Raw genomic sequence first — 70,864 nt, forward strand, 5'->3', positions numbered from 1 at the left:
CACCATGTCATGCTCAATCCCAAGAAATGTGTCTTTGGAGTTGAGTCTGGGAAATTTCTCGGATTCCTTATCAATCAGAGAGGAATAGAGGCGAACCCTGAGAAGGTGCAGGCGGTCATCGACATGCAGTCGCCTCGTACCATCCGAGAGGTTCAGAAGTTAACAGGTTGTCTGGCAGCCTTGGGAAGATTTCTAAGCCGATAAGGCGACAAATGCCTATACTTTTTCCAGGCAATTAAGAAAAAGGCAAGGTTTGAATGGGGGCCGGATGCTGAGGCGGCCTTCCAGAAATTGAAAGTTCACTTGCATTCCTTGCCGAGGCTGGTCAGCCCTTTGCCCAAAGAAGTACTCTACATGTACCTGGTCGTCTCTGATCATGCGTTAAGCGCTGTTCTCCTTGCTGAAAGAGACGGTTGTCAGCTCCCGGTCTACTTTGTCAGTCATGTACTGAAAAATGCCGAGTTGAGGTATCCCTTAGTGGAGAAATTTGGTCTTGCACTCTTCATGGCTGTTAAAAAATTGAAGCCCTACTTTTTGGCACATGCAGTCGTCGTATATACAGACCAACCTATCAAGCGGCCACTGACCATCATGGAGTTGTCAGGCCGAATGATCAAATGGGCCATAGAAATACAGAGCCTCGAAGTTACTTTCGAGCCTAGAAAAGCAGTGAAGGGGCAAGCCTTTGCTGACTTTATTGTTGAGATGACTCGTCCTCCTGACTCTCAAGTTACAGACCAAGTCTGGAAGGTATATGTGGATGGAAGCTCTACTTCAAATGGTTGTGGAGCAGGAGTCATATGTTAGTCGCCAGAGGGCGACAGGTACGAGTATGCTTTACGCTTCAGTTTTCAGGCCTCAAACAATGAGGCAGAATATGAAGCTTTACTAGCCGGAATCCGCATGTGCAAGGCGGCAGGAGCAAGAAAAATAGACGCCTGTTCCGATTCACAATTGATAGTGAGTCAGTACAATGGCGAATACGAAGCAACCCATCCGGCCATGATCAAGTATTTACAGGCGGTCCGACAAGCAGTCGGCTCTCTTGAGGATTTCCATCTTACCCAAGTGCCGAGATCAGAAAACAACCAGGCGGATGCACTTTCAAAATTAGCATCATCCGCCTCCTGTGATACTCCTCGAACTGTTTTTTGGGAAGTAATGGAGAGGAGAAGCATTGAGGAAGAACCTATTGGAATCTTAGACAGAAGCTCAACCTGGATGGATCCAATCAGGGCATATCTGACAAAGGGTACCCTGCCGGATGATCATCAACAGGCGGCAGCACTGAAAAAACGAGCAACCAGTTTTGAAATAATAAAGGGAGAACTTCACAAAAGGGGGTACCTTCAACCCTTCTTAAAGTGTGTTACTCCAGAAAAGGGACGAGAGATACTAGACGATCTTCACTCTGGTTACTGTGCTTCCCTTATAGGCGGTAGGACGCTTGCTCAACGGGCAAGGCGGTAGGGCTACTTTTGGCCTACTTTAGAAGCAGATGCAATGGAGATGGTGAAAAAATGTGACAAGTTCCAAAGGTTTGGCAAGCTAATTCACCGTCCGGCTACTGACCTCACTACCATTCATAGCCCACTATCGTTTGCTAAGTGGGGCATGGATATTCTGGGTCCATATACGCCTGATACAGGCGGAAGGAGGTACATACTTGTTGTCGTCGACTACTTCACTAAATGGGTAGAGGCGGAGGTTGTAAAGGGAATCAAGACGAAGGATGTAATTTCATTCATTTGGAAAAATGTCATCACTCGGTTCGGGGTTCCCATGTCTATGGTTTTTGATAATGGTCCCCAATTTGAGACGCCTGTTCTCAAAAGCTGGTTGGGTGACCAAGGAATTGCACACCACTTTGCATCAGTCGGCCGTCTACAAGCAAACGGCCTGGTAGAAGCCTTTAATAAAATCATCTCAGACGGTCTCAAGAAAAAGATTGAACGAGCAGGCGGCCTATGGGCGGATGAATTACCACATGTTCTCTGGGCCATTAGGACGACTGAAAAAGGGGCGACTGCAGAAACTCCATTCCTCCTAACTTATGGTGCGGAAGCTGTTCTTCCAATTGAACACTACGAGCCGACTCTTCGAGTAATGCTATATGACGAAGAGGGGCATGCCTACTGACAAACAGTTTTCATTTTTACCTAAGAGGGGCATGCCTACTAACAAACAGTCGGCCACTCTCCATGTTTAATTTTTATTCTTATCGGCTACCCTCCTCTTACTTAGCACCTACGTTCACCAAGAACTAACCAATTCCACAAGCCGAATGATCATTCCAGGCGCCAAGCCAACTGATCCAATCTTTAAACTAATACGACCTGCCCCAACATCATAGCAGGCGTCCGGCGGCATCCCTCCGGATGAAATTCGTCGCAGAGAGCAGCTCCCTTTTGGGTGGAACATTGCTCTATAAACTAATTACACGACACCTATACGACTGTCCCCAAGGGCAACCACGTAGCCGTTTTTGAGACAAGGATAACTCTATCACTAACCAAACCAGTGGTAGCAGTTGGCATCTGAGTCAGATGACCGCCTGTATTACTTGGGATAAATGCAGGGGGTACCTCTTGAGTTAATAGCCAACAAACATTGGCGAATCAAAAGGTTCAGCCGGCCTCCGCTGCCTGGTACCTTTACTACTCAAGCAGGAGTGACGGCGACTGAGTAACACCAAAGTTAACTCATAGTCACTCTCTCAAATTTAGTATGGAGCCTAAAAGGTATGAGTCGTCCGCCTGTTTTTGGCAAACAGGGGCTATCAACCACTACTCCTGCTAGGTTAACAACCTATGAGTTAAAAGCCAACAAACATTGGCGAATAAAGGGGAACAACCGGTACCCACCGCTTGATACCTCTACTACTCAGTTACTTGGCGACTAGGTAACAATCATGTTTACTTGGTCACTCCTTAAAAGTTTTAGTATGAAACTAAAAAGGTGTTCATAAAACACCTGTTCACACTAGATTTAATATGGCGGGAAACAGTCGGCCTAGACGGCCTAAAGTCTCTAGCCTAAAAGCAAGACAAGTAGGAAACAACTTTCCTACTTGGTTAAATTTTACAAATGACAGGACCGCCTGCCTAAAGGGGATCCAGTCTTTAAAATGGTTCGAATACCGATTGGATAAATGGCCGACTGATCGTCTAGCCTGGAAACAGACAACCAGTTGTCCAGGGGCATAGGCGGCGTGACTAACTATCCGTACCTGTTTGCAACTATCGGCCATGTAAAACAGTCGGTATAGTGTACAATTGGATATCAGAATATTCAATACTTAAACAAATTTGAAGCAAAACAAAAAAAAATTCATTAAAAAGAAGCCGGTCATCAAAGACCGGCAAAATATTCAGAGCCCCGGCCCCCTGGCCGGGTAAATACAAACAAACGGCACGCATGCCGTGGAAAGAAGACATAAAGCTTAAGAAGGGGGCAGATCTTCAATATTAGCAGCTGCCGCCTGGTCAGCACTCTTCTTGCTGGACTCGGCTTCAGCTGCATCCTTCTTTGATGCATTACCCCCAAGCGGCACAAGCGCCACTACCGGCTGCTCCTCCTCCTCCAACGCCTCTTCCTCAGCAGCCGCCAGGATCTCTTGATTATATCTATCAGAACACTGGCGGTACGTTTTTTCCCATGAGGCAAAGTCGGCATTGGGGAAGAGGCGGCCCCAAGTCTGCGCTGGATTTGAGCAGAGTCTTCCATCATCTCCCGGACCAGCTCTTTCTTTTCTTGCTCGGCCTTTGTCGAGAGCTCCTGAGTAAGACTCTTCTCCTGGGTCACCAGGCGTACCTTTACGCTCGCCAAGGATTTCTCCAAGGTTTCGTATGAGGACATCTTTTGGCGAAGAGGTCTCAGCTCGGCCTTGAGGTTGTTGATGGTCGCCTCCAGCTCGCTATTCCTCTTCTAGGCCGCCTCTAACTGAGCCCGGATAGCGGCGGTAGCCTGCGCCTGATAATAAAGAATATCAATGGTCAGAACTTCATTTTGGGCAATTTGAAACATTGCCTTATCACAGTCAGAGGCGGCCATAGCTTTTGCAGCCTTTACCTCTTTGTTCTTCTGGTCAAGCGGCTTGCGAAGGCCGTTCACTCGGAGCAGGGCCTAAGTAAAAAGGGGAACAGGCGTCAGTTTCCAAACAAAAAAGAAAACAGGCGTCCTGGAATTCAAATACTCAAAAATATGCTAAGTAACCTCAGCAAGGACCCCTGCAATCCCGTCTAGGTCAAGGGTGCCGACACCCCTGACCGCCTCCCTTTCAGCTGGAGGAACGGCCTTGATCATAGACTTGGCCACCTCGACCAAGTCAGGCTCCTGAGGGCCAGCTGCATCAAGCATAAACAAACGGATTAGACCTAGTAAAGAAGAGAGCAAGTCTAAAATTTACAAGGATAATTTCATACTTCTAGGTGGCCCAGCTGGAGTTTTAGAAGAAGTGGCCGGCTGTTTCTCAGCCGCCACATGTTTCCTGGCAGAACCAGGAGAGCTCGCAACAGTCGTCCTCCGGGCCTTGGGGTCCGGCTGTTGGGAAGAAGAAGCTCTTGGAGCGCCCGTCTAAAAAAGAAGAAAAGAGTCAGTATATGCATAAACACAACTCCAAAAAGAGGGTGAAATGTTCGAAGCCCACCAAGGGTGCCCCCTTGTTGGGGGAGTCGGTTGAAGACTGTTGCATGATGGAGGCCCGCAACATGGCCGCCGCAGTCTTGGAGGCGGTAATTTTTCTCATGGCGTCCGCTGCAAAAACAAATAGCAAAGTTAATAAAAGTCATAACAAGAAATGCATGGAATAACAGAGTATTCGACAGGCCGGCTACCTCTTGAGCACCGACTGCTGAGGCCACAGGCGGCCAAAAAGTACTCGTCGTAGAGCCATTTGAAGCTCGGGACGCAGTGCAGGGGTACTTGCTCTCGTACCCCTGAAGTAGAGTTCACCTTCGACTCTACTTTGAAGAGTCCTTTATCTAGGATCTCTTTCTTAGCCTTGGGGGGAACAGGCGGCATGCTGCGGCCGCCTGCAAGAAGGGGCGGATTCCTGTTCCACCTGTTGAAGCGCTTGTTCAGCTCTGTGTCTGAACTCTCAATGATAAGGAAGGTGCTCCGCCAGTCCTTCCATTTGTTTGCTTTACCTCTCGTCATGAGGTAGCCCCTGTGGCTCGTCAATTGATACCAGCCGGTACCGCCTGCCTTAGGGGTCTGGCTGAGGTAGTTCATGTGGGCGAAAGCCTCGAAGTTCGGCTCCACCCCGTGCAGTTCGCACCCGGCCACATAGCCGAGTACGTTGACCCAGGAGTTCGGGGCTAACTGCCATAACCCCAACTCATACCCATCCAAGATCCGTTGAACAGCCGGATGCAGTGGGAAGCGCAGCCCAGCCTTGATGGCCGCCTCGTAGCAGCCAAAGCAGGCGCCATCATAACTGGTACCAGCCGGCCAGACGACTGTGTCTTCTGGATCCGGCACGAACACTAAAAAGTCGGGGCCCATTGTGTGGTTTGCGATAAATCTCTCCACTTTCTCTTGCATGGCTGTGATCCGGCCCCGAGGTACCGTGCAGTAGTAGGGGGTATTTTGCTCTCGGTGAGAGGCGGATGGCTCCGCCCAATCGTCCCCCTTCTCAACTGCGTGAGAAAGCCTCGCCTCTTGCAGGCGACTGTTTTTCTCTTCTGTGTCCAGAGAAGCATGGCCAGAAGAGCTAGACTCGGAATCTTCCTCTGATGAGTCCGAAGAGGACGACTCCTCCCCTCTCCCGGAGGGGCCCGCCTTCTCTCCTTTAAAAGGAGCAGGAGAGAATGTAGAATTGTCAACTGTAAAATGGGAAGGGGTCACTTTGACTCCTCCCTCAGAACTGTCGGCTTTCAAGCCGCTTTGTTTCACTTCCACATCTGGCGCCTGGTCAGATGTTTCACTAATCGGCACCCTGTGGGAGGAGCCGTCTGAGTTTAAGATCCTGGCAGTCTTTTTTGTTCTGGCCATCATGCTCTGCATAGACACAGATACATTCAGACTTTGTATAAAGGGCAAAGATGGGTCCAGAAAAGGGCAGGCGGCACTCCTAGTCCTAGATTCAGCCGTCCCCGGTGACCGGCTGATCACTAACCTAGGTCGTGTCGTGTGCTTCCGTGGTGCCATTTCAAAAAAGAATAAAGTAAAGAGAAAATTAAGAGTAAGAGAACCAACGGTTACCTAAACGAGTGACGATTGATGAATTTCAGAAAATCCTTTGCAGTCGGCTTGTCAGAGCAGGCGGTAGGCAGAAAGGGTCCAAAATGTCAGAGCAAGTTCAGGGGTCCGAATGTTCTCTCACAAAGTTTTCAAGTGTGAAAATGACCGAAGTCAACACTCCTTTATATAGGCGAAGTGAGAAGGCGAAGGGTCACTTCCAGAATTCAAAATTTTGGCGGGAGAATCTCTCGGCCTCTCGCCGAGTGACACCTGTAGCAGGTCGTCGCCTGTTACAGGGCGATACCTGTCACAGGTAACACGTGACCAGTCACGTGCCACCTGTGAGGGGCAAATGATTAGGGGATTTTTCCCCACCAATCACCATCTGACAAGTGGACCAATCAGGTTCCGCCATGTGTCCGTCACATGGGCCAATAGGAGCCTGCCACGTGTCAAGCAATGATCCGTCCACTATGGACCAATTACGACACGTACACGCGTCCTTCCCATGACACCTGGGATAATCGGTCACCTAGGCCCAACTTCCGTGGGAAGCCCAATCAGCCCAAGGTTAACCTAAACCTAGATTGGCACGTTTCCCGAGGTTATAAATACCTCCCTTAATCCTCATTAAGGGAGATTACGCATATTACACACATTAAACTCTCTCACTTAGAGAGACCCAATCACTTTAATTTCCGCATTAATTACTCCTTAATCAAGTACTAACTTGACCGTCGGAGGCGGATCTCCAATCATCCGGAACATCCGTTTGTTTTGCAGGTACATGCGTCCGGTTCCAGTCTCGGAATTGTAACTCTCCCGCAGGACATCAGAAAACCCCGAAACATATACTACTTTTGAATTAGTTTTGATCGAGTTCAAATCCTCTGTCCCATAAATTTGGTTCATTATGTTTATTTAATCCTCGTTGTAATTTGCAGGGGACACACCTGGTGTATAAGAAGACTTTGAAAGCAGCACGAGAATGCATAACTGGTAGCACGAGGTACTTTATTGAACTTGAGGCATCTGAAGGTTGCAAGACTAACAAGTATTATGCGCAAGTTCTTGAACTAGTCTGTCAAACCCCTATTAGGAAGCTTGAAGTGTTCGAGCCTCGGATAAATGCACCCATTGCGGTTGCAAACTAATCTTCAACAATAAATATGCCAAGCCATTTTTGGTGTGCTTATATAAGCTGCATCAAAATATATTTCAAGTTTTATATTACTACGTATGTATTATGTACTAGTGCAATAAACAAGTCTTGGATGACTTGATTTGTGTACTAGTACTACTGTCTAATACTATTATTAACTAAATAAAATTACTGTTAGTGGTTGGATCTTAACTTGATCTATATAAGTGTGCCTGCACATTTCAAATTTGCCAATTTTGTATACTTAAAATATCAAATATGAATCTTTATTTAACAAAAGCATAGTTAAAGAATAAATGAAGTATTTAATAAAATTATCAATGTCTCAATTCATATCCGAAAAATGTTGGGCCCGGATCACCCACCTTGACGGGTCGCACGTACACTCCACTCCACATTAATATGATATTGTCCACTTTGGGCTTAGCCCGCACGGATTTGTTTTATTACTTAATTATTCCTTCAAATTGGACAACACATGCTTTGAGTAGAGTGAAACTACATAGCTTTGTAAAGGTATGTAGTTTCACCAAAGCTGCAACCCTCGTAGCTCCACAATGATGAGGTATTAGCTCCAACTATTAAAAATTTCAAGCAAGGACCTCTACACAACTTTTGTGAATGCTCTAATTGACCCTGCCTATATAATCACTTTCATCACATATCATATTTAATGGCAACATGTCAACATTGTAGATACAAAAAAAAAATTAAATAAATAAATTCCATCCCTTTATACTACCTAGGTTTATTTATATTATGTGTCATTTGAAATGTGTAGGATTCAATTTCAATAAAGAGAAAATTTTGACTATGAGACAAATATATCAACCTTATGAATGTTTTTGGTTTGCATTATTGAAAACTGATAGAGTATAAAATATATTCCTGGGCTTCAATCATCAGCTTAAGTTTTTGGTTGAGTTGGTCTTCTAACATGGTATCACAGCTTAGGTGAGATCTTGGGGGAGTGATACAGTATAAAATATATTTCTGGGCTTCAACCATCAGTTTAAGCTTTTGGTTTGATTTGGTGCTCTAACAAAAACGATTAGTAGTTTTCGGTGATAGAGTATAAATTTTTGGATCCCGCCACTGATATGTATCTCAAAATTGGGAATTCTCTTAATTCCTTGTATTATCCCCGGCCACCATTCCTTCTACTTGAAAGCGGAACAACAAGTGGTTGCTGGTATGATGTACGTACTACATTGAAGTCGAGGAGGTTATGGATTATTATGTGCAGTACTCTCAATTTTGCTAACTTTCTTCCTGCTTGTTCATCAACTCATCACATGTTACCATTGAATTACACTATGAATAATATTCTCGAGGTTAATTATTATATTAGGGCCTTGAGCTTGTGCAATATGCAAATAGCCCAATATATTAACACTTCGATGACTTGAAACTTTCAATTATAGTGACCTAATGTTACAATTATTATGGATAAGACAATAACGTGTTAAATTAATACACTTGTATCAATTCAACTTAATTAATAAGTGCTAGGTCAAAACCAAAAGTCTACTTCTTTTGAATTATTTTTTTTGTTTTTTGTTGATTGAACTAATTAATAACTGTACATTTTTTATTTGTTGATGTTGTTGTTAAAATATTTTTTTTTATTTCTTACCCGATATTTAGGGTTCACAAATTCTCCAAAAAGGAGGGTGTTTGTTAATTTATTGTAAGGCGAGTTAAAGATATCTCAAAAGTACTTAAAGTTACCCTTTAAACTATAAACTTTTTAGTAATAAATTATCTCACAAAAAATTATAATGTATCTATATAACTAATACTAAAGTAGCAACCGCTAATGTCATCTTTATTCAAAGTTGTATACGTGGCGCTATTTCATGAAAAAAAATTTCCGCTCAAATGTATTATTTTTTTAAACAAAATGTTAATTAATTATTAACATATTGTAGCTATTTTTTAGGTAATTAATTTAAAATAAGTACCTATTACTCTAGTTATTTATGTTGATATTAGGTTGTTGGAGTCTTTATAGGAGCAGTTAGCATAATTGAGGTCAATTAATTGAACTTTTGAACATTTTAAAATCAAAAAAAAAAAAAATTACAAAAATTCAAAGATAAATTACTGGTAAACCCGTGCATTGCACGGATGCTAACCTAGTTAGAATAATAATATTAGCCTTTATAGTATATAACCATGAATTATAAGAAATTACACATCACAATGAAATTCAAACCAACGACAAATTAAAATAGTTATGTTTACTTTCAAACTGATCGTCTTACAATAATATTAACGTAAACTCGTCTTACACAACACTTATTTTGGAAGAATACTATGAGTAATTTGGAACTTTAAAGTTTAAACTGATTTTTTATAGATTAAAATTGATATATACCAAAGTACTAAGTATATAATAATTCTAATATGAGTTGATCAAGGCCTTAAATTATAAAAATTTTACCTTGAGTACGGTCATTCATTCTCATTTCACATTTAAATGACAACAAGAATCAATGTGGACACTACTCTCTCTCTCACATACTTTGACTTTGATGGTCCCCACATTATGGTAAAAATAATGAGAATTACGGCCTAATATTTCATATAAGGGCTGCATATAGCATTACCCTTAATATATATTAATACGAAGTATGATGTATTATTAATTTATATTAATGTGTATTTTTCGGATATGAAATGACATTGCTAAATTTATTAAATTCTTCATTTATTCTTTAACTATGATTTTGTTAATTAAATAAAGATTCATATTTGATAATTTAAATATACGGAATTGGCAAATTTGAAATGTGCATTGCATATTTGCATGTACACTTATATAGATCCGATTAAGACCCAACCACTGACAATTTTATTTAGATAATAATAAATAGTATTACACAGTATTACTAGCGCATAAATCAAGTCATCCAAGACTTGTTTATTTCACTAGCACGTAATACATACATAGCAATATAGAACTTCATATATATTTTGATGTAACTTACATAATAAGCACACCAAAAATGGCTTCTTAGCCGTGCAAATTTAATTTAATGTTGAAGATTAGTTTGCAACTGGGGTGGGTTCATCTCCTAGTAGAAGCACATGAAACTTTTGAAGCTCCTTAATAGGGGTTTCCGTGATTATTTCAATAACTTGCGCATAATAATTGTTAGTCTTGCAATCCTCAGATGCCTCAAGATCAATATAGTACGTCGTGCTACCAATATTGCCGTCTTGTTCTGCTCTTAAAACCTTCTCAAACTTGAGATTTGTCCCCTATAAATTACAACGAGGATTAAATAAACATAGTAAACCATAATAACATACGTCATGCATGTTAAGAGGATTAAATTCTTGTATAAGACGGTTTGATAGATTTTTGTTTGATGTACCAAGTATTAGTTTTACAAAAATTTACCTGCTTCTTGTTATACTCGGCAACAGCCCAAGCAGCAACCTCTTGGATCTTTAGACCATTTGCGTCGACAGGGTGTCGACCTCCGAGGGTGTTCTCTTGTTGATCAGAGGAACTCATTTTTGCGTATGATTTTGTTTATGTAGGGTTTGTATTGTTGTATTGTATGTATGTGTTGCGGTACTTATCTTTTGCAAACCGTCTCTATTTATAGGATAGGAAAATGGAAACAATAATTTCTTTTTTAATTATTCGATAATAAACCTATGGCTTATATATTTTTTTTTTTTAATTGGATAAGCCTATGTGGCATATTGAATATATTTTTGTTAATTTGGACTGCCTCCAACTTAAAGTCTTTTTTTAATCGCTTCTTATTTTGATTATACATGTTGCTTTGATACGAGTGCACTTCATTTGTTGTTAGTTTAAGCAAAAAGAAAAAATATTCTTTACCATTTCTTTTTTTAAAAAAAAAAGTCTTCCCCTTTAGTTTAGGTTATCTAATAATAGTTGGCATAAAATTATGTTGATTGTATTGTAGGTTTTTTTTTTTTTTTTTGAGAAATAGTTTAGTTAGTTTAGCAAGTTTCATTCTTTTTGTGATATTTCAATATACTATACTTCGTATTATTTTATGTGTGGGATATTACAACATGGTTTGACCCCGCTAATATAAATTTTCTAGTTCTGCCACTGCGTACGATCGTACATCATTCAAACTATTTCGAATAATGAGTAAGACAGCAACGAAGGGACGGAGTACCAATGTACCATTTTTATACTTTTCTCTAACCCTTTGAGTAAAGGGCAGGGTCAGAAAATGAAATCATACTCTAATTCTCTACACTAGTGGTTAGAAAAAGAAAGTAGAATAAACCTCAAAAAATAAATAAATGATGACCTTCCATCAATCAGCGTATATATTATCTCAACTATAGACTTAACCAAATTTCAATTAATAGTAAAATCAACTTCATATATAAAAAAAATAAATTGAAATGTCTCCTTTATTATTTTAGTATAAGTTGTAAAGACTAATCTTTTTTTTTTTCTTTGGTCTTTAAGAGAGAGAAGGAAACTTAAATTAACTGGTAGGCTGGTGGCCATGTCTTAATGTATAGACGGCAGACACTAATAATACTTGCTGGCACGTCGAATAATATTTGAAGTGGGTCCCACTTTTAGTAATTAAATTCATTACATTACAAAATATCATTGAGAACTTGATACAAATTGATGAAATTATTATAACATTGTATTTATAATTACTTGTATTATAATATTACTTCCCAATTTGAAGTAAACAACAACAAACTAAGCTTTCCACCATTCTCTTACAATAGAATCTTCCCAAAATATATAATCCACAAATTTGTATTTTTTCTCCCATATTAAACCAAACAGTTAAGTTAAGTTGACCTGTACCAACCCGACTTCCCGACGTTAGAAACAACCACCCCTTCTTCTGTCCCAGTCATGACAGGCGGCAACTTAGCCTTCCTTGCTCTTTCCCCATTCCCACTGCCCTCAAAATCGCCCCTCTCCCCTTTTCCCAAATGAAAACGCCACAAAAGCTTAATTGAATTAAGCCACGAAACGAGCGGCCTTTTTAAAAATCTGAAACCCCTAATTTGAACTCCATGACGTAAACACAAACTTCATTCTTCCCATCCCAGGCCAAATTCCTAAAGACTCGCAATCATCATCTTCATAAACCTTTTTCTTCAACAACTCAATTAATTTCGAGGCATGAAAATGCTTTGGGTGGAGAATTGAAGCACCAACATCGTAGGTATTGTTAGCAATGGTTATTGGTGATATTAGTTATACGATATCCGATAATGGAGTTTTCTCTTGAAGACATGAATGGCGGCGATTTGGGAACCTTGCAAATATTTGTGGAGGAAATGGGAGACTGATACGCTAGAGATTTCGCTTCCGATAACGTAAACGATGGCTGGAGATGGCAGAGAAGAGAGAGAGATTGGAAGGGAAAGAAGGAGGATTACAATTATTAAGATGAAATTATTTTAAATGATGACATTAAAAATTTTATGCCTTTCAAGATAATAGAGAGTACATGATAACTAAATAGGTTAAAAATTATTATGAGAATCAAATTATATATACGATTTACAATTATAAACACTTGACACACCAATTATTCAAATATAAAGTATATAGTCACTATAATAATTATAATAAACAAATTATATTTTAGAAAAAATAATTAAGATTTTATATAAAACAAATTATTAAAATATAATCCTACGTTATGGTAATATAAAATACTTTATTTTAAGCAAATTCTTTAATTATTTAAAGTGATAATTAAAAAAAATACCTTGCTAAATGTCCCTTTTATTCGTGATATATTTTTAATTGTTTTTTTAAAATAATATTTTTAATTGTATTCAAGTAAAAGTTATTAATTATGATACTTGAAAGTATTTTTTTACTAACAGATAAATCACAAAAGCATATAAAAAATGTGTGAAGAGTCAAATGACGCAATTAAAAAAAAGTAATTAGCAATTTATATAAAATTATTTACGAATTAACAAATTACATGAATCAATAACAATGAATTATCATTATTTAACCATTCAAAAATTATGAAAATGAATGATTTATTTATTTAACGTAAAAGATGGATGAAAACTTAATTAGTTAGGATTGAGTTATGTGATTAAGGAATATATGCAAAAACAAAAATACATTATAGGTCATACAACATACCGAGTAGTATATTCACGTAAAACATATTAATATTTCCAAATGTTCATTTTATTCGCTTTTAGTCAAACCTCTGTTTAGGGATGATTTACTTTTTTGGAAATTAGTTGTCTCATTCAATACTATATATGAAGATAGTGGCATAAATTACCATTTTGAATTTTACACAGTGAAAACAATGTATGATCGATCTTTTATGAAGATCGTGGGTGGCGTGGTCAATTTAGGGTTTTGGGTAATTTCAATTAACTTAGGGTTTTGGGTAATTTCAATTGATTAGGGTTCTTTAATCAATTTAAGGTTTTGAGTAATTTTAATTGATTGAGATTTTGTTTAATCGATTTAGGGTTTTGGGTAATTTTGTATCTTTTATACGTATCTTTATATTATACTCCTTTTGTCTATTATGTATATTATTTCGTATTCTCGAACAATATACTACAAGAATATAAAAAAAAAAAAAAACTTGTTGCGCGATCAAATGATCATATCAATAAGTATAATTAGACAAGAATATATGTCATTAGGCCACTAACGTAGAAGATTCGAAATATAGAACAAAAATGTGATTCTTAATTACAAATCTTATCCTATATATTGAGAGGGGTGCTAGTTTGCTACTGCAAGTCTGCAAGATACACACTACAACAACATACACATACACATATATTATACCGTACGAAGAATGAAGCGGAGATTGATTTGCTCAGCTCCCCCGACGATGAATCTTGGAGGCCTTAAGCTTGTTGAGTCAACCAATCCAAAGTTTCAAGATAATGTTGCTTGGGTTGTTGTCCTGTTGAGAAGTACAACAAGGAACAAATAAGCTTTTTTTCTCCTTTTTTTTCCTTCTCATAAGCGACTAATCAACCAGTGCTCCCTCAATTTTTTAAGTGAAACATTATGAATTTTTACACTATTCACGATTTCACATAAGCCTCTTTGACTAATTAATGCTTATATTATATATATAAGAAAAAATATATTCTCGTGGGTACTTGTTAGAATCATCTCAATAATTAATTTTTCAATATTCAATTGTTATGATTTATATTTATTCATAATTTTAAATATTGTTAGTCAAAGTTTTGCAATTGGCATAGACATCGTTTTTAGAAAAAAAAAAAAAAAAAAACAGTTCACATAAATGTAAAAATAAAAAACAGAGTGAGTAGCCTTCACTTTTAGAGGATGACGTTAGGTTGCCACCTCACCAGGTGACCTACATAGTGAACTCCAAGCCTTGGGAGGGTCCTCGAGATGGAGTCTTCGATGCTCAAGTCAATTACCATGGATGATTAGGCCTCGTAAATTGAAGCCTTTATTATTACAACTATGAGCCAGACTTAATTATATATCTCACACAATGGGAAACTCACCTTGTAAGTTGTAACTTATTCAAGCCTCAACTATTTTTTGATTATATGTTTGAGAGTCGGGGAATTTCTTTATTTAAGATGGGCTGATTTGTAAGAGATGTTGTTACTTCTTATAAAATAAAATAGGAAAATTCTCTTTGGTAACACCATACTTTTTTACTTTTCTCAGTGGTGAATTACAAAAACATAATTCTTATTATCTTTGGTAAACCTGAATTTTTATATTAAGTTAACCATGACATTAATGATAAATTGTAGTTAAATATTTCTATAGTTAGTTTATTTATTTATTTTATTATTTTTTATTTGAATACAAAAATTATTATTTTATATATAATAAAAAGCCACCCCTTCCCCAACCAATCAACCACCACTCTTCAATTCGCCCCTACCCACGCCGTCATCGACCCCTTTCTCGCCGGTGTGTCGGCCTCCCCTTCTGGCCATGAATCGTCAACAGCCAAAATCGTTACTATACAACAACATAAATCAACCAAACACCTTCCCCGTCCTTAATTTCGATCTTCACCATCAATCGCCGATGTCTTTTTCGATCAATTCGCTTCCAATTCGTCCTTATCTCTCTTCGTTGAGATTTGATGAGTGATTTCTTTTCTGTTGGCCTAACAAACAATTGAGATTAGCAAGAGAAAAATTGGGTATTTTTTTAGGTTAGGTATTAGGGTGGAAATCGGGAATTAGGGAATCAAGGAAGGGGAGTCCGACAGGAGAGGGGTTACAGCTATGGTTGCGGATTTTGAGGGTGCGGGATGAGAGGCTGGCGAATTTCGGGGGTGGGGGATGAGTGGCTGGCGATTTTCAGAGGTGAGGGATAAGAGGTTGGTGGTTTTGGGGGGTGAGGGGTGAACGGCTGGTGGTTTTCGGGGGTAAGGGATGAGCAGCTGGCTATTTTCGGGGGTGGGGGATGGATGTATTTCAAGGTTATCGAGGAAGGGGAGAGGCCAGGTGTGGGATGGTCGTCGATGTTAAGGGGTTTGGGTGCCGACAAATCGGCAATGAAGTGAGGTGGCGCTGGCGGAGGGGAGGGGCTGGGGCACTGGTGGGTAAGGTTGGGTTTTTTTTATTTTATAAAAAAAATTAATTATTTAAAAAAATGTAAAAACTAACTATGGTTAATGAATTTAAATTAAAATAAGAATTATCTTTGGTTATTAAAAACTTAGGTTTACCAAAGATAATAAGAATTTTTGTAATTCACCACTGAGAAAAGTAAAAAGTATGGTGGTACCAAAGAGAATTTCCCAATAAAATTAAAAACAAACTTAGTCGATATCTTCAGGCGAATTGCTATATTGTTGAGGGAGGACTTAGCTTGTTTTTATCAACATATGTATCTCATATATATGTGTAATTTGCAGGGAACATGCCTTGAGTATGAGAAAGTTTTGAAGGCGGAACAACAAGTGTTTTTTTTTTTTTTTGAGGTTGAACAACAAGTGGTTGCTGGTATGATGTACTACGTTGAACTCGAGGCGGATAATGGTTGCTTGATGAACAAGTATTTTGCTAAAGGTTTTGATCAGTCATGGACCCAAACTAGAAAGCTCAAAGAGTTCAAGTGTATGAGCCAAGACAATGAACGTATCGCCGTTACCAACTAATCTTCAACCACACGATGTCATACGCACGCACTCTATCTCTAGATAATGTGCTATATTGCAATTTACGAAGTAATAAATAGGACATAGGAGTTTGATAGATGTACTTGTTACATCAAATCTACTATGAACTACTTCTATTTCGAAAGTCGTCTTGCATGACCTAATTATGTTATGTAAACTACTATGAATACAATCTAATTTAAATGAATGAACCATCTTTGCTATGAAGTATTTTTTCCGTTGCTTGTTTGGTTGAGATTAAACATTCCCTCCTTAATTGGTTAATATAATGTGGTCAATTGTTTAGAATCATACAAATCAGATAAACTCTTAAGAAATTCGATGTACACCTAAAACGTTAATCAATTTGATTGATTGTATAAGATAAGTAACGGTTTTATTAGTTATCTTTATTACATAAGTCAATTGTTGAAAAGTTTGGTGTCTACCTAAAATACATAAGACGCTTTTTTTTTGTACTACTCATAAAAAGATACTGCTAGAGTTTTTTTGAAAAACTCTTGTTCCTCGAGTGTCCCCTTCTTACAAGTACAAGGCCCGGCTTCATTCAAACAACATGCTATACAACATCCATTTAGTCCCTGCAAAGTCGATCGCAACCAAAATAAGTTGCTTCAATAGGGAATACAAGTAATCGATTCAAGTGCGATTCAACGGAGAACGTTGAACAGTGACTGAGAGAGAGGCAGAGAGTTCCAACGAGAAGGAAGGAAAATAATGGATTTTTTGATAGTTTTTAAATATAATGGGGGATAGAGGTCAATTGTGCAAGGTTATATATTTGCTTCAGTGTATCAACCCTTTAATTCTTGGGAAATTGTTCGGTCTACCCGTGAGGTTTCGAAAAATGCATTATGTTTCCAACACCCGAAAGTTTAGGGTAGAGCTGTCAAAAGTTGACCCGATCCGAAATACCGACTTAAACCCGATTATTAACTGACCCATTTAAACCCAAAAAAATGGTGACCCAAACCCAACCTAAAACCAACCCTAGAACCCGAACATGAACTGACCTGGAGATGACCTGACCCAAATGTAACCCGACCCTAACCCGTGAAAACCCGAATTAAACCCGACCTATTGTTCACCCGACCCGAATGTAACCCAACCTGTTATTAACCCGACCCAAACCCAATAAGAAGTATGACCTGACGTGACCCGACTAAAGCATGACCCAACCAAAACCCGACCCGCATAGATTATGAAATTAATCCGAATTGACCCGACCCAAACCCGACCTGTTTACCCGAATTGACAGCTCTACCCGAAACCTCCAAAATTTCTCAAAAAGCGTGGATATTAGTCTTCAATTTTGGAATTTTTTTGACTTTTTTTCACCTGGAAATAAAAATTTTCGAAATGTTTACCATGGTCCCTAATACCCTCCAGGAGTCCAATTGGTTGGGTGGAACCATCCAATTTGCCTTTAAACGACCAATTTACCGGTTTACAACTTGCACCGATTTCATTAACTCAAGCCTACCACGAACATAGATGACAACATATATGATCATATATGGTTCCAAACGACATTATATGAACCCGAAATGTAACCCCTAAAATCTCAATGCTTTTCGACACCGGGCCCCGAAACATTCGAAATTTCTCAAAAAGCGTGGATATTAGCCTTTAATTTTGGAATTTTTTGACTTTTTTTTGCCCGGAAATAAAAATTGTCAAGATGTTTACCATGGTCCCTAATACCCTCCGAGAGTCCAATTGGATGGGTGGAACCATCCAATTTGCTTTTAAACGGCCAATTTACCGATTTACAACTTGCACCGATTTCATTAATTCAAGCCTACCACGAACATTTATAACAACATATAATGATTATATATTATTCCAAACGACATTATATGATCCCGAGATGTGTCCCCTAAAATCTCGAGTCTTTTCGTCAACGGACTCTGAAACCTCCTAAATTTCTCAAAAATCGTGGATATTAAACTTCAATTTTGGAATTTTTTGACTTTTTTCGCCCGTAAATAATAGATGTAACGTTTACCATGGTCCCTAATACCCTCTGAGATTCCAATTGGGTGGGTGAAACCATCCAATTTGCCTTCAAATGACCAATTTACCAGTTTACAACTTACACCGATAACTCAAGCTTACCACGAATATTTAAGACAACAAATAATGATCATAAATTGTTCCAAATGGCATTATATGACCCCGAGATATATCCTCTAGAATTTCAAGACTTTTCGAAACCAGGCCCCGAAACCTCCAAAATTTCTCAAAAAGTGTGGATATACCTTCAATAATGTTTGGAATTTTTTGACTTTTTTTCGCCCGAAAATAAAAATTGCTGAATTGTTTACCATAGTCCCTAATACTCTCTGGGAGTCCAATTGGGTGGATGGAACCATCCAATTTGCCTTTAAACGGCCAATTTACCGGTATACAACTTGCACCAATTTCATTAACTCAAGCCTACCACGAACATTTATGACAACATATAATGATTATACTACCTCCGTTACAGGTTATGTGCAACGATTAGACATTTTCTCTCTCTGCTTTATGTCAAATCATTGCTTATAATCTGTAACAGAGGTAGTATATGATTCCAATCGGCATTATATGACCCTCAAATGTATCCCTCAAATTTTCGAGGCTTTTCGACACTGGGCCTCGAAATCTCTAAAATTTCTCAAACATCAGGTGTTGGGGTTTGGTGAGTCCGACTCACCGCGGAAACAAACCCCGACCCAAGGAACCACTCGCAATAATTAAAATCATAAAGCATAAATAAATAATCACTAAGAAAAGATAACGAATCTTACCCTCGGAGCGAGCTTCGCCCAAAAACCGGGGCTCTTACTTGAAAGCTACGAGCACGTCAAGTGTCGCGCCTCCAACGGTATCCACCCACAAAAAGGCGAACACAACTTTAAGGTCTACTACCTGGGGGTTAGCGAGGTCCGACCAAAACCCGAGTGTTATATGAGTTTAAGAGTTTTTCCAATATTATGGAATGCTCTTTTTAACTCCCACTCAAGCATCATTTCCAATGCCCAAAGTTGGGTATTTATAGGGAATGATGGAGTATGACAATCTCTCCCATCAATGTGGGACAATGAGATTTTCTCATTGTATTTTAAAGCTAAAATAAAATTATTAAGCAAACTAGTAATAAATCAACAAGTGTCAAGCATACATGAGAGAGTAGGTGAGGACCACTTGGAGATGGGGACCAAACTTGTTCCCCACTCTCTCCGTCACCTTATGCCACATGGAAACCCACTTGCTCCCATATTCCAACCTTCCCCTTATTCAGGGCCCTATGGCCCGAGCCAAGTCACGAGCCAAGCCCGAGCCCGGCCCAAGCCCAGCCCGCACTTGGCCCGAGCCCAGCCTGCACTTGCTGCTGCTGCCGTGGCGCGGCGCGGCTGCTGCTGTGCCTAGTCGTGGCTGCCAGCACGGTGCGCCGGCTCGTCTTGCCCCTAGAATTGGGATGCTCGGGGCACTCCGATGCTAGGGGTATGTTCGGGAATATTGTTGATTTATTATTATTTTGCACGTCTCGTCTTTTATTATTTAGACTCGACTTCCGACGATCGGTTTCGACGCTCTAAGCTCGAATTACCGACGTCTAATTATTTAACACTCGGGCGACGAATTAATTTCTTCCAAATTAATTCGTCGAGTTGGTTCGCATATATTTGCTTGGGTGTGACCCGAAGGGTTTAGTCAAGATTAAGCTGTAATATTAATTATATTAATCTAATCGGAAGCGGCCTCCACCCAGGCATTCCGATCACTTAACCTTACTAAATATATAAGCTTTCTAATAATTCTGAACCCGCTATCAGAATAATACACTTGTTCGAAGGACACTATTCCTTTCAATCTCCCACTTGTCCTTCCGGACAAGTGTGCATTTAGTGTATAGCCCTTATCCTATGTCTCTTCATGTCTCTTCATGAACTACAGAGTAAGATTACTAGTCATCTCTGTTACGTCCAGAAGTGTTTCTCGAAATCCGAGTTTGACTGTCAATAAGCAGATGATTTCTAAAATCCATCTGAGCACGGCCATGCATTTTTCACAGTCTCGCTCTTCGAGAGGCCTTGTAAACAACAAGACATGTTCCCTATAGTTAGTAGGGGGACATTTCCAGTCTTGTAATGTAGCTTCTCTTACTAAGAGGACTCACCCGCCCAATATCTGTCTTTATAATCCCCAGTTACGGCGGACGTTTGGCGGATACCAAAGTGGACCAGTACTCAAACAAGAGATCTCCCACTACTCATGGTCAAAGGAAAAGAGTTCCGATAGTAATAATGAGAAAATACTTATGACGATTTTTAAAACTCTTAAAGTATCCTCATAGGTCGATCCAGTATGGTTCTAAACCAATACCTGTGCAAATGATTTATATTCTCATAGAACAAGAAACGGTGCTATAAATCATACTACACACTAATCTCTGATGGTCATCAATCGTCCACAAAATATGACCTTGATTAGGGATAATTTTCGATTAAAATATTCAATGTTCACTTGATAGGTGTTTCTTTATCCAAGCCATTGACTTGATACCCTATTTTGAATATTTATTAAAATCAAATGGACTCATTATTTAATTCTAAACCACAATTAAATAGAGACGGAGTGATTTAAATTGCATAAAAAATTTTAATTACTCCAAAACTGAATGGTTCATCATAGTATTTTACATCAACATTGTTCAAAATTTTATTAAAACACTATAAAATGGAATTCAAAGCCAGTTCATGACATGCTTGATTCCCATTGCCCCAACGTGTTTGTTGTTCTTCACTTGAGGCAAAGGTTTAGTAAGTGGATCGGCTACATTGTCATCCGTTCCAACTTTGCAAATTCTGATTTCACCTTCTGACTTCCATTCTCGGATCATGTGAAATCGCCTCTGGACATGTTTGACCTTCTGATGTTCTCATGGCTCTCTAGCCTAAGCAATAGCTCCATTGTTGTCACAATAGAGGTCTATTGGACCCTTGATGGAGGGTACAACACCAAGTTCATCAATGAACTTGCGAATCCAAACTGCCTCCTTAGCTGCCTCAGATGCTGCCAAGTACTCGGCTTCAGTTGAAGAATCAGCGGTTGTGCTTTGTTTTTCACTCTTCCAACTAAACGCTCCTCCATTGAGACAGAATATGTATCCTGATTGTGACTTAAAGTCATCTCTGTCTGTCTGGAAGCTTGCGTTGGTATATCCCTCAACAACCAATTCATCTTTACCACCATAAACCAGGAATTTATCCTTGTTCCTTTTCAGGTACTTTAGAATATTCTTGGCCGCAGTCCAATGCGCCTCTCCTGGATCTGATTGGTATCGGCTCGTAGCACTTAAGGCATACGATATATCAGGCCTAGTACATATCATGGCATACATGATCGATCCAATAAGCGAAGCATATGGAATTCGACTCATCCTTTCTCGCTCATCAGGTGTCTTTGGACACTGCTTCTTGCTTAAGGTTATGCCATGTGACATGGGTAGGTGCCCTCTCTTGGCTCCTTCCATTTGGAATCGAGCTAGTACCTTATCGATGTAAGTACTCTGACTCATTCTAATCATCCTTTTTGATCTATCCCTATAGATCTTGATGCCTAATATGTACTGAGCCTCTCCCAAGTCTTTCATTGAAAAACATTTCCCGAGCAAAGTCTTTACAGACTCTAGCAATGGAATGCTATTTCCAATGAGCAAAATGTCATCGATATATAAGACTAGGAAGGCGATGTCACTCCCACTGACCTTCTTGTAAACACAAGACTCGTCTGGATTCTTGATAAAACCAAACTCACTGATGGCTTCATCAAATCACAGATTCCAACTTCTGCTTGCTTGCTTTAATCCATAAATGGACTTCTTAAGCTTGCATACCTTCTTAGGATTATTCTGGTCGACAAAACCTTCAGGCTGTGTCATATACATAGTTTCTTCCAAAATCCCATTGAGGAAGGCGGTTTTGACGTCCATCTGCCATACTTCATAATTGTAATATGCAGCAATCGCTAGAAGAATTCGAACAGACTTAAGCATAGCAACTGGAGAAAAGGTTTCATCATAATCAACGCCGTGAATTTGCCTGTAACCTTTTGCTACCAGCCTTGCTTTGTAAATAAATACATTTCCATCTTTGTCGGTTTTCATCTTGAAAATCCATTTACATCCGATAGGTGTATAACCTGCGAGTAAATCAACCAAGTCCCATACTTGATTTTCAAACATGGAGTTCATTTCGTATTTCATGGCCTCTTGCCATTTTGCAGAGTCGGGGCTCGTCATAGCTTGCTTGTAGGTTGCCGGCTCATCTCCATCCACTACTAGGATGTCCAGATCTTCGGTTAATACAACACCGAGAAATCTGTCAGGTTGAGATCTTGGCCTAGTCGACCTACGTAGGGTAATGGACTGAGCATTTGCATGGTCGGGTTGACTTTGCATATTTTGACTTTGACCAATGTCAACAGCTGCTTGGTAAGCACTTTGATTGTCAACTTGTCCTTGTTGCTCGTCCTCTCGAACTTCGTCGAGTTCGATTTTCCTCCCACTTGTCATTTTGGAGAGATGCTCCTTCTCCAAGAAGACACCATCACGAGCAACAAACACTTTGTTCTCGGATTTGTTGTAGAAGTAATACCATTTGATTTCTTTTGGGTAACCCACAAAGTAAACCTTGTCAGATTTCGGATGAAGTTTATCAGAAATGAGTTTCTTGACATAAGCTTCGCATCCCCAAATCTTGAGAAAAGACAACCTTGGCGGTTTGCTTGTCCATAATTCATATGGAGTCTTTTCCACTGCTTTTGACGGAGCACAATTTAGAGTGAGTGTCGCAGTTAAAAGTGCATGTCCCCAGAAAGAGATTGGAAGTTCACTAAGACCCATAGTAGATCGGACCATGTCTAACAGGGTTCGATTCCTCCTTTCAGATACTCCATTCCATTGAGGAGTTCCCGGAGGTGTCAACTCTGAAAGTATTCCATGTTCTTTCAGATGGTCATCAAACTCTTGGCTAGAATATTCGCCACCTCGATCCGATCGAAGCACTTTGATTTTCTTGCCGAATTGGTTTTCAACTTCTTTCTGAAATTCTTTGAATTTATCAAACGATTCAGATTTGTGCGACATTAGATAGACATAACCATATCTACTAAAGTCGTCCGTGAAGGTTATGAAATACCGATAACCACTCCTTGCGGGTGTACTCATTGGTCCATATACATCGGTGTGTATTAGTCCCAATAAGTCACTGGCCCTTCCTCCTAACTTGGAGAATGGTTGCTTTATCATCTTGCCTAATAAACATCCTTCGCAATTCTCAAAGGATTCTAAATCAAATGAGTCAAGAATTCCTTCTTGTAGAAGTTTCTTGATGCGTTTGATGTTAATGTGGCCAAGGCGACAATGCCACAAGTAAGTTTGACTAGACTGTGTAGTCTTAGCTTTCTTTGCAGGATTATTAACGTTATAAATTTCCTTGTCTAGTGATAACACATAAAGACCATTTTCTGAATGTGCCGTACCATATAAAACATTATCGAGATAAAATGAACATGATTGGTCTTTAACTCGAAATTCAAAACCTTTGGCGTCCAACGCCGAAATTGAAATGATGTTTTTGGTAATGTTGGGAACACAATAAACATTGTCAAGTTCCAAAACTAGCCCTGTGGGCAAAGACAAACTAAGAGATCCTATGGAAATAGCACCTATCCTTGCTCCATTTCTGATAGGCCGTCGTCGAGCCTACCAAAGATAATAATTCCTATCTTGGTCTCACTAATAGTAGTAAGGGTAAGAAAGGGTCGAACCCAAGAGAGGCGTTGAATCAACCACCGAGTACTACCGTTTAATTAAGCTAAATGAATTCCAAATTGGGTTGGTTTTGAGTAACTTCTTCTAATTCATCTCAACTAAAGCTAAGAGGAGATTAACAATATTAAGAGGAATCTAGGGCTTGGGTTATACCACTCAACTTCATCACAAATCACAATTAGCATGCAACAATCAAGGTAAAATGATGGGATAAATTAGGGGAAGTCATCTAAAGCACCCAACTACTCTCTCAAGCTAGAGGGATTACTTGAATCATGAATACAACCTACTCTCGTGGTTACATAGCATAAAACAAGTGTTAAAGCATAATCACGATGACATAAACATTCCCTTGACCGGTAATCCCTATTCTCATGGCATTTCGGGTCAATCAAGCATAAGGGAGCTAACTCAAGTTCATCTCTCGATCCTTCGTTGAGAAAGCTTGGATAAATAGTTCTAGCAATGGCCATATACAAGAACTAAGCAATTAAACCACTTAAGCTCAACTAATTAACATCCCACAACAACCAAATTAGCACATGCAACAAGTAATTAGTGACTACATTGAGGGTTTTGCCCAAACCCTAGAATTTAGACTACTCACAATCCATGGGGGTTAAAGCAATTAAAGATTTCAAGCAATTCATGAACAAATTCAAACTAAGGATTAAACTAATTAACAATCCAAAACATGCAAGAACTAGCAAATAATTAACAACAAAGTAAAGAGAAGTAGAAAAGATGAGTAAGAAATGGTTACTATGAAGCTTCAAGGTGAGCAACAATGGTGGATTTTGTCTTCTACAATGATTGAATTTGAATAATTCCAAGCTAATAATTGAGAACTAACTAATGATTTGAGAATTTAATGTTCTAAGACTACAAACTAAGAGGAAAGCTCTAAAAAAAATTGCCCTCCCCTCAAATGAGCTCTAAAGGGGTATTTATATGACCCCCAAATAAAAAGGACGGAGAAAACAAGGAAGGAGTTCGACTGCAGGTCTTCACGGACGTGCCAGATTCGGCACGAACATGCAAGCATAAGCACGGTCATGCCAGATTCGGCACGGACGTGCAGAGGGGGCAAAATTGAGGCAGAACGTACTGCTAAGAATCGAGCAGTTCCGCACGGACGTGCAGATATTGGCACGGACGTGCAGCAACATCTGCACGGACGTGCTTAATTTGGCACGTCTGTGCAGGCCTTGGCAGAATGTTCTGAGTTTCTGGAGCACTCCTGCACGGACGTGCAAGGTCTGGCATGGACGTGCACCCTCTTCTGCACGGACGTGCCAAATTAGGCACGGCCGTGCAGGCCTTGGCAGCTTGCTAAAACTTTCTGGAACCTCCTGCACGGACGTGCAAGGTCTGGCACGGCCGTGCAGGGTCTTCTAACCCCTTTTTTCATCATTTCTTCTATATTGCTCCTTTCCTTGGCTCCTTTCATCCATCTTCTTGCTTCTAACCTCGGCTTTGTATCCATGGGCTCCATTTGGTTGTTCTTTTGAACCTAGAATCTCAACAAAAACACCAACAACCCGTGAAGCATAGGATACACAAAAATTGCATAATAATAGAGTAAAAATGAACCAAAACGCAATTTTTATCAAGTAAACTAGGTTTAAAACACCCTAAAATCATATCAAATAGCAAGTTATCAAATCCCCCCAAGCTAAGCTTTTGCTCGTCCTCAAGCAAAACAAAAATGTCAAACCAAAGGAGGAAAACAAATTGCTAATCATCAATCCAAGGAGAGGCAACAAGGGGGAAGCATACATAAACAAATCTGCATGGTGACAACCAACATCACTTTTAGCACAAGTGAGAAGCAATTTAAACCTCTAAGTCGCCTTAGAGGACGAGTTTTTATCTCGTGAGGGTTTCCAATGAGTTTGCCCCACAACTCACGCAGTCCACAACACATCGCCAAAAATCGCACAAGTTCAAATTTTTCGCCCAAGTCAACTCATCGGGATATGAGACACAAGCAAGACAAGTGAACGACTTTCAAGAACTACCGATCATACAAATGTACACATGAGTTGGGGGTAGAGAGGAGAACTAAACAAGGTTGCACTAGGATACTTCCTTTGGCCTTTTACTAGTTCATTAGAGCACACCTAGATATTCCAAAGTTGTAATGAGCCCTCTTTCGGTTACAAAATCTCAAAATGCTAGTCCACCTCCCAGAATGCACACCCAAGGCCCCTTAATTACACTCTAACTCAGGAATTTCACAAGAAACAATAAGCTACATAGTCGACAATGTGTGGGAGGCATCCACGAGTTGACCTCTAGAGAAAAGAATATCAAAATTTTGAGAATTTTTGGGGGAGTTTTTTTTTTTTTTTTTTTTTGTTCTCCCTTCTTTTCTATATTTTTTTTTTATATTTTTTTTTTACATTATTGCCCTCGCCTCTTTTAACTGTGAGCGGCTCTTTCTTTATTCGAAATGTATGGCTTATTATGCCACTTATTACACATAATACAAGTAGAGCTAAATCCTTAATAGAGTTTCATTTCGGGGAGGAAAGGAGGCACATTAAGGGCACAAGGGACCGCAATTTGACTCAAACATATCCTACTTTGGGCAAATTTAACAATATCCTAGACGTGCAATTGAGCATTCATCGACTTTCATTTCATATACACTAATGCAACCAGGATTAATAGACCTCTAAATGACCCCAACTCTTGCATACACCCTTCTAAAATAACTTTTACTCATCACTCAAGAGTCAAGCAAGCAAAACATATTAGCGTCGTCATTTGAGTTTCATCCTTGGGCAATTTTTTCATTTTTCAATATCTTTTTTTTCGTTTTTCGATTTTTTTTGGTTTTTTTTTTTTTTTTTTTTTTTGTGTAAGAAATGAAAAATTACAGCATTAGGCTAGCTAAACTAAGCATAAAAATAATAAAAAAAAAACTATACATCTAAATGAAAAGATAAGAGAGGTATTCACAAGATAAGAAATTTGGATTTAGGGTATTGGATTTTAAAGGGAGCAAATTTGGATTTAAAGGATTTGGATGTTAGGGAAGAAGAGAATGGGAAAAACCAACATGAAAACTCAATCATGGAAATACGAAAACACAACACGAACCAATGACACATGAGAGAACACTCCCCCCCAAGCTATCATAAACATTGTCCCCAATGTTAAAGCAATGCAAGCACAAAGAGAAGGGGAGGAAGAAACTAACTCATTGGTTCGGGCCCCCTTGGGAGCTTGAGCCCCCTGGGTAGAGATGCCGGTACATAGTGCGGAAATCGCCCAACTCCGATCTGAGACCTTCGAAACTTGTTCTCATGTTGTCAAAAGAAGTCCTCATATCTTCGTTTGATTTCCTTAAGGTCTCGAATTCGGTGGTCATGCGGGCAAAATTCGCATTCATGTTGGCTACTTGCTGCTCAAAAGAGAGGTATGGGTTATTTTCACCCACACCTTGATCTTGGTAGCCCTCTTGGTCCCTTTGTTGGAACTCGTGTTGTTGATGAAATTGTTGTTGCTGAAATTGTTGATGATGTTGATGTTGTTGAAATTGTTGATGATGTTGTTGCTGTTGTTGTTGTTGTTGGAATTGTTCCTCACCGCCTTGGGGTTGGTCATCTTCTCCACCCGGAATCCACTCAAAATTCGGCTCAAAGACCCAATTCTCGGGGTTGTAAATAACCGTGGCTTCCGGATTTCGCAAAGTTGCATAGGGGCGCCTACTTACCATCCACGTGTAGGTCCTACCCTCTTCATCTTCCTCCAACCAATGCATAGCCTTGAGGGAGCGGATGTCAAGTGTTGTTGGCCCAGGAATGATTTCCAAATATGCAAAATTAAGATCGAGAAAAGCAGCAATAATAGTGATCATCCCCCCAATTGTTATCACTCCACTCCCCTAGGATACATCATCTAGGTGGTCTACAAGCCAAGCCCCTAAGTTCAACCTCTCGTCACCCTCACTCAAGTGCCAAAGAAAAAGAAACTCACGGTTAGAAACTACACCAGAACTATCTCCCCTAGCAAAAATAGTATTAGCTATTAGGCGCTGGGATAATCTAAAGGCAGGGTGTACTATGGCCGTGGCCTTGTCGGTCCTAGGATCTCTAGTAAATAGGCCGGTGATTTTTCTCCAAAAAGATCCCGGGTTATGCTTTCGGGAAGGCTTATCCTTAGGTCCGAATTTGCCATCCGTTGGCCACCCAAATGCTTGGTTCACTTGTTCTATGGTCATCTTGTGATGGGTGTTCATCAATTGGAAGGTCAAGTAACGGGGGTTGTTGCGGTTATCTCGGTGGACATATAGTGAGGAGAGGAATTCTAAGGTAAGTCGTTTATAGGTGTTAGCATGCATTTCTAACCAATTTGGGACACCAGTTTGAAAAAAAAGTTGCCTCACATCATTCTCTACACCTAAGGCTTCGGCTACCTCATGGTTGTAAAATTTCGTTGGCCGAATTCTTCTCCTACTAATTCTTAGGTAGTTGTCCATGAAATCCGAATTATTAAAGACAATACCTAGGGTGTCCATTTGTGGTGGTTCGACGGTTGATGGTGGTGGAGGGTTTCTAAGCCTAGCGGATGAGGTGTTTCTTGGTTGGTTTCTTCTTGACATGATCAAATTTTTTTTTTTTTAGAATACTTCAAGCAAGCACAACACCTAATGAACAAGTATTTGAACACACAAGGCTCTAAGTCTTCCACCTAACCAACACACAACAAGAACAAGCCCCAAAATTACCAACAATGATCTTCTCAATTCAAACAGTCAAACACCAAAATTGTCAATGTGCATAATTTACCAACAACAATTCAACAATCCAACACCAAAAGCATCCATACTCACACAAACCTATCACCAACCAAAATTTCAATGCTCACTATTCACCTAAAATTTTTTATACCACTAAACTAACAACAATCACAATTACTTAACAAAATGTCAACAATTTCAACTATTACTACTCATAAAATCAACCAACAAGCATTTAAACTACAAAGGAAGAACTTGAGATTAGAAAGATTATACCAAGAATATCATGGGTGTAGAACCCGCAAATGAACCTTTCTAGTACTCCTTGTTGTTGATTGATGGTCCTTGTTCACCCAATTTGCTTAAAGAATCAAAATTCAAGAAACCCCCAAATCAATTTTGAAAGTTAGGGTTTGAGAAAATTTTGGTACTTTGGGGTTTTGATGGTGAAAAGGGGTAGTAATTTGTGAAGAATGTTGAAAGAGGAGTGAAATTTGTAGTTTAGAGTTGGGATTTAAGTGAAAAATGGAGTTTGAAGAGTGAGAAATATGAAGTATGGAGTTTGAAGGAGTAGTAAGAAGTATGGAGTATGGAGGAGGAAGGAGAATTTGAGTGTGAAAGAGGAGTGAGAATTGTGAGTATGGGGGGGGGGGGGTCTTTGCTATTATAATATTTTTTTTTTTTTGGTAGAAACCGTCATATTGCTGAGCAGGTTGAATCTGCACGGACGTGCAGATTTTGGCACGGACGTGCTGATTCCTGGCAGAATGGCAATCTGTTCTGTCTTCGAGTGCACGGACGTGCCGTGGTTGGCACGGACGTGCCGATTTTTGGCACGGACGTGCTTATTTTTGGCACGGACGTGCGAACCTTCATATTTCACCAGTCAGGTTCTGCCTTCGTCTGCACGGACGTGCGATGTTCTGCACGTCCGTGCAGACCTGATGGTGCACGATTTCTTCTTCTTCCCCCCCCCCCCCTTTTTTTTTTTTATAGATACCTACAAAACAAAAATATATATATATATATATATAAATAAAAGAAAAAGGGGATAATAATAATAATTGAGGGGGAGTGAGGAACTCGGGTTGCCTCCCGGTAGCGCTTCTTTAACGTCACTAGCTTGACGACATTGCGGGATCAAATGTTAGTGAGGAATATCGAACTCATCAAGGTGAACAACTTTTGCCTCTTCATTCACAAAACCATCAAAGTACGCTTTTAGCCTTTGGCCATTTACTTTGAACGGTTCACCATTCTCTTTGGCCATTTCGATTGCACCATATGGGAACACCTTCTTGACGGTAAAAGGTCCACTCCATCTTGATTTTAGCTTACCCGGAAACAACTTCAACCGGTAATTGAATAGTAGGACCTTGTCACCTTCCTTGAACTCTCTTTTGTTGATATGCTTGTCATGCCAAGCCTTGGTCTTTTCCTTGTAGATCCGTGCATTCTCATATGCATCCAATCTTAGCTCTTCCAAGGCATGGAGGTCAAGTAACCTCTTTTCACCGGCACTTTGAAGGTCAAAGTTCAACGTTTTAATAGCCCAATGAGCACGATGCTCAAGTTCTACCGGTAAATGGCATGATTTCCCATATACTAGCTTGTAAGGGGTGGTGCTAATGGGAGTCTTGAATGCGGTGCGGTAGGCCTATAGAGCATCATCTAGCTTCGTAGACCAATCCTTTCTAGACCTATCCACCGTCTTCTCTAAGATAACCTTTATCTCCCGGTTTGAAATTTCGGCTTGACCACTTGTTTGAGGGTGGTAAGCCAATGACACCTTGTGCCTCACACTGTACTTCTGAAGAAGAGCTTGGAAGGACCGCTTTGCAAAATGCAAACCTCCATCACTAATGACGGCACGTGGCATCCCAAACCTCGGAAAAATGACCTTCTTGAAGAGTTTAACCACCACCTTAGCATCATTAGTAGGAGATGCAACCGCTTCTACCCACTTTGACACGTAATCGACGGCCACAAGAATGAATTTGTTCCCAAAAGAGGTTGGGAAAGGCCCCATAAAATCTATGCCCCATACATCAAAAATCTCCAACTCAAGAATGTTGTTCAATGGCATTTCACTTCTTCTTAAAATATTGCCGGTTCTTTGACACCGGTCGCAAGCTTTCACTACACCCCACACATCTTTGAACATGGAAGGCCAATAGAAACCACATTGTAAGATCTTTGCCAAAGTTTTGTTAGCACTCATATGTCCTCCACAAGGTGATGAGTGACACATTGTGATAACATTTTCAATTTCATCATCCGGGACACACCTTCTAAAAAGGCCATCAACACCTTGTTTAAAGAGCAAGGGGTCGTCCCAAAAGTATTGGCGAATATCATGAAGAAACTTCCTTTTTTGTTGATAGGTGAGGTCGGGAGGAAGAATAGAGCAAGACAAGTAGTTTGCAATGTCCGCAAACCATGGTGCCGGTACTTGAAGGATAGCAAATAGTCGATCATCCGGAAATGAATCATCAATTGGCAAGTTATCAAGATCACCTACAAATATAGGCAACCGTGAAAGATGATCAGCCACAACATTTTCGGCACCCTTCTTGTCTCTAATCTCAATATCATAATCTTGCAAGAGCAAGACCCACCGTATCAATCTTGGCTTAGGTTCCTTCTTAGACAAGAGGTACTTCAAGGCCACATGGTCGGTGAAAACTATGACCTTAGAGCCCAACAAGTAGGACCTAAACTTCACAATTGCATGAACAATGGCTAGAAACTCCTTTTCCGTGGTTGTGTAATTCCTTTGTGCCTCATCCAATGTTTTGCTAGTATAATAGATAGCATGGAGCTTCTTGTCCTTCCTTTGTCCAAGAACAGACCCAACGGCGAAATCCGAAGCATCACACATAAGCTCGAAAGGAAGTTCCCAATTAGGGGGTTGAATTATAGGAGCCGAAATCAAGGCCTCCTTCAACCTATCAAATGCTAGCAAACAATCATTAGTAAACACAAAAGGGGCATCTTTTACCAACAATTGAGTGAGCGGCTTTGCGATTTTTGAAAAATCCTTTATGAACCGGCGGTAAAAACCCGCATGTCCAAGAAAGCTCCTTATCCCCTTCACATTTGAAGGGGGTGGGAGGCGCTCAATTACTTCAATCTTGGCACGATCTACCTCAATGCCCCTACTAGAAATCACATGACCAAGAACAATTCCCTCCTCTACCATGAAATGACCGTTCTCCCAATTCAAAACTAAGTTCACCTCTTGACATCTTTTAAACACTTTAATCAAGTTTGAAAGACAAGTATCAAAAGATGAACCAAAAACAGAAAAGTCATCCATGAATACCTCAATTGATGATTCAAGCATGTCGGAAAAAATAGACATCATACACCTTTGAAATGTGGAAGGTGCATTACAAAGCCCAAATGGCATTCTTCGATATGCTAAGGTGCCAAAAGGACATGTGAATGTAGTCTTTTCTTGGTCCTCGGGGTGGATTGGAATTTGAAAGAATCCCGAGTATCCATCCAAGAAGCAATAATGACTATGTGATGCTAGTCTTTCCAATATTTGATCAATGAAGGGGAGTGGGAAGTGGTCTTTCCGGGTGGATTTATTCAATTTTCGATAGTCAATGCACATCCTCCACCCGGTGACCGACCTCGTAGAAATGGTCTCACCCTTATCATTTTTGATGATGGTCATGCCTCCCTTTTTAGGCACAACTTGAACCGGGCTAACCCACTTACTATCGGAGATAGGGTAGATTATGCCCGCCTCAAGAAGTTTTAAAACTTCCTTTTTTACCACTTCCTTCATATTGGGATTGAGCCTTCTTTGGTGCTCAATCGAGGAAGCATGATCATCATCAAGTAGAATTTTATGCATGCATATGGTGGGACTTATCCCCTTAATGTCATCAATTTTGTACCCAATGACATCTCTATACTTCCTTAAAACAACTAGGAGTTTCTCAAGAGAGGTGTCATCGAGCTTAGCATTGAAAATAACGGGATAATTCTCACTATCATCAAGAAAAGCATATTTAAGTAGAGGGGGAAGGGGTTTAAGTTCAACCTTAGGAGGAGGCGTAGTCCTCTCCTCTTTTGCCTCCACGTTAAGCACTTCAAATTTTATCACCTCGTGGGCCAAAGGTTGGTTGAGCAAGAGATCGTACCCCTTTGCTTCTTCACCCTCCTCAACTAAGCTTCCCGTTAAGGTAGCTTGTAAAGGATCTCTTTCATACAATCTTTCTCGGAACTCTTCTAAGTCCCTCTCCAATGTGTCAATTCTATGAACTTCATTAATCAATGGATTTTTTAAAGTTTGTGAGAATGAAAATGAAATTTTCTCATCTCCCACATTCAAAGTCAATCTTCCTTCCTTCATATCAATCACCACTCCCGCGGTGTTCAAAAATGGTCTCCCCAAAATGAGGGGTACTCTTGAATCTTCTTCCATCTCCATTACTACAAAATCACATGGTACAAATACTCTTCCAACTTGAACCGGCACATCTTCAAGAATCCCCAAAGGTAGCCTAACCGTGCGGTCGGCTAGTTGTAAGGACATTCTTGTTGGTTTCAAGTCTCCAACTTTCAAGGTCTTTGCAATAGAATAGGGCATCAAGCTCACGCTTGCCCCAAGATCACATAAAGCATCCATAGCTTCCAAATCTCCAATCTTCACCGGTATTGCATAGCTACCGGGGTCACCAAGCTTTTGGGGAAGCTTGTTTTGAATGATTGCACTCACCTCCTTAGGAAGGGAGATGGTTGCACTCTCTTCAAGCCTACTCTTGTTGGATAGAAGATCCTTCAAAAATTTTGCATAGGTAGGCATTTGTGACATAGCATGAAGAAAGGGGATGTTCACTTGAAGTCCTCTCATGACTTCAAGAAATTTTGAAAACTTCTCATTCAACTTCTTCTCTACAATTCTATGAGGAAACGGAATGGGGGGCTTATATACTCTCATAGGGGGCTTTTCTATTCTTTCTTCATCTCCCTCGTCTTTCTTTGTGGCTCCCTCATCACTCTTTTGCTCTTTTCTCTCAACTTCAACTACTTCATTTTCAAAATCATCCTCACTTCTCACCACAACTCCCTCATCTCTCTTTTGTGGCTCCTCTTCACTCATAACCGGGCCCTCATAACCCCTTCCCGATCTCAAAGTGATGGCCTTAGCTTTCTCCTTTAGATTCACTACCGTTGAGCTTGGAAAGTGACCACTAGGATTGGAGGATGAACTTCCAACTTGTTGTGCAATTTGAGCCAATTGGCCCTCCATTATCTTATTATGTGCTTGGAGTTGTTGGTTGTTTGCATTCATCTCCACATTGTTCCTTATTTGTTGTGTCATGAAAGTTTCAAGAATGGACTCAAGGCTAGTCTTTTGAGGAGGTGGAGGAGGAGGAGCGGGTTGGTTATATTGAGATCTTTGGTGGTTTTGATCCCTTTGGTTGGGATGGCGGTATGGAGCTTGTTGGTTTTGTGATTGAGGTTGGTTGTAGTGGTTTTGAGGTTGGGTTTGATTTTGGTTGTAGTTATTTTGTGGGGGGCCTTGGTTGTATTGCTTCCATCCCGTGTTATGTTGGGGCTTCCAACTTTGATTGTGGGATTGGGAGTATTGTTCATTCCTTTGCCCAATTGCCGCCGCTTGCTCTTGATTCGTTGAGTTGCAATAAGAGGATAAGTGATCATTTCCTCCACAAGTCTCACAAGACATGACTTGCGAGGAAGAGCTTGAGGGTGTGAGGGTGGCTTGATCTAGCTTGTGAGCTAGCATATCAAACTTTGATGCAATAAGATCTATTGCACTAAGATCATGAATTCCGCCCATCTTTGTTTGAGGTTGCCTTCTATCACCTCCATATGCATAATGCTTGGCCACTTCTTCAATCATCTTGTATGCATCGTCCACCGATAGCTTTTTGAGGCTACCACCGGCCCCGGAATCAAGGTTGGCCCTTGAAATAGGAGTAAGACCGTCATAGAAGCTTTGTACAATGATTCATGATGTAAAACCATGGTGGGGGCATTTCCTTGTGTAATCTTTGAAACGCTCCCAAGCTTCACTCAATGTTTCATCAATGTCTTGATTGAAATTGGTGATCTTTCTTCTTAATTCGGCGGTCTTTTCCGGAGGACAATACTTTCCAAGAAAGGCTCTAGTGACTTCGTCCCATGTACTCAATGATCCCTCTTCAACCGTTCTCAACCAATGTTTTGCTTTATCACGGAGGGAGAATTGAAACATGTGCATACGGATGAACTCTTCCGAAATGTTGTTTTGCTTGATGGTTGTACACAACTCAAGAAAGTTGTCCAAATGAGCAAAAGGACACTCATGAGGACTACCTCCGAATTGATCGCTTTGAATCATACGGATGAGTTGAGGTGAAAGTTCAAAGTTGTTTGCATTTGTGGTGGGAAGACGTATGCCACTCCGAAGTTGGAATGCGTTGGGGTGGTCATAGTCTCTTAACAATGGTTGAGGAGGATTCTCTCCCATGTTATCTTCTTCGTTAGTTCCAAAAACCTCTTCCGGATCGGAATCTGAATATACAATGGAAAACTCGGGTGTGCCTTGCAAGAGTCTCCACACGTTTCTCAAAGTCCTATTTAGCTCGGGATCAACGGGAATAAGCGGTGATTGCTTACTCTTTCGTGTCATGCAAAGTCAAACAAAGCTAAGAAAAACGTTAGCAATGACTATCACAAGTTAAACATACATAAACAAAAATTAAGGTAAGAAAACTACTATACATATACACACATCTAGTCTCATTCAGCAATAATACATTCAATGTGACTTTGCCTCCCCGGCAACGGCGCCAAAATTTGATAGGCCGTCGTCGAGCCTACCAAAGATAATAATTCCTATCTTGGTCTCACTAATAGTAGTAAGGGTAAGAAAGGGTCGAACCCAAGAGAGGCGTTGAATCAACCACCGAGTACTACCGTTTAATTAAGCTAAATGAATTCCAAATTGGGTTGGTTTTGAGTAACTTCTTCTAATTCAACTCAACTAAAGCTAAGAGGAGATTAACAATATTAAGAGGAATCTAGGGCTTGGGTTATACCACTCAACTTCATCACAAATCACAATTAGCATGCAACAATCAAGGTAAAATGATGGGATAAATTAGGGGAAGTCATCTAAAGCACCCAACTACTCTCTCAAGCTAGAGGGATTACTTGAATCATGAATACAACCTACTCTCGTGGTTACATAGCATAAAACAAGTGTTAAAGCATAATCACGATGACATAAACATTCCCTTGACCGGTAATCCCTATTCTCATGGCATTTCGGGTCAATCAAGCATAAGGGAGCTAACTCAAGTTCATCTCTCGATCCTTCGTTGAGAAAGCTTGGATAAATAGTTCTAGCAATGGCCATATACAAGAACTAAGCAATTAAACCACTTAAGCTCAACTAATTAACATCCCACAACAACCAAATTAGCACATGCAACAAGTAATTAGTGACTACATTGAGGGTTTTGCCCAAACCCTAGAATTTAGACTACTCACAATCCATGGGGGTTAAAGCAATTAAAGATTTCAAGCAATTCATGAACAAATTCAAACTAAGGATTAAACTAATTAACAATCCAAAACATGCAAGAACTAGCAAATAATTAACAACAAAGTAAAGAGAAGTAGAAAAGATGAGTAAGAAATGGTTACTATGAAGCTTCAAGGTGAGCAACAATGGTGGATTTTGTCTTCTACAATGATTGTATTTGAATAATTCCAAGCTAATAATTGAGAACTAACTAATGATTTGAGAATTTAATGTTCTAAGACTACAAACTAAGAGGAAAGCTCTAAAAAAACTGCCCTCCCCTCAAATGAGCTCTAAAGGGGTATTTATATGACCCCCAAATAAAAAGGACGGAGAAAACAAGGAAGGAGTTCGACTGCAGGTCTGCACGGACGTGCCAGATTCGGCACGGACGTGCAAGCATAAGCACGGTCGTGCCAGATTCAGCACAGACGTGCAGAGGGGGCAAAATTGAGGCAGAACGTACTGCTAAGAATCGAGCAGTTCCGCACGGACGTGCAGATATTGGCACGGACGTGCAGCAACATCTGCACGGACGTGCTTAATTTGGCACGTCCGTGCAGGCCTTGGCAGAATGTTCTGAGTTTCTGGAGCACTCCTGCACGGACGTGCAAGGTCTGGCACGGACGTGCACCCTCTTCTGCACGGACGTGCCAAATTAGGCACGGCCGTGCAGGCCTTGGAAGCTTGCTAAAACTTTCTGGAACCTCCTGCACGGACGTGCAAGGTCTGGCACGGCCGTGCAGGGTCTTCTAACCCCTTTTTTCATCATTTCTTCTATATTGCTCCTTTCCTTGGCTCCTTTCATCCATCTTCTTGCTTCTAACCTCGGCTTTGTATCCATGGGCTCCATTTGGTCGTTCTTTTGAACCTAGAATCTCAACAAAAACACAAACAACCCGTGAAGCATAGGATACACAAAAATTGCATAATAATAGAGTAAAAATGAACCAAAACGCAATTTTTATCAAGTAAACTAGGTTCAAAACACCCTAAAATCATATCAAATAGCAAGTTATCAATTTCCTACCCGGAGCTCGATCTCTCCCTTCGCTAGCTTCCTAGTGTTCCTTAGTCCATGTGAATTGGAACAAAGGTGTGAGCCACATCCGGTATCTAATACCCATGAAGCCGAGCTAGTGAAGTTAAAGTCTATAACGTAAATACCTGATGTAGAAGCAACGGTTCCGTTCTTCTTATCTTCCTTGAATTTGAGGCAGTCTCTTTTCCAATGTCCCTTCTTCTTGCAATAGAAGCATTCGGAATCAGACTTAGAAGATGCTACCTTTTTCTCCTTGTTGTCTTTGGTAGCTTTCGGCTTAGGCGGAAAGTTCTTCTTCCCTTTTCCCCTTGAAGCCCTTCTTCCTTTTGTCTGCCCCTTTGAACGGCTCACCCTTCTTGATCATGAGAATATCATGCTTTCCCTCATCCTTGAGCGTCTTCTCAGCTTGCTTCAACATCCCATGAAGCTCGGTGAGGGTTTTCTCCATGCTATGCATGTTGTAGTTCATCTTGAACTGGTCATAGCCTTTGTGAAGGGAATGGAGAATGATGTCAATAGCCATTTCAGTTGAATACCCCGCATCAAGCCTTCCCATGTTCTCAAATAATCCAATCATTTTGAGCACATGTGGGCTGACTGGCTCTCCTTTCTTGAGCTTAGTCTCAAGGATCTACCTGTGGGTTTCAAACCTTTCAGTTTGAGCCTGCTATTGAAACATATTCTGTAACTCAGAAATGATCTCATAGGCCAATTCCTTCTCGAAGAAGGTTTTCTGAAGTTCAGGAGACATAGTGGCTAGCATTACGCACTTGACATCCCGATCGGCTACTTGCCATCGGTTAAGGGCCGCTTGAGTTACCTCCTCATTTGGATCGTCAGGCATTTCCTCATCAAGGACATACTCTTTCTGTTCTTGCATAAGAACGATGCGCAAATTCCTTTTCCAATCAAGGAAATTGATACCACTCAACTTCTCTTTGTCGAGAATTGAGCGTAATGAAAACTGATTGTTTGGGGTTGAAGACATGATTCTACAATTGAAAGAATTTTAATGAAAAACCATTCAAAGTACTTAAATAAGATTGAATTTTATTCATGCAAATTTTCAATACTTATTTAACGTCTTATTCACACGTAAAATTTGTCCCTATTTTGTGAAAATAAGGCGATTCCAAGATCCGAAGAAACAAAGACTGGTTAAGCATGCTTTGGCTTGTCTTAAACACTCAATCTTCTTGGGTAAGCATTGCCTTGCTAATGGCTCTAAGCCACTCTTGGTTAGATAATCGTCGCATCTGATGCATCTTTGACGATGTATCTCTTTTGCCACGGTATGTAAGGACTCCTCACCCATACCGATGAGTTAAACCAAAACCAACGTGCACACCCGGTGTGCCTTATGCCCCTTGGAGAAGTGATGTCACCTCGCTTTGGCGTAGCCTACCATCACTCTCGTTCGGTTAATAAGTGTTGTTTGGAAAGGCAAGTTTGACTCAATATTATTAGGGACCTAGGATTTCTATGTTGGTTGATTTAAGTGAACTTAACTAATCATCACAACATCAAGAAAATCTAACCATGCATCTAACAAATAAGTCACACATATATATAAGCATAAAATATAAAGCGAAATTATAGATGCATATTGGCAACTAGCATGACCCCTTGAGATCTTCATATCTTCAAAAGGTCTTCATTTGCAATTCGAAGCTTTGTCTTCCAAAATACGCCGTCTTCAAGACTTAACCAAACTATGTAAAAAAAACTAGTGTCTACAACTAGGAAAGATCTAAATATTAAAGTACAAAAATACTTAACGGTGCGTAGACCGTATTTAGATTTACAAAAATACATAACGGCACGTAGTCCGTATTTTCTATCCTAGTCGGGTCCCACTAGTTGCCTTTTCATAAAACCTGTGAGAGAGAATATATATATATATTCCATTCATCCATTCACTATTTGTGAATGGCCCATGCAATTTACAAATTAAAACAAAGTAAAATGCATTTAAACAACGCGCGCTCTAGTAACTAATCTAGGTGGTTAATCCGATTAACACGCCTAATTAAAACTAGTCAAAGTTGTTTAACCGATTATATAAATTACGTCATTAATAATTAAAGCTCCCACTAAATTCCGCATTTCCTTAATTAATCTAATTAATTAAGTCGGTAGCACCCAAACTTGTCAAAATGAAATTTTGCAAATGCCGCTCAAAACCGAGGCCTAGCCTCCCAAAATTTTAATTAAAATAAACAAAGTTAATTAAAATAAGTAAAACGGCAAAATAAGCAACATCAAGCCTACTATGGCTAGCCACCTCACCGCACCAAGCATACACACATGCCAAGACCACGAACACACGGCCCACGGCACACGGCCGCGAGCTGCTGCCACGGCACAGCCGCGCGTGGTTGCTTCCGCGCGTGTGGCCGCAAGTAAGGCGGTGCTGCCACCTTGGCAGCCACATATGGGCTGCTATGCAGCCCGGCTCGCCAAGGTGATGCAATGCCTCGTTTTGCGTGCCACGACCTCGGGATTTGATCCCTTTTCGCGAGACAACAATATTTAATTCTAAATTAATTTTAGAACTAATTTAGAGAGCATAATAAAATTTTAAACAAGTCTAACTTAATAAAAATTTTCAAAGTGCAAATAACCAAAATAATTCCAAGAACCATTCTTAATTAAATTGGTTTAGCTTGGTGCAACATAAAATTGAGGCAATTTCTCACTTTCAATTTAATCAATTTAAATTAAACTTGAGAATTTGACGAAGTAAAGGGAAGTTGGAAAAATATGAACTTTAATGTTCAAATGAAAATTCCAACATCTAAATTTTGTGAATCCTTGAAAATTATATCTTCCAACATGAAGATAACCAAATTTCTATCACAAAAATCAAAACTTTATGTTTCCAATCAACTCAAAATGATTAAAACATCAAAGTTTAACACAAAATAACATGGAATTTAGTGGTTTTTAAAGTTTCAATCACTTATCACAAATAAAGATTGATCTTTAACATTTATGGAAGCCTCAAAATTAAATTTTTCACACTAAAAAGCAATTAGTTTGCAATTATGTGAAAATAAATCAACCTTTAAGCATCAAATACTACCAAGTAAGTGTGCTTTAAGGGGACATAAAATTGCAGAAAATAATGCAAATAATCAACCATATAATCAACAATTTATGCCATTAATTTCAAGGTTAGAAAAGACTTAAAAAATTTCGTCAAAAACGAAAAACCCCTCGAAAAAGGAATTTCTGGTCAGAATTTGGCTAAAATCACAGTTCCCTTTGGGGGTAAACCCTTTCCAGAACACGTTTTCCACCCAAAATTCACTAGTCTTGGGCGAAAATCTGGGTTCTGGGCCAAAATCGACATTAAAAACGGGATTAAAATAAATAAAACCGAGCTACTAATCTAATTAGCAACTTAAACCAGAAAATTAAGCCAAAATAAACCTTGAAAAATATGATTATAAAAATAAACGAGCGGGGCTCCGATACCGCTGTTGGGGTTTGGTGAGTCCGACTCACCGCAGAAACAAACCCCGACCCAAGGAACCACTCGCAATAATTAAAATCATAAAGCATAAATAAATAATCACTAAGAAAAGATAACGAATCTTACCCTCGAAGCGAGCTTCGCCCAAAAACCGGGGCTCTTACTTGAAAGCTACGAGCACGTCAAGCGTCGCGCCTCCAACGGTATCCACCCACAAAAAGGTGAACACAACTTTAAGGTCTACTACCTGGGGGTTAGCGAGGTCCGACCAAAACCCGAGTGTTATATGAGTTTAAGAGTTTTTCCAATATTATGGAATGCTCTTTTTAACTCCCACTCAAGCAACATTTCCAATGCCCAAAGTTGGGTATTTATAGGGAATAATGGAGTATGACAATCTCTCCCATCAATGTGGGACAATGAGATTTTCTCATTTTATTTTAAAGCTAAAATAAAATTATTAAGCAAACTAGTAATAAATCAACAAGTGTCAAGCATACATGAGAGAGTAGGTGAGGACCACTTGGAGATGGGGACCAAACTTGCTCCCCACTCTCTCCGTCACCTTGTGCCACATGGCAACCCACTTGCTCCCATATTCCAACCTTCCCCTTATTCACGGCCCTATGGCCCCGAGCCAAGTCACGAGCCAAGCCCGAGCCCAGCCCGCACCTGGCCCGAGCCCAGCCCGCACCTGCTGCAGCTGTGCCTAGACGCGGCTAGCCGTGGCTGCTAGCACGGTGCGCCGGCTTGTCTTGCCCCTAGCATTCGGATGCTCGGGGCACTCCGATGCTAGGGGTATGTTCGGGAATATTGTTGATTTATTATTATTTTGCACGTCTCGTCTTTTATTATTTAGACTCGACTTCCGACAATCGGTTTCGACGCTCTAAGCTCGAATTACCGACGTCTAATTATTTAACACTCGGGCGACGAATTAATTTCTTCCGAATTAATTCGTCGAGTTGGTTCGCATATATTTGCTTGGGTGTGACCCGAAGGGTTTAATCAAGATTAAGCTGTAATATTAATTATATTAATATTACTGATCGGAAGCGGCCTCCACCCAGGCATTCCGATCACTTGACTTTACTGAATATATTAGCTTTCTAATAATTCTGAACCCGCTATCAGAATAATACACTTGTTCGAAGGACACTATTCCTTTCATCAGGGATATTAGCCTTCAATTTTAGAATTCTTCGACTTTTTTTCGCCCGGATATAAAAATAGGAAAAATGTCTACTATGGTCACTAATACCCTGCGGAAGTCCAATTGGATGGGTGGAACCATCCAATTTGTCTTTAAACGACCAATTTATCGATTTACAACTTGCACCGATTTCATTAACTCAAGCCTACCACGAACATTAATGACAACATATAATGTTCATATATGGTTCCAAACGTCATTATATGATCCCGAGATGTATTCCCTAAAATCTGAACGCTTTTCGACACCGTGACACAAAACCTCCGAAAATTCTCAAAAAACGTGGATATAAGCCTTCAATTTTTGAATTTTTTGACTTTTTTCGCCCGCAAATAAAAATTGTCAAAATTTTTACCATGGTCCCTAATACCCTCCGGGAGTCCATTAGGGTGGGTTGAACTATCTAATTTGCCTTTAAACGGCCAATTTACCGAATTACAAGTAACTTGCACTGATTTCATTAAATCAAGCCTACCATGAACATTTATGACAACATATAATGATCATAAATGGTTCCAAACAGCATTATACGACCCCGAGATCACTACTACAAAAAACCCCTAATAAGTCGGACTTTTAGAGTCACCTGTACATAAGGTGCGACTTATAAACCTATCGAGTCGCCTCATATTATTAGGTGACTTGTTAAGTTGGGGTTAAAATCAACAAAGCACCTAATGAGTTGCCTAATATATATGAGGTGACTTGATAAGTTAACAAGTCACCCCATATATGCATGCGACTCTATAATCCGACTTATTTGGTGGTTTAAATTAGATTTTCAAAGTCACATGTACATAAGGTGCGACTCGAAAGCCTGTCGAGTCGCCTTATACATATTAGGCGACTCAATAGGTGAGTTTTCTTATCTATGACTCTCACCTAATGAGTCGCCTGATATTTATAAGGCGACTCGATAGGTTAAAAAGTCGCACCTTGTATACAAGTGACTTTAAAAATCTAATTTAAGCCACCTATTAAGTCGGGTTATAGAGTCACATGCATATATGGTGCGACTTGTAAACCTATCAAGTCACCTCATGTATATTAGGCGACTCATTAGGTGCTTTGTTGATTTTAACCCTAACATAACAAGTCGCCTAATAAGTATGAGGCGACTCGATATGTTTACAAGTCGCACCTTATATATAGGTGACTCTAAAAGTCCGACTTGTTAGGTGCTTTATTATATGACCACTACCTAATAAGTCACATGATACGTAAGACGCGACTCGATAGGTTAATTCTAAAAATGTATATAAAATAGTTACAATATCATATATATATATATATATATATATATATATATATATATATATAGATATATATACATATATATATATATATATATATATATATATATATAGATATATATACATATATATATACATATACATACATATATATATACATATATATACATACATATATATATATACATATATATACATATATATATATATATACACATACATATATATATATACATATATATATATATACACACATATATACACACACACACACACACACACACACATATATATATATATATATATATATATATATATATATATATATAAGTAACTTTGGCATAATTGCAAGAACTTCAACCTTCCAGGCAAAGAACCAGAGATCAAGCATGTTGAGTGTCATAAACACTAACATTATATGAGCTAATAAAAAAAGTTGGAAAAAATGTTGATTTTTTACATGTCACCTCTTTCAACACAAGCGACACAATAGCTTAACAAATAGAGTCGCCTAACAACTAATAGGTGACTTATATAAAAGCTATCAAGTCGCCTCAGAGGCAACTCCTAAAGTTGGAAGTTATTGTGTCGGTGGCTGTGGAGTCGCCTTTAAAGCGACTCGTTAGGTCATTTATAGGCGACTCGATAGGGGTTTTTTGTAGTAGTGGATGTATCCTCTAAAATTTAAAGACTTTTCGACACCGGGCCTCGAAATCTGCAAAATTTCTTAAAAACGTGGATCATAGCCTTCAATTTTGGAATTTTTTTGACATTTTTCGCCCAAAAACAAAAATTCCCGAAATGTTTATCATGGTGTCTAATATCCTCTGAGAGTCATATTTAGTAGGTGGAACTAACCATCCAATTTTCCTTTTAACGCCAAATTTTCTGGTTTACAACTTGCACCATTTTCATTAACTCAAGCCTACCACGAACATCTATGACAACATATAATGATCATAAATGGTTCCAAACCGCATTATATGACCCCCATATGTATTCTCCAAAATCTCAAGACTTTTCGACATCGGGCCCCACCTCCAAAATTTCTCAAAAAGCGTGGACATTAACCTTCAATTTTTTGAAATTTTTGACTTTTTATCGCCAAAAAATAAAAATTGCCGAAATGTTTACCATGGTCCTTAATACCCTCAGGTAATCCAATTGGGTGGGTGGAACCATCCAATTGCCTTTAAACGTCTAATTTACCGGTTTACAACTTGCACCGATTTCATTAAATCAAGCCTACCACGAACATTTATGACAACATATAATGATTATATATGGTGTTAAACGTCATTATATGACCCCGAAATGTATTCCCTAAAATATCAAGACTTTTCGACACCGGCCCCGAATCCTCTTAATTTCCTCAAAAAGCGTGGATATTAGCCTTCAATTTTGTAATTTTTGATTTTTTTCGCCCAGAAATAAAAATTACCGAAATGTTTACCATGATCCCTAATACCGTCCGGGAGTCCCATTGGTTGGGTGGAGCCTTCCAATTTGTCTTTAAACGACCAATTGACCGGTTTACAACTTGCACCGATTTCAGTAACTCAAGCGACAAGCCTACCACGAACATTGATGACTACAAATAATGATCATATATGGTTCCAAACGGTATCTATGACCCCGAGATGTATCCCCTAAAATTTCAAGACTTTTAGACACCGGGCCCCGAAACCTCCAAAATTTCTTAAAAAACATGGGTTTTAGCCTTCAATTTTGAAATTTTTTGACTTTTTTTCGTACGGAAATAAAAATTGCTGAACTGTTTACCATGGTCCCTAATACATTCCAGGAGTTCAATTGGGTGGGTGCAACCATCAAATTTGCCTTTAAACGACCTATTTACCGGTTTATAACTTGCACCGATATCATTAAATCAAGCCTACCACGAACATTTATGACAACATATAATGATCATATATGCATGGTTTCAAACTTCATTATATGACCCCGAGATGTATTCCCTAAAATCTCAAGGCTTTTCGACACCGGGCCCAGAAAACCTCAAAAATTTCTCAAAAAGCGTGGATATTAGCCTTCAATTTTGGAATTTTTTGACTTTTTTTTTCCCGGAAATAAAAATTGCCAAAATGTTTACCATGGTCCTTAATACCCTACGAGAGTCCAATTGGATTGGATATTTGTATGTGTGGAACCATCCAATTTGCTTTTAAACGACCAATTTACCGGTTTACAACTTGCACCGATTTACCGGTTTACAACGACCAATTTAATTAACTTCTACCGAGCCTGACTTAAACTGAAATTGACCCTAACATGTTTTTACCCGTCAAAACCCGAATTTAACCTGACTTGTTACTAACCTCAACTGAATTCAGCCCAACCCATTTCTAACCCGACCCGAATTTAACCCAACCTGTTACAAACCCGACCCGAAATCAACCCGAATTGTTATTGACCTGACCCAAATTCAACCGACTTGTTACTAACCTCACCTGAATTCAGCCCAATCCATTTCTAACCCGACCCGAATTTTACCAGACCTATTACTTACCCGACCCAAAAATTCAACCCGATATGTTACTAACCCGACTCGAAATTAACACGACTAGTATTGACTCGACCTAAATTCAACCCAAATTATTCATGACCCGATTTCAAATCACCTTAAATGCAATTTAGACCACCTTATTATTGTTGATCAAAGCATTATATCTAGGGAGACCAAGTCGGTCCACAAAAATACTTGCGTGGACCTAGTCCACAATAATATTATTGTGGACCCGATGTTTATACACACGCAACTAACATTATATTGAACATAGTGACCCTTATTTTTAACATAGTAACCTCATTTTTAACATAGTAACCTTTAATAAAAGTTGTATAACGTGTAATACTATTGTGAACTTAAAGTACGACGTTATGACCCTAATTTTAATATAGTGACCTTTATTATTTATATTGACCTTATAAAATATTTCATTACAAAAATTAACATTTTATAGCCTATATACCAAAATGACTTTTATTTTCAACATAGTGACCTTCATTTTATTATAGTGACTTTTTTTTTATTAATAAAACAACCACAGTTTCTCTAATGTTATTGGTTCACAATAAATTAGTGTGAACCATATCCATTTAAGAATTTGTAGTCGGTCCAAGCCAGCAAAAGAAAGGAGCGTCATCCTCAAATTTAAGAGTTAAATATAGTATAAATTTGTTGTATGGTCAAAGGAGATAATTATCTTCCTAAATTAAAGTCCAGTGAAACATTGAACAACTAACACTACAAGATGATCAAACATTGAACAAATAACTGTCAAAGCAGCCATTAATATAAGATATGATGTGATTCTCATATTCATAGTGTAATATTCCGTAAATTTCTGTAGGAAGCCCAACATACTTGAGAATCTGACAATATACAAGCAAAATGAGCGACTCTACTCGTTCCACTATAAATTTTCTTGCTCACTTTCAAGTTAATATTTTGCAGAGCGCAAAGATAATGAATTCACAGTTGGAAATTGTTTGCCAGGTCACTTCATGTCATATAACAAGCAAGTACATAATCAGATGCTGCATTAGATGCGAATTCTGGTTCAGCTGACTTCTGGACATTAACCCAGGCCTCGAACATATTGGTCTAGAGTAGAGTTGAACAGCTCATACCTAAGAAATTGAGGTGACATGTTTAGTAGCAGATAACAGTCATTTTGACAAATGCAAACTTACAAATACAAACTTAATAATGAAGATAAAGAGAAATTTGAGGGGTATATAAAGGCTTATATATGAAAGGGTAAGTAACAACTTATACTAAAACACAGCACCAGGTTAATGAAGGCTAAAAAAGTGACCAAGGCAGAGGATAATAAGCAGAAATTAACGCATTGATGAAAGAATAAAATCATCAAAGAATACATCGAGCCTGTGCTTTCGTATATCGCTTGTGGCACATATCAACAAACCTAGAGGATCTTTCTACAACCCCATCAAAGTTGATGGTGCCAACACTGTCAGCTGCCCGAGGACAAATTCATTACTCTATTACAGCTATTGAAATAAGTATGTAACTAGTGCCTTTTTTTTTTTCTTTTGAGGATATGAAACTCTATTACAGATAGTTGGGCATGCCCTTTGGAGACACAGCAGAAAACAGCGTATTCCCATCCTTTGCCAATGATGGGCAACAAAACTCTGCAATAACTCTCTTAATATAGCAACGAAATTATCAGCTTCAGTGATGTAAATTAATTCTGTGGAGGGGGATCATAACTCTATGCCCTATGCCTTATAGGAACCGCAATTTTGAGGCTCATTTCAACCCAAAATTTAAAAAGTTCACATGCTCCACACTGACATCTAGCACAAGTTGTTAATCAAGCTTGCAAAATCTTCCACATACAAAGTACTGAACTGATCTATGACCTATTCAATTATAAAGTTACTGAGCATACAAGCAAATATTAAGGTTTTTAAGACTGAACAAGAAAAGCCATGAGTTCCAGATTGGACCAGATGCCTTCTAGCTAAGGAAACTTTAACAGCATACCATCAGCTTTACAGAACTGTTCCACAGGAAAGAAAATGTTTCATATTTAATAGGTGTGCAAAAAGAGATTATGAACATAAGAGCTTTAGAATCAGAGTTGCTTAATCAATTGACTCGTGAACTGTCTAGGTCATGTCTCAAGGAGGCTGGACCGGTGGAGGTTTCAAGTTCATACAGAAAAGCATAAAAGTATAAGCTTAAAGGTTATAGGACTAGATAGCTGTTCAGAAGGCCCTGTTTCTGATGTGCTGTTGGATCAATACTGCTATGTCTCCAAAAAGGAAACGATTCCAATTCCCAAATCTTCCTCTTTGGCTATCTACTATCTTTTAGAAAACCAAATCACTAAATTTCAGTTTCAAGTAAGCCATTTTTGTATGCCTTATCCTAAGATCACCATGTATACAGCATTACAGCTGAAAGCCTAAAGTACCTCTTTAAGAGAAAAAGGGGAGAAGCTTAGAGGAGGATCAGGGCCTAGTTAAGATTTTTAACAAGGTAAAGCTTCTTCAATATCAATTTTAAACGCATTGGTAGACATCAATTACCAAGCATTGTTAATTAAGTATCAGTGAAACCAATCTAGACATTTCAAACAAGCCATTATATATGCAATCACAAAGCAGCTAAAACATTCAAGGAAAAAGTCTGAAAAGTGCAGAGAAATAATAGGTCAAGGAATGAAGTGGATCATAAAATTAGAAGAAAGTGGTGGATATACAGATAAAATTATTCACAGACAAGTCAAATTCATAGCTATATCTGTAATGTATTTAAAATTTATAATACTCACTTGATTGGAGTTCCAGGAGTATAAAGTGGATTCTTGACAACATATTCAACATACAAGTTGTAAATATACTTCAATGATTCTCGTAGATCACCAGTCCTAGGGTTAGTGACCAATATAAGCTGCCCACAAAGAGATATAAAGAACAAAAATCAGTACCAATATGAAAATCCCAATATATTACATCGAAATAGAATTATTAATTGTTATGCACTTATACATCAGTTACGTAACACCCGAAACTACAAATATATAGGTAGACTGTAGAGGTCCTCAAAATCAAGTACAAATGACCTAATCTAAACACAAAAATCAATGTAGAAAAGTAAGTATTCAATCGAATGTCCTTTTATGTTGCCCTTAACTTTTTATTAGTTGTCATGAAGCAAACCTATCTATGACTTTCTAATCACGGAAATAATATCTCCAAAGTTGCATAAATATTGTTTCAAATGTTTGACCCCACTCTCTCCATCCACCATAGGCAGAAGCCTTTTGAGTAGAGCTAGGGTAATGGTATGTAAAAACAGAAGAATAATGTGAAAGGAAATTCAAAAGAGCAAGGAATCAAACACTAACCTTACAAAAGCTACGACCAGAGAAAGGTTGCAAGATGATATAAATTAAGGTCAAAGGAGGTGTTTAAGCACTGAATACAGCTTCTAGGGGTTGATATCCAATATTTCCTTCAGTTTGCATTTGCAAATTTTATTCTTTGAATGCATGATATATACAACTGCAGTTCAGACTATCTGATCAAACCAAACACTTATATTGCTTAATACAAAACAACTAGCACCTATAAAAAGTTCCCCATCTCAATCACTACTTGTACATTTGATGACTTGTGATTCCGGCTTCTGTTTTCATTATCATTTTCAAATTTAGATCCTATACTCTTCTTGGCCATATTTGAATCAGAACTTTTATATATGCTAACAGTCTAAAGAAAAGAAAACTATAACTTCGTATGTATGTAACAAACAGTATCTCCAGGAGGTCAAGACAGTGAACAGTCACATATACTTTTATAGTCATTCTGCATGGGTACAGCATGATCCAACTGCATTGACAATGGTGGATGTTGACTCGTTACAAGAGCAGAACACTGGGGGTTTTTGAGTTTAAAAAAAGTAGCCCATTGACAATACTAAATTTGAGTTCTACTCCAAAAAATTACAACCATCAACCTATTAAGCAGCCAAACCTCTCAAGCTAATGGTATCAAAAGCTATCTACGGATTATGCCTTGCATGAAAGGAGCTATATTGCCTATATATGTAGGGTTTCAACTAAATATGATGAAAGATGTACAACAATGTAACAAACAAAAACTGCAACAAAGTTCAACCAGCTAACATTAAAAAAAATATACTTCAAAGAATATACAAACAAATTATGTACTCCAAAATTGCAAGCAAAAGCAATATATTTACCTTTATTCCGGATGGAGTTTCCATGAAACTAAGTTTGTATGTATTGGTGCGGAAACTGTGAAAAGAACACCCCTGGCCAGGCAATTGAGGCACCCCAAGGTTAACCTTATCGGCACTGTTCAAAGATCACAAAATTTCAAGCATCAATAACCACACATTTAACATATTCCCATCAATCAAAATGCAACAATAAAATTGAGCACGAATCCTCCAAAAAATTCATTAAAAATTTAACATTTGAAAATCGGCAATTCGAATAATTTTTCAGGGTTAACATTCTCCACAATACTCACAATATCAGATTACTATAATCAAACATATCTTCCACCATAACCAAAAAAGTTTGACATCACATTTACCAAGTAATAAAATAAACAATTATTCATAATTTTGCTTCTGGGTAGTTCTCTAATCAATCAAATCAACACCAAATTATCAAAAAATTCAACAAAAACACCTTAAAAACCTAAAAATTAAATTCCAAAAACAGGGTAAAAATTCACCTAACAGGATCCATTTTAGCAGTGAGAGATTTGAGGGAAAAAAGGAGACCAAACATGAGCTTTTGATCTTGCTGAGCATCCAAAGTATGGAGTGAACGATTCCATTCTCTGTAAAGCAAACAAACCCCATTTCTATTGAAAATGTACATCATGTGCGCATTGTTTCCAGACGCTGTTACCGCCGGAGGTGATGGGTTTATCTCTGTTGTTCCAAAAAACTGCATTTTCTCTCTCCTGAAAACCTAAACAATTTTGCCCACGATTTGATTATGATCAAAGAAGATCACTAAATTATACCTATTTCTAATGATTGGGGAAAGAAATTGAAATGGGGATTGATTAATTTTTTGCAGAAATTCAAGTAATATGGGAGAAAGAATTAAGCTTTCTTACTTACCAAAATATTAGTAGTTGACAATGGAGTTGAGCTAGCCCAGATGTGAGAGAGGAAAAAGAGAGATGATGAGTGATTTTCTGTGTTGAATGTATTTGGAAGTTGGAACCAAGGTGGGCTTATGATTTAGAGCCTTAAGGTGACATACATCACCCTCACCCGAAACCATATGAACCCACTTTTGAACCGTACTCAAAACGAGATAAGTTTATTTCCACCTCAAATACAAAGTAACTCGACTTAATTTGAATCATATAATAAGAAAAATATACGGAATAGGCTTTTAGTAGGTAAGATAAAAAGTATTATTGGGTCGGAATCTTTTATAGGTCAACTCGATCTAAGTTAGCGGATTAGACACTTTTGAAGTGGGAGAAGGTTAAGAATTGGAAAAACAATTTGTTTCCAAAGTGTTAGTAGTGGTTTCAAATTGATATAGTTAGGTCGTAGTTGAAGTTCGATGAATTTGAATTGCCTTGTCGAGAATAAGTTGGGGCTTAAATTTAATTCAATAACTTAACTAGCCTTTAAGATTTGATACTTTTTTGGTGCTTAGAGAGCCACAAGGGCAGGTGATGAGAATCGATCCCAAGATCTCTTGAAATCGGGAGGAGAACTCTAACCACTTAAGCTATCCCTCACTCTCAAGATTTGATACTTCATGTAGAGTTATATCACAATGTCATTTATGTTCCGTTCACTTTTTTTTTGAGGGAAATGTTCCGTTCACTTGACATAACCCCAATAGTACTTTTTTATGTTCAACTTGAGCCAAAATTGACTTGACCTATAATCAACAACCAAAGAAAAAAAAAGTATTAATGAATATTTCAGTTTTCACACCAATAGCACACAATTATAACACGACTTGAATAAGAATTGTACTGAAATTGAACCGAAAGACGCATTGTTCAAAATCTCGACCCAAACCGAAACAATCCATGTCAATAGATTATTGACATATACTTCATCTCACCTAAATCAAATTGACCCGACCAAACCAAACGTAACCCAAACAACATGTTTGTTTGCCACTAATCCACCACGGTGGGCTTATAGACCAAAAAGATACGGACTTGAAGTCCTCTAGACAATTGCAATTTGCAAACAGTTTAGGAGTTCTGTTAACTCAACAAGACTTGTAAGTTGTTATTGTGTTGGTTTGTTGTTACTTTCGAACACTTCGCCGCACCAATCTCTGTGCTCAACTAACCTTAAACCCCTTCTCTCCCCTAATCCCTCTCTCTCTCTCTCTCTCCTCTGATTAACAAACGCAGTCACCTGGAGTTGCAGGCTCAACAAAGGTGATACTTTCTCTCTCTTAGTGATAAATTGAAGTGATTTTTCAATTTAATTTCATGCTATATTTCGTTTATTCATGTTCAATTTGTTATTTTGTACAATAACAATTTCAGAATTGACCCTTTTGTTTTGTTAATTTGATGTCATATGGATGTATAATTGGAAGATTGAAAAAGTACTTGGTCTTGGAGTAAATTGGATTATTTGTTGGTTTGTCATTGTGATGTTTGTTAATGGTGTTTGATTACATGAAATTATCTTATTTTTGTATCAAATTTGTCAACTTTGCATTATGAATTAGGTCGGTATAACGCATAAGGGATTTGTGATAGCCAAATTGTTGGTAATCTAGACATTTTAGTTGATGCTTAATCAAGTAGGAAGTACTAGTTTGGCAGTTAAGTTTTGTTGAATGTGATATTAGTTTAAGTATTATGCTTCTTGGTCTAATAATTGCAAAATTTTGAACGTTGCATAAGTAAATTTGTTGGCATATCTAAACATTTCACTAAGGAGCTAAAAAGATTCAAAATTTATAAAAGGTGACCATAAACTGTAAATTTACAATGTGTCTTGTCCAATTATCAGTTGGACAGTTCAATGTTGGTGATGTTCATCGTTAAGTATACAATGTTTTATAGGTTGTAGGTTTACTAAAGCTGTACTTTGCGAAAATTAATCAACTCATATTGCCTGTGGAAAAATTAAGTGTCATCGTTTTAAGTGCCTGTGTTGGGTCCTCAAAACTCTGACATGGGTATGGACACGTGACACTTCGTTTAAGATGAGGAATATTTTCTTAAATAACCAAGTCTGATACTTGGATGCCGAGTTTGAGTAAGCTCTGCAACAATGCCTTGCCTAGGGCAATAATTACTATAATAACCTAAAGAGGTTTTGTTCTCTGCAGGAGTGAAATTTCAGTATTACTTTGTCAATGGCTGTAGCAGAAAATCATGGGGGCATATCGACTGCTCTGAAGTTGGTGGACATTGAAGGGAAGGGAAGGGGTCTAGTTGCATCTCAGCCGGTTAAAGGAGGACAAATTGTTCTCCGAGACTCTCCCATCCTCACCTACTCCTCTTTTTCTCTGAAACAACGACAAGGGGTTTACTCTCGATATTGTGGTCATTGTTATAAGCTCTTGGTCACAGGAAATGGGACATTGGCATGCCCTACATGTTCTCATCCCGACGATGCTATCTTTTGCAGCTCTAAATGCCAGTCCTCGGCCCTAGGCTTCTCACACACACCATGGGTTTGCCAATCTCTTAGTTATTTAAGAAATTGCCCTGTACTGGTTGACCAACAGCCTGAGGATCGCCAGATCCAAGCTCGTTATTTGGTGGCTGCATTCAATCTTGCTATGGTTTCTCCTTCCTCCTTTCAGACTCTGATATCACTTGATGGAGGTGGGCCCCAGGGTGGAGAGAGAGATTTTAATGCGGCTATTTTTCTACACCCGATCATCTCATCACTACCTTTTCCTGAGGGACTATCTGCTCCATCATTAGACATTACTGCAGCTCTATTGTCCAAGGACCGGTGTAATGCCTTTGGACTCATGGAGCCTTTAACAGAACATGGAGAAAGATCTGTGAGAGCATATGCTATTTATCGAAATGCTTCATTCTTTAATCACGATTGCCTGCCAAATGCCTGTCGTTTTGACTATGTTGATGGTGGAACTGAGGGAAACACTGATATGATCATTCGAATGATACATGATGTTCCTGAAGGCCGAGAAATTTGTTTGAGTTATTTCCCGGTCAATTTTAGTTATCCTCAAAGGCAGAAAAGGTTGCTAGATGATTACGGGTTTTCTTGTTCTTGTGATCGATGCAAGATTGAAGCTAAATGGCCCCATGAGGACGAGGATGAGGATGAGGGTGGTGAGGATGACACGATGGAGGAAGAGGAGGAAATGTTACCGTCAGATGGGGAGAACAATGAGATTGAGCTCGATGGGGATGATGATTTTCCTCATACTTACTTTTTTGTGAGATTTGTGTGTGATAAAGAAAATTGTGGAGGCACTTTGGCTCCTTTGCCACCCTCTAACTATAATAACACAACTAATGTCATGGAGTGTAATGCGTGTGGCAGTTTGAAGAAAGAAGAGTTGTAGTATGATGAGAGCAAAATTTTCCGGAGAGGTATCTTTGTTTACCTTTTTCTAGTTTGTTTGTTGCAAAGATTACTGTATGCTAATGATAGTTTCTCCATACGATGTTGACAACAATGTTTTATTCTCTAATCCCTACGGAGTATCGTGGTTTTTTACTAATATTATTATTATCGTTCACTCGTGATTCAGTTTTTTTTTCCTAAAAAGTTTGTGTATTTTTTTGTGCATTGCATCAAAGATTACAAAGACTGCCCTGCAAGTTTCTTGAGAAAAATCTGCATATACAACAAAAATTTGTTTTAGGTTCAGCCATTAAAAAAGGTTATGATGTATTCACAAATAAGCTGGATGCACCTTAAAACTTATTTCATGTCCTATTTTAAAAATGTTTTTGCTAAGCATAATTATTATATCTGACAGCTGCTCCCTATGAACTGTTAGATTTCTTTTCTTCACTTCAGTTCTTCAACATTGCTACAGGAGTACAGGGTGACTGATATAGCTGCGCCCTGTTAAATTTTTTCTTCTTGTTCCTTCACTTCAATTCTTCAACAATGCTACAGGGTGACTGATATATGCATGATCCAATTTTTACTTTTGCTGTTCTCAATGGGAACTTTGTGAAGATTCGTGTTTGTTAAATTCTTTTGCATGCTTATTTTCTCATGACCATGCTAATTACAAAAGCTGGTGTTATTGTGATAAACCATGTGTCATCTAACCTTTTTTCTCCCCCATTTGGCTCTGTGATCTGTAGGAATGAGCAGGTTTTTTTGGAGCGGTGCATAGCAAGACTAGGAATGTATTTTTATCTAGACCACTGAAGCTTGGCGTTGCATGCCCTAGGACAAGAAGTAATTTATTGTGTAGAACCTGAGATTGAGAATTGCAGCTTTAATCTTGATTTATCGGCCTATTAATGGCCAAAATCTGTCAATAAGGAAGTGGTTCTTCCTTCTGAGGCAATAGAAGTCTGGATTTATATTATTTGCTCTTTTCAGTAGTTAGGAGTCTATGATCTTGAATTTAACAGTATTACATTTGTATGCATGGTAATTAAATTTGATACAGTGAGTTCTTCATGAATATGACAGTAGTATAGCTAAAATATCAGTTTGATATTATAATGTAACTTTGTGAGCTCTGAATAACAATGCAGATGAAAATTTATTTTCACTAATATCATCAGTTCCCACTTTTGCTCAATAGATTTTGATTTTACACAGCCAATAATTGCATTGATATTCGATAGTGATGATTCCATGACACTGACCTAACAAGGTTGTTTGATCAAGTATCATTAATGCACCTCCTAATACATCAACTTAGGCCACAAATTCGACTTTTGGATAAAAAAAAAAGAGAGAGAGTACCTTCTTATGCAAGACGTTGAATTCCCTTCAGAAAATAACAAGCCACACTCAAAATGGTAAAAGACTCGAAATTTTACATAAACTATTGTAAAACGGCCTCGTACAAAAACTAAGGGGCAAAGAAGATTGCAGAAAAAATAACACTTGGGTAAATCTCCTTGTACTGAGGCAATCACAAAAGATGAAAAGAGAGATATGGAGTAAGAATTATCAAGCAAAGGATACATATATTTGATTCTACTGAAGCAACTACAAGCTTGTATGTAAACTAAGTATGTAGAAGCTATACACATCAAAATAGGCACACACCCAAAATCCCAAAAACACCCAACATTTAACAAGATTGATATATAAGCTTCAATTCTCAAAAGGCTGGGAAAAGATCCCTACTGAAACATTTAATAATCTGTAATAACAGCATCACATTACTGCTGAGCACACTGAACGCGAGGTTCATCATCTTCTTCTTCATCGTCTTCATCATATGCCTGCTGATGCCTTTGATGCTGCTTGCGTCTCATCTCCTCCTCCATGTTAACATCATGTAGAGTGGTCTCCTCACACTCGTCTAACTCCATGTCCGAGATCTGTTTCTTGGGATTTGATGGTAAGACTTTCTCCAAAGCTCGGGATTGGTCAAGGGGTAAGGAATTGGGAAATTCCACAGTGAAGTGTACATATAATCGCCCCTTCATGAAGGGCCTCTCATGATGTGGCATACCCTCATCATTGATTGCCTTGTACTGGTCGGGCTTGATGACCTCTCCAGGGTTAGATTTTATCAACAGCTGTCTGCCATCGAGATGAGTCAGGACAAACTGGAAACCGCAAAGTGCCTCAGTCAAACTCAGCTTATGTTCAACATAGAGATCATCAAACTTCCTCTTGAACCTAGGATGTTCCTTTTCTTGCAACACAATGACAACGTCCCCAGTGACTGTATCTGGCTGCAACACCAGGGTAACAAATAGTTTAGTTTTTATAAATCGAAGTTGATACATATTATTCAAATCTGAATGATCACAAAACAACATTAGGTGTTTTTTTGGAGTCATAGGGACAGAGTAAATTTTAGAAAGAATGCCAGTATACTGATTTTCGCTTTGATGGCCTGACTACCAAATACAAGCACTTACCGCCTCATCTGCTTGTCCCTGGAATACAATTCTCTGACCATTCTTCATCCCTTTTTCCACATGCACCTCTAAAACCTTCTTCTCAAGAGAAACTTTGTTGGCCTTGCACTGTGGGCATTTGTCCTTTTGACTAATTACCTCCCCTGCATTACCAACATGACAACATATGATATATAAGAGGGCCCTATGACATGTATGGACATAAACGAAACGTCTTTCAAGAGAATGAAACATATACCTGAACCTCTACATTCTGGACAGACATGCTGCATTTGCTGAATCATACCAGGCCCAATTTGTCTAGAACTAACTTTTATACCTGAACCTTGACAGCCATGACAGCGACTAGATGCTCCACTTTTTGATCCCTTCCTGCATTATACCAGATCAGAAGATATGAATAATGAGCTCCAATTCACAATTAGTATAACGCTAGTGTTGCATCAAAATACCAAGTTATTGACTGTAACCGCAACCATTATTGAAATGATTAGCACACACAAATTTTACAGTTTCACATAGCTTAATAAACAGAGCAAACCCTAGAAAAGAGCAAGCTATAAAGTGTCAAAAAGGATTTTATGACTAGTATAAGAGGTTACTACATATGACAAATATAAATGATGATTATATGCAAACCAAACCAAGACCGCATCCAGGTACAGTGCACAATCAGGCACTATTGCAGTAAACATTTGACCACCACTCTTAGAGTGAACTTGGCCTTTTCAACTATAAAGTTTCCCCCCTGCATTTGAAAGTAGGATGATTTATGTTATACGCAAATAGACGTACCTCTATCTCTGCTCCACATCCCACCAGATACAATGTTATATCCTTTTTTCACAAAACATAAAATCAAAGATCTAGACTGCACCAACAAACCAGACTTATAACACTAGAAAATGGGGGTTGGAAATAAGGTAGAAGAGCCGATAGGACTTTCATTGCACCAACACGTCACATTTCGATTTCATCCCAGGAATCCAAATCTATTTCAAAGAAATATTTGATAAACAGACAAGCACCATACCCTTTACATTTAGGACACAGAATATTCCTAGAAAGTGATAGTTTCTTTGAGGTCCCATTGTACAAGTCCTCTAAGGAAACCTTCAAGGTTTGAATCACATCTTCACCTTGCTGTTGCCTTCTAAATCTTGAACTGCTACCACCACCTATGACAAGCATATGCCAGAATCATCATCAGAGGGTTTCATGTAAACCTATTTTCCCCTTTATTTTGGAGGGGCTTTGTGACATGAATACAGTATGCTTAGGGAAAACCAAAAAAAAACAACTCACCTCCAAAACCTGAAGGATTAAATAATTGTTCAAAGATATCGAATGGATTATGAGAATGTCCGCCACCACCCATTCCTTCCTTAAGAGCATCTTCCCCATATTGGTCATAGAGGTCTCTCTTCTCCGGATCATTAAGAACTTCATAAGCTTGAGCCACTTCTTTGAACTGATACAGGAGTAACCAGATGTAAGAAAAGACAGGAAGGGGTAAATATTATTAGAACAATTTAATCAAGAAAACTCATGAAAAATTGAAAAGGAAATCTAATTAGTAAAAGTTCACAAATGAGAGTATGATGTTGACACCTAAGAGGTCATCCCAATATAAGACTGCAAAAGAAAGAGAGAGATGAAATAATATGTATCATCTTGAGCTCCTCCACGATTTTACATCCTACACTATTGGCCTTAATAATCTCTCAAAATATGAAAAGTTCCCAAAGTTTCTTATCCATCTAGCTTTACCCATACATAAGGCCCAATACTCCATACAGGGGCGTTTATAAATATTATAATCCCTTCAACGACTGGAAGCTTTGTCAATTGGGTGTTGGCATGAATGGAAAATACATGGTAAAGTCAAAACAAGCTCTCAAACTGTAGGTTATGAATCGAAACCTAAGCATTCTCAATAACTTTTTTCCCACAAAACATAACACTAAAGAAGTACTACCCTCCAAATGTATTAATATTTAGATAGCTTTTAACTCATTTTAAGTGAACTACTAAAACAACTGCATAAGGATAAGAGTTCCTAGATCGGCATAGCAGTTTGCACATTAATAACCATCACAGATTGATTACTGCAGGAAAGCAACAAAAAACTAACAAGCCAAGAACAAAAAACAAGCCTACAGTCTACAGATATAGGACATATTATCCGGAATCACAAAGAGGTATGGAAAAAACAAATACCCGTAAAAGATATTAGTACTAAACAGTAACATTGTAATAAAACCACAGGTAATTTACCTTCTCGGGATCTCCACCTTTATCCGGGTGATTTTTTATCGCAGCTTTTCTGTATGCCTTCCTGAGTTCATCTTGACTGGCTTCTTTTGAGACACCAAGAAGTTCATAGTATTTGGTGTTATTGCTTTTCTTCGGAGCTCGCCCAAACATGATTACACTTTACACACTCCGAAGCTCACTACAGTAGGGAAAATAATGAAATTAGATGCAGTTATACCAAAATCCTTATTGATTTTCAAACAAAACAAATTCAGCATAGCTGAGAAACATTTATGGTGCAATAATAGCCTAGTAGGTCACTATGAAAAATGTTACAAAGAAAAGCATTTAAAATCTAGCAATTAGCATCTCCACTACAGCACCACCAAAATTCTTTGAATCCTATTGATAAAAGACTTTACCAAAACAGTTAGATAATACAAAATCTCGGAAAATCCCCAAATACAAATTAAAATAACATAGATGGACATTACTTATAAAACCAAAGCCCTCAAGTCACAACAATCATACAAGTCCACAATTGAAAAAGATAAGCTTGCCAATCATATCCTTTTAGGCATTTATTCAATTTCCTTTTTGGATCAATTCACCCACCAAATTAAACCCCAAAGGAAAAAGCAACACCGGAATGTAATCGTACAGGTCATTCTAGCTAAATAATACGAAATATAAACCACCTAAGCTCACCCCCGAATCTAAAAAAAATAAAAACTTTTGATAGGGGATGAAATCTAGTCGTTAAAGCACTTAAGATACACATTTAGACGGCACAAATTAAACTACCTGCAAACAACTACTTCATACATATTATATCGTCGCATTTGAAGCAATTTTCCAAGCAATTGAAGCACTAAAATAAATAAACCCAATTTTCTCATCCTTCTTCCTGATTATAACAGAAAAATCTCCTCTTTCTCATTAAACTAACCTATGTTAGATTGTTAGACTTCTTTATCATCTTTTTACAATTTGCAACCTTCCCACAAGCATAAAACCCTGATTATAACAGTAAAAACTCCTCTTTCTTATATAAACCTATGACAAATTGTTAATCTTTATATCATCTCTTCAAAATTTACAACCTTCCCACATAAAAACAACACAAATCCAAAAAATAACCCATTAAAACACCACAATAAAACAATTTCCTGATCAAATATATATACAGGGATAAAAATTGCAACGTCACCAGCGCAATGAACAATACCCTAATTCAAAAATTTTAAAAATAAACCCTAAAATAAATCAATCAATTAAAACGAAAGAAAAAAAAAAGGAGAAAAGTCCAATTCTTGCGGAAAATAAATTAAACCCCAACAAAAACAGATAACAACCAAAAAAAAGATCTAAGCTTATACAATAAACAAGAAATCCTAATCAATCAAAATAAAAATAAAACATAAAACAATTAATTAATACCCAGAAAGAAGCAGAATCATACCCAGAAAGAAGAAAAGATTAAATCTTTAAACTCACCGAAGAAATTCGATAAGAAAAAATGTTCCAAGTTGGAGTAAATGGAAGGAGGAGATAGAAAGAGAGAGACGAAAGATGTCTCTGCTCTTGGGTTGAGTAGTTGGTGCGCAGCAGCTGAGAATTAAGGTTTGAAGGGTTCAAAGAATTTTGGTGCCCTAAATTTTTATAGTTTCAAGATTTAAGGGAGGGTCCTTTGATTTTACTCTTACTCAACAAATGACTAGTGCAAGATTCCTAGTACTGACTCGAGTTTAGGTATGTAGTTGTAGACAGGCAAGACAGCCTTTTGCCTTTTAAGGTTTAGATCTTCCAACTTCCAAGGGTGATGTAAATGAGGTTCAACTTTATGTATTCTTGACTCGAGTTTATGCGTTTCGAAACTTATTAATCATTGATTATTAAGATTAGGTTTCATATCCACTACTCCGTATTTGCTAGCTATTAATTGAATAATCGTTTCATTTAATTGAAAGCCTTCAACTACTTCTTTTTATGGCTATATAAATCTTCCGTTTAACCAATCGAATCTTGGAACGTACAGTTTAATGAAAAGATAATCCTATGTAAATCTTGACGAGTTGATAGGTAAGTACATACACATATGGCTGTTTAAAATATGATTAGTTAGGTATGTAAGTATATTTAATGTTGTATATGTAGATACGAAAGGAAAAAAAAAAGGGTAAGAAAAGATCAAAGGAGAGTGATGTAAGTTGAGTTGTGTAAGGAATGTATGATTTCTCAAAATAATTTTAAGGGTGCATGAAAGATAACAATATAATTGGTAACTATGAGTTATATGAGAAAAATGTAGGATATCCTCCACGTGCAATGATTATATTAGTATGAATTCATGCATCATTTTTCCACAAATGAGAGTGAGAGATAACATTAGAGCTTTCCTTTCACTTTTAGAGGATTGATCTCATTACAAGTCTTTTGACTATTTAAAACATAAATAAAATTATGTCTTCTATTTCCTGCCTAATAGAAAAAATATTTTTTAATAAATAACTTATTCCTATATTTCAATGTAATACATGAATATATGTACCAATAAAAATATGTAATATATAAATTTAACGTTGTTAAGTTTTATATTTTTTAAAGGAAATGTTGTTAAGTTTATACTCCGTATTTCTTATAACTTAATTTCTTTAATTAGTGAATACTAGATATCTCTGAAGAGACTTTTAATTAGTGAATAAGTTCAATGCTTACATCTTGCCCTCTTATTTTTTTCTTTTGGACTATATCATAATTTTATCAAAAATCTAGTTTTCATAATTTATCTATCTTTCTTATGCTTACTGTATTTCCTATTATTTCCTATTATATGGCTCTTTCTTATGATAATTGACAACCTAATAGGCCGTCAGACAATCAACTACTCCATACTAATTGTCCATGTCACAGCACACCATACAACCAAATTAATAATCAAAATCTTATCATGTGGACCGTTGCCACATGTACTTGTAACAATCTATGTGTTTAAAGGCTTGTTCGTTTAGCTTAATTTCAGTTCTTAATTTTTTATTTTTTTTTCATAAAGAATTCATTTCATTTCAATTTAGTTCTATTAAGCCCCAATCAGTTTAATCTAATTCAATTCAATTGTTTTCAGTAAATCAGAACAAGTTCTAAGTAACCATCTTAAAATAAATAGTAATACGGAGTATTATATTCGGGACCCACGATGACAATATTATAAGAATTTAATAATGACACTCTACTTGACTACTTCACTAGTTGTCCTTTGTCATGTATGAAAACAACCAATGAAATTAGTACGTCTTATCAATTAAAAACGAAAAAATCATAAAAAACGAGTGTCAAATCAGTAAAATTCGTAGAAAATCCAAACAAAAAATAATGAAAAATTCAATAATTTCCCAACTTTCGCCCAGATTTCCTCTTCCTTTCTGTTGTCAATTCCCAACTGCCCCTTCAAAAACCAACCTTCTCCCCTTCTTTCTCACTCCTCAATTCACTCTAACAACAAAACCCCATTTCGGGAGAGAGAAAATGAGCTCCTTTCATGGCGCCGCAGTCGTCGCCGGTGCCGGAGATGGTAGTTCCGGCGGCGTTTCCGGTGGTGGGTTTGATCAGAATGTGCTTGTGATGAGACACGGTGATCGGATGGATAACTTTGATCCGAAGTGGGTTACGACGGCGGAGCGGCCGTGGGATCCGCCCCTTTTTTATGCCGGAAAAATCAGAGCGTATAATGTTGGTACTGAGTTTCGAACTCGAATCGGGTTTCCAATTCATCGGGTTTTTGTTTCTCCTTTTCTTCGATGTATTCAGACTGCTTCTGAGGTTGTTTCTGCTTTATGCTCTGGTGGGTCTGATGCTTCTTCCTCCTTTGACCCTTCTAAAGTTAAGGTATTTTTTTTTTAATGATTTTTTGACTTTTGTTGTTGTTTGGGTGATTAAATTGGTGATTTTAGTTACCCTTCTAAGTTAAGGTATGATGATATTTTTTTGATTCTTGTTGTTGTTTTGGGTGATTAATTTGGTGACTTTAATTACCTTTTTAAAGTTAAGGTATGATGATCTTTTTGACTTTTGTTGCTGTTTGGGTGGTTCAATTGGTGGATTGAATACCCTTATAAAGTTAATGTATAATTTATTTATTTTTATGATCCTTTTTGACTTTTGTTGATGTTTGGGTGATTAAATTGGTGAATTGAATTGACTTATGATTTTTTTTATTTTTTGTTTGATGGGTGTTAGACTGTTAATTAATGTTTAGTGTAGCTGAAATATGGAATTGAATAATGATTAAACTGACCTTATGATCAGTATAAATCTATATGATTTGTGATACTGATGTTAATTTATGAGAAAGTTGATGAGTGATGAATTGTCTGGCTATGTTTTACTGATATTTAGTGAATCAGGATATATGCAATTTGGATTGAACTGTGCTGGTTAATGTGTCTGCTGTCATTAAGTTGCTAGGAAAGATTCGATTTTGGGATGAATCTGATCATTAGATGTGAAAAATCTTTGTGAAATATTGAGTAATGAGGGACCTTTTTTTCGGACTGGAGAAGTGGATTGAAAGATACTAGTTTGGTGCTTGGAAATTGGGTGTACACATTCTGAGAGGGAGGAGAATCTTTACTACGTGAGAGTGTGATATCAAGGGAGAGCTAGAAGAAAATTTTGGAAGGAAAAGGGACACAGAGAGAGGGTGGAGGTGTAGAGATAGACTGTAAGACACTAAGACTTGTAATTGTGGAGAATGTACTTGTAATTATGTGGCCTATGATTGGATATCAGTAAAGAAAAATGGATTGACATGGTTTTTGAAAGGCCATGTCCTAGATATTGTAGGTTGTTGCTATTGGTAGAAGAAAATAGAAAGACTGGGAATCTTTTTGTGCCCTTCACCCAGCGCAAAATAATGCTAATCAAAGGTTTTTTTCTGACAAATTTTCCTTATTTTTAATACTTGATGGAAACTTGCTTTAGTCCATCATCTTCAATATTTTATAGAAATTTATGAAAATTATTACTGGGGCATGTTATTAAGAAAGACTAAAGAGAGAATGGTTAATTGTTGAACTGAAGTGTAGGGAAGGGTGAAGTTTTCCACAAAAAAATGAAATTACCACTCCACCCTCCCTCTCTTTGTTCATTACGAACTAGTTCTTTGTTTAGGTAGAGTAATGTTCCTGCATATTCTTATCGGCACTCCAGACAAAAGCAAATTGTGTAATGTAGAGTAATGTGTATTTACGTACTATCTAGGGGTTGGGTTTTGGGCTGTTTACCTCTGCTTGTTGCCTTGATTAGTCTTAGAACAGGTATCGACCAAAGAGGTTGTTGTGTCAACCTGATCATCTCATGCATTAGTTAAAAATCCATTCTCCCTCTCTCTTTGTCTCCTCTCACCTTCATTGAACTTCAGTATTTTTTCAAAGATCCCTAAATGCATCAGCTATATTTTGCTTGTGTGAGGGTCAAATCCAGACATGTCGGCCTTGCCTTATTTGACTACCTCTTTGGAATTTCCTTTCTTGCATGTTCATTACTTATTCTCCTTTTTCCCTTTTCATTTGTAACCATCATTCATTTTTTCAAAAATAAAATAAATAAATAAATTAGCAGAATTTAAGTTGAGTTGAATGCAAATTATATGTTTTTGTCAGTTGAAAGGAATGGTGGATTGGATACTTAAGGAATTGCTGTCTGTCATGAAAATCTTTGTGTGCACTGTGCAGTCCTGGGTGTCGACGTGTCGTATTATTGTCATGGTAAAATATGTGCAACCAGTCTTTGAAGCTGCTGAAGAGTTAGCTGTCAAGTGTTAAAATTTCTACTTGGTTTTCAAAAAGACGTGTTCTTCCTCTTTTAACTATGCTTCAGTGACAATTTCAATTGAGATTGAGATTTTGTACACAATTGCATCATGGCAATTGTGTTTTGAGTAATGGTAAATGGACCTGCTTAAAATTCTTGAATACTTAAAATTCTTGAATACACAACTACACAAGATTTTAATTGTAAAAGTAAGGAAACATAGATAAGCCATTCAAACCAACTGTTTAATTTTCTCAACTACATTGCAGGTTTCCATTGAATATGGGTTGTGTGAGATGCTGTGTAGAGAAGCTATAAGACCTGAATATGCACCTAAAGATGGTGTTTTTCATTTTAACATTTCCGAGCTTGAAGCTATGTTACCTGCTGGAACTGTAGATCATACTGTTGAAAGAATTTATCAAGAGGTAACAATACCATTTTCTTTATTTGGGAATGATACTACTAAATGCATACTTCGTAGTATGTAAATACACTTAATTTTGTCCTCACCTGAATCCTCTTTTGGATCAAATATAGATGCCACGATGGCAAGAAACAGTTTTTGGCTCTAGAAGCAGATACGAGCATGTCATCCAGGCACTTGCAGATAAATACCCTAAAGAGAATTTGTTGCTAGTTACACATGGTAAGTTTTATTTGCTGCATTTTATTTATTTTTTTTGAATTCTGTAAATTTAAATGGCATACCGTAGAAGGTTATGTTTTTACTAAAATTTGACTGTTGCTGTGGAGAAGCTACTAATGCAATGTGGTATAAAGTACTCCGTATAATAAATTGAACCAGAAGATGTTTCATAATGTTGAGACTTGTATGAGTAAACAGCTTCCTTACTGTTTTGTACAGAGTATTACTATAATGCACTTTCTCATTGTTCAGGCTTAGTATTGTACGTCCCTTGTCTTCCCGTAATACTCTCCAAAGAGGGCCCAGGTGATCTTAGGTTCTTAGGTAGAGCACATAGTGAGCTAGGGCAATTGCCCTTTTTCTGGTTTAAGGGTGAAGTGAAGAGAGTTGCAGGGGGCTGGATGTATTTGACATGCTTGTATTCATTACTTTTCTGGCTGGGTGTATTTGACATGCTTGTAATTATTACTTTTACATTTCTGCATTTCTTTTTCATTATTGACCGTCATTTCTTCACTCATTTCATGCTTCTGAAGCGAAGTTTCTAAGTATGTGACTTTCATCTTGTTTATATGCAGGGGAAGGTGTTGGAACATCAGTGTCAACATTTAAGAAAGATGTTACTGTTTATGAAGTAAACTACTGTGCTTACTCACATGCGAGAAGGCGTATCACCTTTGGAGAAAACGGATCAGTTACTGCTGGAAGCTTTCAGTTGGTCACTGATCCACACATAACTGGTATTGAGTACACTCCATCAAATAGCTTGGCTGATGGAGTATGAGCTCAACATTGGGACTCAGACTGGTGCCAAGATTTATGAATAATTGTTTGCTGCTACATTCAATCTGATATACGGAAGACTTGAGCTATTCATTGTCATCTGTAGCTTGTTAAATTATATTTCAACAAGGCTTCAGATAATTAGTTGTACAAGATGTTACTCACGAGCAATTTGTTTCATCTTCTTTCTTCGCCCTCAACATATGAGTTCAAAGTCTCAGTCATAACCAATTTAGAATTAAAATCATCATAACTAGATAAAGATAATTCATAAATCAGATGCAAATGTTAAGCACCGAAGTAGATGAATCAGAGTAGAAGCTAAGTAGAGTCTTTGAGGGAAAAAAAAAAAAAAAAAAAAAAAAAAAAAAAAACTTACCAGAACTACAGAAAATCTGCTATATTGAGTCAGAACATAAGCTACAGGTTAGCTGTTCAGATGATCCTATCTACCAGCGAGGAGGGCTTGGTAATGGCTCTATCTCATCAAACACATCTGATGCGAAGTCATCGAAAAAGCTGTCAGGTGCTACATGGTTGTCCTCCCGCTTTACTCTTGTTTCACCACTCACACCCCCTCCACCAAAGCACGAAAAAAAGTGAACCCCATCATTGATGAGTGCAGGCTCATTGATGTATCCAAAGGGTGCAAAAAAGCTATAATCAAGCCTGTCAATGAGCTCCTGTGTTTCTGGAAGGAATGGAAAGTCTGTTTGGAAGGGTGGAAGTGGAATCGAGGGAAAGGAAGGCATTTCAAGTAGTTGCAAGTCGGTATGGTTGCAGTATGTGTTCAAGGGAATTGGATCAAGATAAGTTGCACTTTTAGCTTCAAAACACGGACAACTGTGGTTAACTGAACCAGGAAACGGTATTAGTTCCATGGTTTTCTTGCCTGTGCTGCTGTTAGAAGACGAGTTAAGAGATTGTGCTTTGGAGGATGATTCTCCCTCCATTGAAGAATTCTTGGAGACCTGAGAATCAGAAGAAAGTCGATTTTAAAACGTCAATAAAACAACATGAAGTGGTTAAACTATTTAACACCATCATATGAATATTCAAACAACACTAAACTATTTAAAGTACTTTGTAAAATTTACCATAATATCATTTATATACTCAACTTAAATTATGTGAAATTAAGTTCAATTCTACTATCAAGTTCATCCTCTTTACACCACACCATTTAATTAAGGATATGTTCGATCATTCTAAAATGTTTACCTCGCGAAAGTGAGGACGATCCTTGGAAGAAGAAGCAGAAGATTTGTGCTTCTTATTAGGACGAGTAGGAGATTGAGAGTGCAAAAGCCTAGCCAATCTCTTTTGCCTGCTACTCCAGAAATTCTTTACATCATTATCAGTTCTTCCTGCCAAATATGTCGCAATTTTTGCCCATTTATTCCCGAATTCTCCCTGCAATTCTATCACCATTCTTTCTTCTTCTGCTGTAAACTTGCACCCACTTCAAAAATTCAAAAAAAAAAACATTAATCGATCAGAAATTATGGAACACATAACAATAAAAAAAGATTACACCAAAATTAATTCAAACCCATTTTTAATTGATCAATTTAATATTTATTACAAGAAATTAACAAAAAATTGAGACTAGAATTTGATTAGTGGATGAAAAGTATTGCAAACAAACTTGCTAATTTCTGAAATACTAATACGTAGTATTGAACATTATACAGTAAAAAAAAATTACTTTTTCTTCTAAGAAATCACATTCAAACTTCTTTTAACAAATTAAATTCATACAAAATATCGAAACAGAAATGAACAATATGAGTATAGGAGATTATATGTGTAGAAAATCATGGAATCCATCACACAAACTCATAATATTACCACGAACAAAAACTCACACGTTCATAACATTAAAACATTAAAAAGGACGTATATGATGTTACATCAAATAAAAACTAAAACGGAATAAAATAGAAAGCAAACGTACTTTTTTAAGTTGGGACGAAGTTTATTAACCCAACGAAGACGACACGATTTGCCAGTACGTTGAAGAAGGCCTTTGGATCGAATGGAGCTCCAGTCACGAGGACCATAATTCTTAACATGGTTGATTAAAACTTGATCTTCTTCGGGTTTCCAAGGCCCTTTCCTAATCATTATACTAGTAACACTACTATTATTATTATTATTATTGTAGTGATGATAGTATTTGTTGGATTTGGCGTGATTATTTTTGAAAAAAGAAGAGTTGTCCATTTTGTTGGAGTATCTAATTGAGAGAAGATAATTGAAATTGTGAAAATGGAAAGTGACGGTTAAAAGAGTTGGTTAATGAGTTAAAGAGAGGGTGTAATTGTTGTCCCACACTCCCACATTCCCCTATTTTTTCGCTCCTCTTCAACCCTCATTTCAGTCATTTCTATTTTTCATTGGTTAAATATTCTTGGATTCTTCTTCTTTTTTTTTCCAACTTTTTTTATTTAATTAATTTTAATTTAAATTTTAAGATGGACGTGAAAGTGGCTTGAAGTATTTCCTCAAAAAAAAAAAAAAAAAAAAAAAAGAAAGTGGCTTGAAGTATAAAATTTTTTATATATTTTTTTTTTTGATGTGGGCTTAAACTTAAAGTATAAGTTGATGAAATATATATTGTTTTGTTTTGTTTTGTTTTGATTTTTATGAGTTAAGCACAAAATCAGGTACTCAATTCTTCCTTTTTTCACCGTTTAGGTACTCAATTATTTTTACTTTGCTTTTGGGTACTGAGTTAAGAATTCCGGCCAAAAAAAAAATCAGCCAAAGAATTCAGTACCTTGGGTTAAAGAATTTAGTACCTTTGGTTAAGAGTTTGTGGGCCCCACCCGATTAAAAAATTCACGGGTCAACCTATTTTTTTTCCCTTTCTTTTTCTTTATTCCCCCCTTTTGCTCCTTTATTCTTTCCCATTTCTGAAAACATTGTTGCGTCACTTTCGAAGAACAACGAGCAACCTTGGGCTCGATTCTGGGGAAAACGACACCAAAAGCCGCCATTTTTTTGAGGTAAGCTCAACTTCTCATCGTTTATGTTGTTAATTTGATATAAATTTTGGATTTTTTGCCCATTTGTTGATGTTTGTTGCGACCTAGGGTTTTTGATATTTTGGGTTTTTTTTTGAACAAATTGATGATGTCGATTGGTTGTGTTTTTCGTGTTAAATTTGTTGCTTTGTTGTTGTTTGTTGTTGGATTAAGGTAGTGTTGTTGTTGAATGTTGATTTCATGTTGTTTACAATGTGCAAGGGTTGGATTAGTTTATATGTTTTTCGCACTAAATGGTGTTGATGATTTGTTGTTAATCATCAACACCATTTCATCCCTCAATTCAATAGGGTGAGGCATGTCAACCCATTCAAAGTAATTGCATCCATTGTAGCATTTGTAATTCTCACAAATTTTTCCTTGATATCCTTTGCATAGCCCTTCTGTTACAGTGGCAGTAGTCCATGATATGCACCTTACTGTTTCTGTTTTTTCAAATTTGCAGGAGGCTGATTTTGTGGTTGGACAGAAGAAGCAACAGTAGGGGCAGACTTGAAGTACCAGCAGCAAGGAAGCAGTAGCAACTTCTGTTTCTGTGTTTTTTTTTTATTATTTTTTTTCTATAAAATCTGGGAAAACCTTGTTGAAGAATTTATGTCTAAATAATCATGGTCAGTGAACCTGTTTTGATGAATTTTGTTGCTGGGTATACTGCTACAGATTCTGTCTTGCTGTTTTTTTTTTTTTTTTAAAAATTGAATCAGGGACAAATGGTTTTGGATGAATTTTGTTAAGCAACAATGGCTGATTTTGTGGCTGGACAGAAGAAGCAGCAGCAGGGGCAGACTTGAAGTACCAGCAGCAGGGGAAGCAGCAACAACTTCTGTTTCTGTGTTTTTATTTTTTTTATTATTTTTTTTCTACAAAATCTGGGAAAACCTTGAAGAATTTCTGCCTAAATAAACATGGTCAATGAACCTGTTTTGATGAATTTTGTTGTTGGTTAAACTGCTACAGATTCTGTCTTGTTGTTTTTGTTTTTTTTTTTATTGAAATTGAATCAGTGACAAATGGTTTTGGATGAATTTTGTTAAGCAACAATGGTGATTCTGCCAGGTTCATGCCCCTTTAAATAGAGAAACTAACGGCTAGTTTCT

The 70,864-nt window shown here is 38.0% G+C and overlaps 8 protein-coding genes across 10 annotated transcripts in view; 3 read left to right on the plus strand and 5 right to left on the minus strand.

Annotated features, from left to right (window-relative positions):
* LOC110714490 (putative cysteine proteinase inhibitor 7) overlaps positions 1–7,546 on the plus strand; it is a 12,048-nt gene extending 4,502 nt beyond the window's left edge. Inside the window, exon 2 of the mRNA XM_021893019.1 lies at positions 7,128–7,546. Coding sequence (XP_021748711.1) covers positions 7,128–7,337 — 210 coding nt within the window. The 3' untranslated portion in view covers positions 7,338–7,546. The remainder of the gene's footprint in view (positions 1–7,127) is intronic.
* A 2,633-nt stretch (positions 7,547–10,179) lies between these two features.
* On the minus strand, positions 10,180–10,944 carry LOC110714532. Its single transcript, XM_021893066.1, has 2 exons — positions 10,755–10,944; positions 10,180–10,612 (listed from the first exon to the last, which is right to left on the minus strand). Exons 1-2 carry the CDS (start codon positions 10,869–10,871, stop codon positions 10,397–10,399), a joined length of 333 nt encoding a protein of 110 aa, XP_021748758.1. The 5' UTR covers positions 10,872–10,944; the 3' UTR covers positions 10,180–10,396.
* A 19,287-nt stretch (positions 10,945–30,231) lies between these two features.
* LOC110713944 lies at positions 30,232–34,968 on the minus strand. Its single transcript, XM_021892395.1, has 4 exons — positions 34,036–34,968; positions 32,872–33,879; positions 30,811–32,322; positions 30,232–30,741 (listed from the first exon to the last, which is right to left on the minus strand). Exons 1-4 carry the CDS (start codon positions 34,966–34,968, stop codon positions 30,232–30,234), a joined length of 3,963 nt encoding a protein of 1,320 aa, XP_021748087.1.
* An 11,937-nt stretch (positions 34,969–46,905) lies between these two features.
* On the minus strand, positions 46,906–51,434 carry LOC110714394 (trafficking protein particle complex subunit 1-like). Its single transcript, XM_021892901.1, has 5 exons — positions 51,283–51,434; positions 50,886–51,127; positions 50,383–50,497; positions 48,950–49,068; positions 46,906–47,273 (listed from the first exon to the last, which is right to left on the minus strand). The coding sequence occupies exons 2-5, from the start codon at positions 51,107–51,109 to the stop codon at positions 47,222–47,224; spliced, it is 510 nt and encodes a 169-aa protein (XP_021748593.1). The 5' UTR covers positions 51,110–51,127; positions 51,283–51,434; the 3' UTR covers positions 46,906–47,221.
* Positions 51,435–52,410: 976 nt separating this feature from the next.
* Positions 52,411–55,889, plus strand: LOC110714452 (histone-lysine N-methyltransferase ASHR2-like). The gene is made up of 3 exons (XM_021892967.1): positions 52,411–52,583; positions 53,492–54,737; positions 55,467–55,889. Exon 2 carries the CDS (start codon positions 53,519–53,521, stop codon positions 54,707–54,709), a length of 1,191 nt encoding a protein of 396 aa, XP_021748659.1. The 5' UTR covers positions 52,411–52,583; positions 53,492–53,518; the 3' UTR covers positions 54,710–54,737; positions 55,467–55,889.
* Positions 55,890–56,226: 337 nt separating this feature from the next.
* LOC110714451 (dnaJ protein homolog 2-like) lies at positions 56,227–61,153 on the minus strand. Of its 2 annotated transcripts, none has more exons than XM_021892965.1 (7): positions 60,972–61,153; positions 59,496–59,673; positions 58,524–58,689; positions 58,252–58,396; positions 57,457–57,590; positions 57,219–57,361; positions 56,227–57,029 (listed from the first exon to the last, which is right to left on the minus strand). In XM_021892965.1, the coding sequence occupies exons 2-7, from the start codon at positions 59,643–59,645 to the stop codon at positions 56,508–56,510; spliced, it is 1,260 nt and encodes a 419-aa protein (XP_021748657.1). In that variant the 5' UTR covers positions 59,646–59,673; positions 60,972–61,153; the 3' UTR covers positions 56,227–56,507. The 2 variants fall into 2 exon arrangements, with proteins under 2 accessions (XP_021748657.1, XP_021748656.1); XM_021892964.1 differs by having other exon boundaries at positions 60,937–61,153.
* A 1,611-nt stretch (positions 61,154–62,764) lies between these two features.
* On the plus strand, positions 62,765–67,091 carry LOC110714641. The gene is made up of 4 exons (XM_021893193.1): positions 62,765–63,359; positions 65,555–65,713; positions 65,826–65,934; positions 66,513–67,091. Exons 1-4 carry the CDS (start codon positions 62,847–62,849, stop codon positions 66,716–66,718), a joined length of 987 nt encoding a protein of 328 aa, XP_021748885.1. The 5' UTR covers positions 62,765–62,846; the 3' UTR covers positions 66,719–67,091.
* A 61-nt stretch (positions 67,092–67,152) lies between these two features.
* LOC110714640 (transcription factor DUO1-like) overlaps positions 67,153–70,864 on the minus strand; it is a 3,851-nt gene continuing 139 nt past the window's right edge. The window contains exons 1-3 of one of the 2 annotated variants that reach the window (XM_021893191.1): positions 68,675–70,864; positions 67,939–68,179; positions 67,153–67,688 (exon numbers count right to left, since the gene is read on the minus strand). The exon at positions 68,675–70,864 is cut by the window's right edge and continues 139 nt beyond it. In XM_021893191.1, the coding sequence (XP_021748883.1) occupies positions 67,167–67,688; positions 67,939–68,179; positions 68,675–68,943 (1,032 nt within the window). In that variant the 5' untranslated portion in view covers positions 68,944–70,864 and the 3' untranslated portion in view covers positions 67,153–67,166. Of the gene's footprint in view, positions 68,180–68,674 lie in introns of both variants that reach the window. The other variant, XM_021893192.1, reaches the window with a different exon arrangement.

Source organism: Chenopodium quinoa, unplaced genomic scaffold (genome assembly GCF_001683475.1).
Source record: "Chenopodium quinoa cultivar QQ74 unplaced genomic scaffold, ASM168347v1, whole genome shotgun sequence".
NCBI classification, from domain to species: Eukaryota; Viridiplantae; Streptophyta; class Magnoliopsida; order Caryophyllales; family Amaranthaceae; genus Chenopodium; species Chenopodium quinoa.

Coding starts and splice junctions, on each gene's coding strand:
- LOC110714641 (XM_021893193.1), top strand. CDS start 62,847: ATGAAAAATTCAATAATTTCCCAACTTTCGCCCAGATTTCCTCTTCCT. Junction 63,360..65,554: donor TTGACCCTTCTAAAGTTAAG/GTATTTTTTTTT, acceptor ACTACATTGCAG/GTTTCCATTGAATATGGGTT. Junction 65,935..66,512: donor TTTGTTGCTAGTTACACATG/GTAAGTTTTATT, acceptor GTTTATATGCAG/GGGAAGGTGTTGGAACATCA.
- LOC110714394 (XM_021892901.1), bottom strand. CDS start 51,109: ATGCAGTTTTTTGGAACAACAGAGATAAACCCATCACCTCCGGCGGTA. Junction 49,069..50,382: donor AAACTCCATCCGGAATAAAG/GTAAATATATTG, acceptor CTTTGTGGGCAG/CTTATATTGGTCACTAACCC. Junction 47,274..48,949: donor ACTCCTGGAACTCCAATCAA/GTGAGTATTATA, acceptor TCAATTTCTTAG/GTATGAGCTGTTCAACTCTA.
- LOC110714451 (XM_021892965.1), bottom strand. CDS start 59,645: ATGTTTGGGCGAGCTCCGAAGAAAAGCAATAACACCAAATACTATGAA. Junction 57,591..58,251: donor CTGTGTCCTAAATGTAAAGG/GTATGGTGCTTG, acceptor GGTATAATGCAG/GAAGGGATCAAAAAGTGGAG. Junction 57,362..57,456: donor TCCAGAATGTAGAGGTTCAG/GTATATGTTTCA, acceptor TTGGTAATGCAG/GGGAGGTAATTAGTCAAAAG.
- LOC110714532 (XM_021893066.1), bottom strand. CDS start 10,871: ATGAGTTCCTCTGATCAACAAGAGAACACCCTCGGAGGTCGACACCCT. Junction 10,613..10,754: donor CCGAGTATAACAAGAAGCAG/GTAAATTTTTGT, acceptor TGTAATTTATAG/GGGACAAATCTCAAGTTTGA.
- LOC110714452 (XM_021892967.1), top strand. CDS start 53,519: ATGGCTGTAGCAGAAAATCATGGGGGCATATCGACTGCTCTGAAGTTG.
- LOC110713944 (XM_021892395.1), bottom strand. CDS start 34,968: ATGATTGAAGAAGTGGCCAAGCATTATGCATATGGAGGTGATAGAAGG. Junction 33,880..34,035: donor TAGAAAAGCCCCCTATGAGA/GTATATAAGCCC, acceptor AAATTTTTGAAG/GATCTTCTATCCAACAAGAG. Junction 30,742..30,810: donor TTTCAAACCGGGAGATAAAG/GTTATCTTAGAG, acceptor GATGCTCTATAG/GCCTACCGCACCGCATTCAA.